The 72,089-nt window shown below is 42.2% G+C and overlaps 1 protein-coding gene across 7 annotated transcripts; it reads right to left on the reverse strand.

Moving 5' to 3' along the window:
- Window positions 1-7,481: 7,481 nt before the first annotated feature.
- TCP11L2 (t-complex 11 like 2) lies at window positions 7,482-53,858 on the reverse strand. Of its 7 annotated transcripts, none has more exons than XM_058425467.1 (11): window positions 53,831-53,858; window positions 52,266-52,404; window positions 45,194-45,385; window positions 41,975-42,110; window positions 38,051-38,171; window positions 35,331-35,551; window positions 33,375-33,511; window positions 21,284-21,471; window positions 20,897-21,078; window positions 15,805-15,977; window positions 7,482-10,496 (listed from the first exon to the last, which is right to left on the reverse strand). In XM_058425467.1, the coding sequence occupies exons 3-11, from the start codon at window positions 45,348-45,350 to the stop codon at window positions 10,252-10,254; spliced, it is 1,560 nt and encodes a 519-aa protein (XP_058281450.1). In that variant the 5' UTR covers window positions 45,351-45,385; window positions 52,266-52,404; window positions 53,831-53,858; the 3' UTR covers window positions 7,482-10,251. The 7 variants fall into 7 exon arrangements, with proteins under 7 accessions (XP_058281450.1, XP_032024706.1, XP_058281449.1 ...); XM_032168815.2 differs by lacking the exon at window positions 53,831-53,858 and adding an exon at window positions 53,535-53,633; XM_058425466.1 differs by lacking the exon at window positions 53,831-53,858 and adding an exon at window positions 53,222-53,301.
- Window positions 53,859-72,089: the final 18,231 nt, after the last annotated feature.

The following is a 72,089-nucleotide window of genomic DNA, read 5'->3' on the forward strand; positions in this document are numbered from 1 at the left end:
TTCCAATTTCTCCCTCATAAAGGTAGAACCCTTGCACCAGGTTAATTATTCTTATTTCCTAAAGAGCTACTTAAATTTCAGTACTTGTATTTTCTAAGTATTGCACTGATATCTGAAATAGGAGAAGAATGGAAAAAAGACCAAAAGTAGAATCAACCCTGCCTTCGAAGTTCTTACAATTTACTTATTACAGAGACAAGGTACAATTTGTGTCTCATCCTTGTGCATTACCAGATTGCAACCAATTTAGCATCTAGCCTAGAAGGGACTGTGAAAGTGATTTATAGATGGCAGAGGATCTCAAGGTTGGCTCAAGTGTGTTGGTTGTCTGTGCCAAAGTCTTCTTTGCTTTCCATTATCAAGGTGATTCTCCAACTTTAGGGTGTATCAGAGTCACCTGGAGAGCTTGTTAAAACAATCTCAGCTTTCTGATTGGTAAATTGGGGCTGAAGTTTTGCTTTTTGTGGGGGGGCGGGGATGGAGTCTTACTCTGTCGTCCAGGCTGGAGTGCAGTGGCGCAATCTTGGCTCACTGCACCCTCCCAGGTTCAAGCGATTCTCCTGCCTCAGCCTCCCGAGTAGCTGGGATTACAGGCACGTGCCACCATACCTGGGTAATTTTTGTATTTTTAGTAGAGATGGGGTTTCGCCATATTGGCCAGGTTGGTCTCAAACTCCTGACTTCAGGTGATCCGTCTGCCTCGGCCTCCCAAAGTGCTGGGATTTCAGGCGTGAGCCACTGCACCAGCTGCAAATTAGCTTTTTTTTTTTTTTTTTTTTTTTTTTGAGATGGAGTCTCACTCTGTCACTCAGGCTGGAGTGCAGTGGCTCGGTCTCGGCTCACCGCAACCTCAGCCTCCTGAGTTCAAGTGATTCTCCTGCCTCAGCTGCCTTAGTAGCTGGGACTACAGGCATGTGCCACCAAGCCCGTCTAAATTTTTATTTTTAGTAGAGACGGGGTTTCACCATGTTGGCCAGGCTGGTCGTGAACTCCTTACCTCAGGTGATCCGCCTGCCTCGGCCTCCCAAAGTGCTGGGATTACAGGCGTGAGCCACCACACCTGGCCTGCAAATTTGCATTTCTAGTAAGTTCCCTGCTGTTGCTTTCCAGTGATTATGCTTTGGAAATCACTAACCTAAGACTTATCACTCAATGCCATATCCTCTTTTTATGTGTCTCATTATCCAGACTGAGCTCTTGGTATGGGAACTATCTTGTTTGTCCTTGTATTTCCAACTTCTAACCCATCAGTTGTTCCTGAATATATTTGTGTTGAATGAGTGAGTTGAAAGAAAAAATGCAATGGGTGATGTTTGATATTATACTCACTTTTTAAGAATCCTGATTGTGTTTAGTTTCTCTTCAAAAGCAGGAGGCTCTGGTAGCCATGGTCCCAAAGTCTTATATGGCAACAATTGGCTAATGCTGAATGGTGTTGGCCCTTAGACCATAGCTGCCACAGTCCCTCATAGTCCTTCCCCCAGGTCAAATCTATAACTTCTTTCTGATACCCTAAGGGACTGGAGTTTTGAAACCAAGAAGCCAGGAACAGTCTAATGATTTCTTTGTTTTCTACTGCCATGTCCTTTTCCTGAGGTATTAGTACAAAAAGACCAGTGGTTTGAATAGAGGGATGGGAAATTAGGGAAAAGAGATCACAAGGCCAGGCGCGGTGGCTCACGCCTGTAATTCCAGCACTTTGGGAGCCCGAAGCAGTGGATCACGAGGTCAGGAGTTTGAGACCAGCCTGGCCAACATGGTGAAACCCTGTCTCTACTACAAATACAAAAATTAGCCTGAGGTGGTGGCACACATCTGTAATCCCAAATACTCGGGAGGCTGAGGCAGGAGAATTGTTTGAACCTGGGAGGCAGAGGTTGCAGTGAGCCGAGATCACGCCACTGCACTCCAGCCTAGGCGACAAGAGCAAGACTCCGTCTCAAAAAAAAAAAAAAAGAGATCACAGAAGGAAAAATGGTTAACATGTTGGAATACCATCTTATCACTTAATGTGTAATGGCTTATGGTAGCCAGATGAAAAATTGACCAATGCCATGGGGGAATAGAGGATCTTGTTTAAGGGAGAGCAAGGAAAAAGGAAAGGCAGAGGTGTCCAAGCTGGGCCCTGAAATATTAACATTTACTGAGTGTTTACTGTCAGGCATTGCAGTGACCACTTGATGTGCATTCTCTAATTGAGTGCTCAACCCCGGGGGATAAGTATGATTATCCTCACTTGACAGGTAAAGAGACTAAGGCTCACAGGGGCTAAGACACTTGCCCAAGCAGAGCTGGAATTTAAATCCACAACTATTTGACCCCAGAACCCATGCTTTTAACCACTCTATCATAACGCCATACCAAAAGCGTGGGGTAGCGGAAAACATTTCAAGTAGGGAAACACAGCATGAGCAATGGCATGAGGGCATTAGAGTACATTATACCACATTCTGACAATTGAGTGTGGTTCTCACATAGGGCTTTTCAAGGGTCGTGTCTGTAGATGACACTAGAAAGATCCACTGGAGCTGTACCATCACAGACTGTTATGGCCTGTAAAAGAAATTAGACCGTGCTCTGAGAGGCTTCAACATGAAGATGCTAGAAACCAACGAAAAAGATTATCTTCCTTTCTTGAAACCTTGATGCATTCAGACTGTGAAAAAGATACATATGGTTCTGATTTCTGTGTCTCAATTGATTCATAATAGAACTAGAGACCAGAAACAATGTCAGAGAAAGAATAACGACTCTTCAGTCTCAAAAGGCAAGAGCAGAGGGAGAGCCCTTGAAGTCAGAACATTCTGCATTTTAAGCAAGACTGGATAGTCCAAAAACTTTCAGCTGCCTGCCATGCCCCCAGACCTTTCTTGTGTGATGTGATCTTATTATCCTATCAAAACCAATAGGGCTGGGTACCTGCCCAAGACAGCCATGTGGGCTGGATTTAAGGGATGAAGTAGCTTATCATGAGAACCCTATCTAATGTGGGGTTTGTGGGTCATCTAAACTAACATGTGGCGAACAAACTCAATCGTATTCCCTCTCAGGACACTTTTAATGAAGACACCCCAAAGAGGAGGGCAGCAACAAGCTGAGAAGTAAATGCCAAGTCAGCATTTGGTAACAGCACCACAGAGATACCTTTTTTTTTTTTTTTTCAGATAGGGTCTTGCTCTGTCACCTAGCTCACTGTAGCCTTGAACTCCTGGGCTCAAGCAATCCGCCTGCCTTGGCTTCCCAAAGTGCTGGGATTACAGGAGTGAGCCACTGCGTCTGGCCTGAAAAATACTTTTCTTTTATTTTTTATTTATTTATTTTTTGAGACAGCATCTCACTCTGTCGCCCAGGCTGGAGTACAGTGGCGCGATCTCGGCTCACTGCAACCTCCACCTCCCAGGTTCAGGTGATTCTCGTGCCTCAGCCTCCCAAGTAACTGGGATTACAGACCTGTACCACCACACTTGGCTAATTTTTGTATTTTTAGTAGAGATGGGATTTCACCATGTTGGCCAGGCCGGTCTCAAATTCCTGACCTCAGGTGATCCACCTGCCTCAGCCTCCCAAAGTGCTGGGATTATAGGCGTGAGCCAGCGCACCCGTGGCCCTGAGAAACACTTTTGATGGATGACACACATTCCAGGGTTAGACTCCTTGGGTTCAAATACACTTACCAGTTCTGTGACGTTGAGCAAGTTCCTTAGCCTCTCTGATTCTTGTTTTCCACATATGGAAATGATGGAGTCTGCCTCCCAATGTGCTGTGCAGTTTTTATGCACAGCATATGATATTTACATAAAGTACTTCGGGTAGTCCCTGCCGTAGGTTAAGTGCTCAGTGGCTATTAATATTTTTTTATTATATTCTGAAAGAGAAAAAAACTATATTCAGGTTCACCACACCTACAAATACAGCTGCTGAGACAAATTCCTGGATTTCCTTTTTTCTTCATAAAAGTTTACAATAAATACCTCTGTTCCTTTCCCTTGAAATCTGAAAGAAGCTAACATAGTAAGCTTAGAAATGAAAAGGTAAGGCCTTACTCCAAAAACAGAACAAGAGGGCACAAGATGATAATACAAATATACCTTTTGAAAGATTAAAGTAAGCCGGGCGCGGTGGCTCACGCTTGTAATCCCAGCACTTTGGGAGGCCGAGGCGGGCGGATCACGAGGTCAGGAGATCGAGACCATGGTGAAACCCCGTCTCTACTAAAAATACAAATAAATTAGCCGGGCGTGGTGGCGGGCGCCTGTAGTCCCAGCTACTCGGAGAGGCTGAGGCAGGAGAATGGCGTGAACCCGGGAGGCGGAGCTTGCAGTGAGCCGAGATTGCGCCACTGCACTCCAGCCTGGGCGACAGAGCGAGACTCCGTCTCAAAAAAAAAAAAAAAAAAAAAAAGAAAGATTAAAGTAAATCATAGAGGATAATGTCATAATTGATTACTAAATGGAATTAGAACATGTTGGGTTTTGTTGCTAGCCTTTGACGTTGACGTCAAGGACAATAACCGCAGCCTTCTGCATACCCTTGGGTTTCTCTGCCAATGACAATATTGGGCTTAATGAACCATGGTTCTGATGAGATATTAAAATTTTTGTTCTTATGTGCTTAAGTACTTGATCATCACATCTCCAAATACTAAAACCCCTTGAAGCTTGAAAGAGATTTAGGACTCATAAATTACAGTTATCATAATGTATTCTGGCTACATTATGCTTTAGAGTTTGCAGACAATTTAAAATATGTCTCATTTTATTTTCACAATAACTGTGAGGTAGGCAGATAGTAGGGTAGGGAAGTAGGGTGGAAAATTGAGGTTCAGCAAGATTAAAAGATTGGCTCGCGTTCATATAGCTATGAAGTAGTAGGAGTGAATTCAAACTAAGTTCTTACAACTCTTAGTCCCATGCTTTTACAGAACAATTAGTGGAAAATTTTTGGAATTGAACATCCCCAGAGGTAGAACAGGCTGAACTTTAGTCTTGAGAAAGATGCGACCGAGAAGTAAAAATATGTTGCACAAAGGAGGTACTCCCCATCACTGTAGCACACTTTGCCAATCAACTACAGAACTCATTAGCGATTCTCCTGGGTCTGGCTTTCAAATCCTCCCCTCTCTGGGGAGTTACCACTGAACGATCAGGCACGTAATTTTAAACCTATTTTCATGAAGAGAAGGTTCACTGGAAGGGACCTGAAGTGGAGACGGCTAATGCTTACCCATATCCATGACAGCCTTTCTCCTGGGCACTTTTTCCAGCCTCCCTTGCAGTAAGATGAGGCCACATTATTGAATTCTGGCCAATGGAACATGAGTGGAAATCGGCAGTCTTTTTCTTTCCCTGTCAGCTGAGTGAATGAAGATTTAGAGGACAGCGGAGTCATGACATGGATGGAAGTTGGGTCTCTGGATGGCTAAATGGAAGACCCGCCCCCCAATGCCACCCTACCCCCTGCTTTGAACTATGCTTTGAGAAATGAGCTTATGAGACCACTGAGACTTGGGGGCTGTTTGTTCAGCAGTTCACCTACACTTATTAAGAAAGGTTGTCTTGTAACTACGCCTTTCCTTAAATCATCTTTTGTATAATTCTTAGAAGCACTGCTGGTTTGGGTGGTCTCCTCACACGTTTCTCACATCCAAATTTTAAAGATTTCATGAATGTTCATCACAGTGGATTTTTCTCTTTCTGCTTCTCAGCATGCCCTTTCAATTTGGGAGAAATCTCTAATTGGATGACTTTGGTGGGACCACAGGAGTGTAAGGATCATAATTCCCTCACTCATCCCCTGCAAATTAGAGCCTGGGCACTTAAGACTCACTCAACTGAATCTTGATATGTAGGACTTTAGATCTTAAGCAAATGAGGCAAAGAAGGAAAGACAGTTGAGACATCAATCTCTGAAGTTGAAGCATTGATTCCAGCGTGGCTGGACTCCTGCAGCTTGCATCGCCTTGGTTCCTGTCCATTTTCCAAACCTGGTTCCTCTCTGATTAACTAACTTCTGTGAGGTACTTCATGCCCATCCAATAACCTCCTTTTCTGCTTCAGTTAACCAGAGTCCACTTCAATTGCTGGTATCATGTCTTCATGTGTGAGTGCATGTGAACATACATACACTAGATGTAGGAATATTCTAGCATCAACAAGTGTTGTCAGGGCAATCTTTCCAAAACATAGATTTGTTTATGATCTTCTCATGTTTCAGGAGATTCAATGATTCTTTTTCCTTTTCAGAACAACCCCAGCCCCCCACCCAAATTTTAGCATGGCATCCGAGAACCTTTTCATCTTTCTTGTTTCACCTCTCATCACTTGTTTCACCTTTCATCTTGTTTCACCTCTCATCACTTTTTTTTTTTTTTTTTTTAAAGACAAAGTCTGTCTCTGTCGCCCAGGCTGCAGCGCAGTGGCACGATCTCGGCTCACTGCAACCTCCGCTCCCTGGGTTCAAGTGATTCTCCTGCCTCAGCCTCCCAAGTAGCTAGGATTACAGGTGTCTGCCTCCACGTCCCGCTAACTTTTGTATTTTTAGTAGAGAGATGGGGTTTTACCATGTTGGCCAGGCTGGTCTCGAACTCCTGACCTCAAGCGATCCACCTGCCTCAACCTCCTGAAGTGCTGGGATTTCAGGTGTGAGTCACCACGCCTGGCCACCTCTCATTCATCGCTTTCATTCTTCCAACTTACTCTGATCTGTGGCTCACCATTTCTCCCTGCTGTTGTACTTACTGTGCACTTGGCCTGTTTTGTGGCCTCTTGGCAAGTTCCTATGTATCTCTCATGTTTTAGCTAAAGAATTATCTTCTTTATGAAATAGAGTTTGACCATCTTCTCCCTAGCACCATGCTTTATTATTATTTTTTTGGAGACAGGGTCTTGCTCTGTTACCCAGGCTGGAGTGCAGTGGCACGATCTCGGCTCACTGCAACTTCTGCCTCCCAGGTTCAAGTGATTCTCCTGCTTATGCTTCCCAAGTAGCTGGGATTACAGGCATGTGCCACCACACCCAGCTGATTTTTCTATTTTTAATAGAGACGGTGTTTCGCCATGTTGGCCAGGCTCTTCTCCAATTCCTGGCCTCAAGTGATGCACCTGCCTTGGCCTCCCAAAGTGCTGGGATTCAGGCATGAGCCATTGCGCCCAGCCCTGGCCTTATTTTTTAACCCTCATTACACTTTATTGTAACTGTTCACAAGTTTGTCCTTCTCACTAGATTATAAACTTCTTGAAGATAGCGTGTTTTATCATCTATGTATCACAACCACTGGGATACTTCTTGGCAGGCACACAGCAGATGCTCAATAGGTATTTGTTGACTCAATGAATGAATGTGTGAATAAACATGATGTCTGTAAGGCTCTGATGGTCAGCAGAAGAATCATTCTAAAAAGACTGTCCAATAAAAACTATCCAATATTCCAGCCCCAAGCTACCCAGAAGTGGTTTAGAAAACAGAGACACTGGCTATCTCGAAATAATTTTTAATGCTTTAAAATTTAGTAAGTGCACACAATACATGTTTTAGCAGAAGAATGAAAATGTGTGTATGGCATTTAATACAAATTTACATTACAAAATGAGACCATGTTAGGAAAACATTAGAAGTAAACATTTAAGTAAAAACCAAATAAACAACATGCTAAGGGATACAATTTAAAAAATCCTAGTAAATGTAGTTGCCTAAATCCAGACTTGAAACATTGAGATTTACTTTGCCACTAAAAAAAAAAAAAAGCAGAATGCCCTTCATTTTAAATGCATTAAAAAAAAACTTTGTACATTGTTTTCCTGCTGGCCACTGTAGTATAATCAAGTATATAAAAGAGGATCAGCTGGATTCAAATCCGGTAATAAAAAAGTACACCACCTGTTAAGTATACAGTTCACCCCAGAAAGCAACAAAAAAAATCACACTACATATTACCTTTCTACTGTCACATTCACCCTGATGCCCATGCCCCAAAGACGGAACAGCTGAGAACTCCTTCAGCTTAAGAGAAAACCAAATGTCTTCAGCACCTTATAGTTTCTGTGCATAGGAAAACATGGGCAGAAGAGGACTGCACGAAGAGAAAAAAATACCTAAGACCAATGGTGTACTCTTCAGTAATACTCCACTGGCACGCAGCAGCTTACGTGGAGAGAATGGCTGGTGTATTGGGCATTGTGAGAAAAAAAAAAAAAAAAACTGACGTTCATACTTTCCTCAAATTTTGGCAGATTTCCCCAAATACAAACAATGAAGACAATTTGTTCACACAATCATTTCCTAGAACTTCATAAAATAATGAAGTAACACTGTAATGGTGAAGGTTGTGGTGAGGAAAAGAAGGTTGGGGAAGAAAGGAATACTTCTTTTTATTTTCTACCCACTCTACCTCACCAAACTACTAGGGCTCAATTGAGTCCTTAGCAAACAAAACAATCAAAAATGTATTTTATGCAAATGAAGCTCTTTTTAGACCAAGTACCTCCCAACTGTAGTGCTTCCCACAGCACTCCAAGAAGAGTAATTCCAGGATAAGCAGATTTCTCTAAAGTCTCAGTGACAAACTAGTGCCCAACTTTGCAAGGTTTGATTTAATGCTCAAGAATGGCAAATGAAGCCGGGCGCAGTGGCTCACGCCTGTAATCCCAGCACTTTGGGAGGCTGAGGCGGGCAGATCACGAGGTCAGGAGTTCAAGACCAGCCTCACCAACATGGCGAAACCCTGTCTCTAGTAAAAATACAAAAATTAGCTGGGCATGGTGGTACGTGCCTGTAATCCCAGCCACTCAGAAGGCTGAGGCAGAAGAATCACTTGAACCTGGGAGGCGGAGGTTGCAGTGAGCCAAGATTGTGCCACAGCACTCCAGCCGGGGCAACAGAGTGAGCCTCCATCTCAAAAAGAATGGCAAATGAGGCCGGGCGTGGTGGCTCACGCCTGTAATCCCAGCACTTGAGGAGTCCCTGGCGGGTGGATCACGAGGTCAGGAGTTCAAGACAAGCCTGGCCAACATGATGAAACCCTGTCTCTACTAAAAATACAAAAATTAGCTGGGCATGGTGGCGGGCACCTGTAGTCCCAGCTACTTGGGAGGCTGAGGCAGGAGAATTGCTTGAACCCAGGCGGCAGATGTTGCAGTGAGCTGAGATCGCGCCACTGCACTCCAGCCTGGGTGACAAGAGTGAGACTGCGTCTCAAAAAAAAAAAAAATGGCAAATGATAATGATCCTTAGAAGGGCATCTTGGTCATAACACAGTAAAGCTTTCATCAGCACAAAAGACATCTGCCAGTTAAGTTACATGGGTAAGAAATCCAAAGTTTAACTGTTTCTTTTTCAGATATGAACTTCATGGAGAACGGGATCTCATTTTATCATTGACTCCCTTTCTTCTTCTTACAAGTAAACCAAATGAACCCTGCCTCACATAAAAATATTGAACTCTTATATAAACTTTATCAATGGCCTGAGAAATGCAAGGACATTCACTAAGAGATTTGTGCAAAAATTGTTTTTCTTGGAGAGCAGGCTAAATTGTAAGAAGAAACAAACTTCTAGAATAATTTGAGAAGGGAGTTGCTTCTATTTTCACTAAACAAACAAGGGAGGTTTTATCTAAAGTTTGCATATAGCATGAAAATGTACTTAATACATTAAAATTCTAAATAAATACTGAGCAATGGTATTATAAAGTGTGATTTGGTATATTTGTGGAATTTGAGGACTTACTTTGTAAGTTTCTATTAACACATTAATAAAATGTAATTGTACATTCCAAATACAATTATGTTTACTTCACATCATTTATTCAGAACATCAGTTCCCTCAGTTATTCTCACAACCTTCAGCCCTTTAAGGAGTTTTACCAAAATTGAAAATCATTAGGTTTGATAATGACAAGTGAGAAAAACAACTCCTTATGGGTTGAATGTCATAAGCCAAATATAAATGGTTAAGAAAACATTTACAAGTATTATGTAGGTAATATAATTAATTACAAATTGTTTTCTGTTCATTACAAATGTCTGTTTTAAACTTGAAAATGATGCACAAATAGGGTCTATGTGATGTTTATGTCTTCTGAGGGTCTATGTTATGTGTGTGTCTTCTGTAATGCTAATATTACCCATTATACAGATTTGGGCTAATACTGCACCACAGTACTGAGAATGTGCTGGATCTCTAATGCCATCAGTGGAAGTGGACTGGATACCAAAGTGCTGGATTTCCAATCTCTCATCCAATGTCAGTTCTTCTTTAGTTAGTAGGAGGTGAAGCATCTACCTTCCCCATGGCTTCCTCATTGAAGAGCAGCTTTCGAAGTATATTTGCATAAAATGGTCCATACACTTGTTTGTTGAGATTCACAATGTTTGCATATTGAGAGCCTAGGGCTTCTAGCTCCTGCTGAATAACAGCTAGGCCTCCTGGCATAGGAAGCATGCATTTTTGAGGGCTTGGAAGACAAAGTAGGCTTCTCATGTAAAGCTTAATTCGTTTATCTGAAGTGAAAAAAAGATACCTTTATCTGTCCATTATTAAAGTACATAATTTTTAAAGACAAGAACAAGTAATTGTAGTAGGTTGACTGCAACAATGTTCCCAATTCTTTACCCCTCCCTGCACCCATCCCCTTTCCAAGGTAGCTTTGCAGCTCCTCCTATCAAATGCTGGAGTGTGTTTTTCCCACCCTTTTTTTCTGGGCTGGCCCTGTGACTTACTTTGGCCAATACAGAATGCGGTGGAAATGCCAGAGTACCAGTTTCATGCCTTGGCCTTAAGAGGCCACTCTTGTTCATGTCCACTGTCTACCTACTACCGCCATGAGAATAAGCCTGGGCTTGCAGGAGGATGAGAGACCAAGGAGAGGGAAACCCAGCTGTTCCATCTGAGGCTATCCTAGACCAGCCCATAGCCAACCAGCATTCAAACACCTGAGAAAGTCCAGCCAGGATCAGCAAAGCTTCCATCCTGAGCCACAGCTGAACCACAAATACATTAGTGAGTTCAGCAAGACCAAAAGAGCCACCTGGTCGCCTCACAGACTGGTGAGTAATAATAAATGCTTATTTTTTTTAAGCCCAGGAGTTTTGTGGTATTTTGTTATGCAGCAATAGCTGACTGATAAAAAATGCAGAGCCCTATTTGGGGGGAATCTTCTACAAAAGTTAATCCTAAATGTTCGTGATTGTAATTACATACACTAAAGCTGAGTTTGTAAACTGGCATTGCCAGTCTGGCCCATGCAGTGTCTTTTTTAAAAACAGAAGCCATTTAAAATCAGGAGATTTCACATAGAAATCCATATTTCTGCTTTCTCTTGAAAAATCTAGAGATCTGGCAAACTTGGGGACCCAAATTACCACACGGCAAAGGGGACCACACATCTAGGTTTCCCCAGGACAATCAAAATTTACACCTGTTGTCCTGGCATAATTTTAAAAAGAGACTCTCAAAAGTGCCCTGGTTGAACAATAAATTACATGGTGCCAGGCGTAGTGGCTCACACCTGTAATCCCAGCACTTTGGGAGGCCGAGGTGGGAGATTGATTGAGCCTAGGAGTTCGAGACCAGCCTGGGCAATATAGTGAAACTTCGTCTCTACAAAAAAATTTAAAAATTAGCCAGGCATGATGATGTGTGCATGTAGTCCCAGCTACTTAGGAGGCTGAGTTGAGGGGACTGCCTGAGCTCATGAGGCTGCAGTGAGCTGTGATCATGCCACCGCACTCCAGCCTGGGCAACAGAGGGAGACTCCATCTCAAACATAATTAATTAATACTAAATAAGTTACAGGGCACTTCACACATGGCCAAGAATCAGGAGACACTGAGGAAGGGACACCCCAACTAGCACACCATTGTGCCACCTTCCCCGCCCTTCCTGCATCACCGCCTCAATGTATCTGACTTTGAGACGACTACACAAAAGCATAGAAATGCATATGGAAATCAGGCTGCAATAGCATGGGACAACTATTAATAATACTGGACAGAAAAGACCTGCTATAGCTCAGGCTGCTCCAAGGGCTTTCTCTGGCTTTGGGAACAGAAACCTCACCAATAAGAAGGTTCACTAAGGAAAATATACCACACTGAATATGGACAACTATGATACTACTGAAATTCTTATCACCAAAGAATGCTCACAAAAATCATACATTCCAGCGAGGTCTGACCTAGAACTTAGTTTCCAATGTCTATGTCTTAGAATTCTTTCCTTTTACTAGAATGTCCTTCAATCTCATCTCATCTTCATCTCTGCCCAGAATCAGAGGCATCCTTCAATGTCATGCCAAAAGTTACCTCCTTTCTGTGACTTTCCTTAGCATCTGTTACCAGACTATCATGACATATGATTGCCACTTGAGAAGGTGTCTCTCTCCCTTCTTGGACAGCGGACTCTCTGAGCGTGAGGGTTATATCTTTTTTATCTTTATATTCTTGGTCTGTCATGTGACAGACACATTGTAAATGCTGACTGAACTTAAGTGAGAATGGAATGAAAAGAGTCTATAAAGATAAATAACAAACTGAAAACCGCGGCAGCCAGGGGAAAATGGGGACTGAAGAAGGCAAACAAAGGTGACTTAAGCCTTATCTGTATTTTTTTTCTTTTTTTTTTATATAGACAGGGTCTCCATCTGTTGCCCAGGAGAGTCTCAAACTCCTGGCCTCAAGCCATCCTCCTGCTTCGGCCTCCCAAAGTGCTGGGATGACAGGCATGAGCCACTGTGCCTGGCCTTTGTAATTTTTGTACAAGGAGAAATTATTCTGTATCACCTGTGCAATTGAAATTACTTGTTAAAAATGTAGATGGCAGGCCAAGCGCAGTGGCTCATGCCTGTAATCCCAGCACTTTGGGAGGCCGAGGTGGGCGGATCACAAGGTCAGGAGTTTGAGACCAGCCTGGCCAATATGGTGAAACCCCGTCTCTACTAAAAATACAAAAAAATAGCTGGGCGTGGTGGTCCGCACCTGTAGTCCCAGCTACTAGGGAGGCTGGGGCAGAAGAATAGCTTGACCCTGGGAGGCAGAGGTTGCAGTGAGCCAAGATCACACCACTGCACTCCAGACTGGGCAACAGAGCAAGACTCCATCTCAAAAAAAAAAAAAAAAGTAGACGTAGGCATGCAAATAATTTACACAGCAGGAAATCCATAATTTTTACTTAGTATATACTTGAAAGAAAAATCCCTTTCTAATATCTTTTCAAAAGGTTAAGAATTGTAATGGGAATTGGGGATTATAATCCCTTCAGTAAATAAATAGCGCATCAACTGAGAACAAAAGAAAGCATACTGTGGGTACCCTTAGCAGAGGCAAACCATGGCCAACACTGATCAAACCCTTCTCAGGTTCCAGGAATCTCTCTGTTTAATTTATTCTAACTCCTCTGCAGGCATACATTTAGAGTTAACTGTGTACTACTTTCCCTTTAGACTAGCTGCCTGACCTTCAGAGGCCCAGGTCTATATCATCACAGATATGATCCAAACGCTTTCCCATAAGAAGGTTTAAAGAATGAAACCCTTTCAAAATCGTTATTATGTCAGCAAGTGGTTCTGTCTCTTTTGCCTCTTTTGCAGATGAGTCTGTTTTTAGGCAAAGGCTAAAGTGACAGGAGTGTTTGTCCAGTTAGGAGCAGCCACATGAAGTCCCTGCCAAAGGCGTGTCCTTGGCTTCTAGAGTCGAAGGAGAGACACTCAAGTGAGTCACTTAAGTTGCTAGGGCAACAGTACTTTGAATGAGATTAAAAATGCTTTCAATTTGCAAAAGGACAGGGAAGTTGGACTGGGGAAAGCTGGGTGGACAGAAGTTGCTTTACCAGATTTTAAGAGGCATCTCCTGGCCCTCAGCTTCCCTCCTCCTTCTGATACTGCAAGCATTTCCCTTATCCAAAGAAAAGTCACAGAATACACTCTGACACTCTGGCCACTCTGCCAGCAAGCAGCAGTGCTCCAGCTCTGACTGACGTGCCAGTCAGAGCAGTTAGGAACATGAGCTCTGGAGTCAGACAGGCTGGGGAAGACAGACTCTGCCCCCAGCTTGTTATGGGACTTTGAGTGAAAGTTATTTAACCTCTCCAAGTCTCCTATGCATTCATCCATTTCACAAATATTTATTAAATATATGTGCGCGTGCAGCATTGCACAAGAATATAACAGTGAACCAACCTGCACACTGTCCTCATGAGGCCTGCACACTACTGGGGATCTGGCGGTATGCTGCAGAGACTGCTGGGCAGTGTCTCAGTCCCCACTCTATCCCTCTTCCTCCTAGAACACCATCTCTCAGGTTTTACCTGTTCAGCTGGGGACGACATGCTCTGAGGACAGATGCATGTCAGCATGTGAAGGTATATAGATAAGGGCTTGGTCACAGGTGACAGTGGTCATGCTCTGTTATTGTTATCAACTGTCCCCTCTCAGGAGCAGCCTCTCCAGCAGCCCACAATGTTGTATACACCAACACTGTTCCTTTCTGGGGGCAAAGTTGAAGCCTTGAACCACTGAAGTAGCCTGTGTGGCCTGGATCCCCCGCATTCCATGTCCCCAGGGATAAGGATGAACAACACCATTTGAAAGCTTCAAATCAATAATAAAATGTTATTTGTATTCTTAGGGCCGTGAATGTTGTACTTTGAAAATTTGCAGATTAGTCCTAGCAGGTTAGTACATTCTAATTCTACACTCTTCTACTTTTGGTTTTCATCCTTCAACCTCGGTAGTAGACAACTGCTTTGTACCACACGGCAGCTTCTCCCCTTCCTTATGGCCACAATACTCTGAGTTTATTTGGGGGTAACCATCTCCTCCCTACTCTCATCAGGTGTTACAGAGAAAACTGACTCCTCCTTGGCTCCAGGAGGTGAATATATGTCTCAGGCTTAACTTTCTTCCCCTCAGGCCACCATGACCAATTCAAGAATGGGACATGAACCATAGTCAGGCTAACTGGAGCCACTGAGACTCAATGATGGGGTCACTGTTTGAGCTAACAGGGAGGCAGATCCCTTGTTTTTCACTTGACTTAAATATGGAAGGTTGTAGGCTGGAGCTAAAGCCATCCTGCTGTCATGAGAAAAGTCTGCCTGTGAAGGCAGCTGGCCCAGGAGAAGGTAGTGTTGAGAGTTGGAGGCAGGAAAACTAGTGCCAGTGACAGCTGGAACTCTCATTAGGCTGTACCAGAAGCCAGCCCTACCCCCTGGTCTTTTCAGTTAGATGAGAAAATAAATGCTCATTTTGTTTACGCTAGTTTAGAAGTTTAGATTCTTGTAACAGGTAACAGAAAAAGTCCTAACTGATACATTATCCATTTTCCCAACTCACCAACACAGCTTGACTTTGAGGCAGTCAATTTCCTGGCTGACCATTACAAAAAGAAGCCTACATACTATGTCTCCCGGATCCACACATTTTTAGTCTTTGTCTCTTTAAGCCTGACCAAGTTCCTTCAGAGCTGCTCACAGCAGAACTGATACCTACTATCTGTGAACATACTGCCAGCTGGTTTGAATTACTGCATTGATCTAGGATTTTAACATTACTCCAGCACTCTGTTATTCTCGTCATAAAATCTATCGGCTGAATAGATAATAGGCCCTGAAACATCCCCCAACTCCACGACACACAGAAGCAGCAATGAGTCCCAGGCCTTTGAAAACATTAATATTTCTTGATATTTTCAATATTTATCCTCCAAAAGTGGGTAATGTGTTTAAGATCAAAATTTGACTGACTTAATATTAGTCAAAATCAGCAAGTTAAAGCAAATTGGAATTGAAGCAGAAATCAATAAAAGGACTCACCAATCAAGGACCAGATAGGATTGTCCTCCTCTTCAATGCTTGAAAATTGACCTATAAGATTAGCTTGAATCTCAGCATTTAAAGTGGGTAAACCTCTTTCCATCAGGGTCTTGTTAACCTCAACACAAGTCTGAACACCAATAGAATTCAGGACTTCCTTCAAGTTAAAGGTCCTATGAAACATAAAATGAAATTCCACCAGGGCAAGTTTTTGTTCATCAAGTTATTATTTTTAATATACAGACTTGTTTTAGATGTCTACCAAATTTCTCTCATACAGACAATAATAACCTCTATTAGAATGAACTTATAAAATAGTAACTCCTCCCAACCACCAACCTTCTGATGTAGCAGATTTCTAAATGCTTAAAATCATTAAATTGTGTACCAGTGTTTAAATAGAAAAGCATAAGCAGAAAAATGTGGTCCCCAAAAATGCACCTGCAACCCTATTTATATTGCAGGGCTATCAGAAAGGGACAGAAAACACCAATTCTTAAAATAAACTTGTTGGTCTGAGTGGATTCATTCACACATTTTAAAAAATGCACTTGAGGCCGGGCGCGGTGGCTCACGCTTGTAATCCCAGCACTTTGGGAGGCCGAGGCGGGCGGATCACGAGGTCAGGAGATCGAGACCATCCTGGCTAACACGGTGAAACCCCGTCTCTACTAAAAATACAAAAAATTAGCCGGGCGTGGTGGCGGGTGCCTGTAGTCCCAGCTACTCAGAGAGGCTGAGGCAGGAGAATGGCGTGAACCCGGGAGGCGGCGCTTGCAGTGAGCCGAGATCGCGCCACTGCACTCCAGCCTGGGTGACAGAGCAAGACTCCGTCTCAAAAAAAAAAAAAAAAAAAAAAAAAGCACTTGATAAATGAAGCAGACTCAATTCATCTATGCCTGAGCAGTGAATCTATAACACCAATCATAAACAACAAATGAAGATATTCAGAGGTCAAATACCTAAAACTTCTGGCTGATCATGACCAAAGATAATAAGCTCCTTCCCATTATTCAAGTAACTGATAAATAATCTCCAATATATAGAGTCCAGAAAGTTGTAAAGGTAATTAAAGAGTGAGTTGTTTAGTAGGTAAGGAAAAATAGGTAATTAGAAAGGGCATTTGTTGGGTCCACACTATTAGGGAAAGATGATTGAAAATTTTATCTCACTATCCAGAAAGGGTCCTTAAGATAACTCTGCAAAATGGGAATTAAAGGATGAGAGAAGGGCTCAATGATAGGAAGCAGTATAATGGAGTGAGTTGGAACATAAGCTATGGTGTCATGTGGAACTGGGTTCAAATCCTGGCTCTACCACTGAACTTCTATGTGTCTAATATTTATCTCTTAGCAGATTATCAGGCACATGGAAGAAGGAAAAGGGAAAAATAGGTTATCATGTTTATCATCATTAACAGCAATAAGAAGTAAGTTCTTGGTGTTCTGCCTTGACTGGAATTTGTTATAAGCCCGCACACTGGACCTGACGTTGGAATTCTGTAACCCAAGGATAGACTGATTGTAATAAAATTTTTACCTTCCGACTTTTTATCCACTACAATGTACTGCCCTAGCTTTTTCTTGCTTTTAATCAGTGAGTTCTTAGGCTAAAGGGAAACTGCCTAGCCATATGCAGAAAATTGATACTGGACTCCTTCCTTTCACCAGATACAAAAATCAACTCAAGATGGATTAAAGACTTAACTATAAGACCTTTAAAAACCCTAAAGGAAGACCCAGGAAATACCATTATGGACATAGGCCTTGGCAAACATTTTGTGATGAATTATCCAAAAGCAAATACAACAAAAACAAAAATAGACAAATGGGACCTAATTAAACTAAAGAGCTTATGCACAGAAAAAGAAATTATCCACAGAGTAAACAGTCTATAGAATGGGAGCAAATGGAATGCAAACTATGCATTCAACAAAGGTCTAATATCTAGAATCTACAAGGAACTTAAACACTCAACAAGCAAAAAACAACCTCATTAAAAAATGGGCAAAGGACATGAACAGAAACTTCTCAAAAGAAGACATACATGTAGCCAACAAGCATCTGAAGAAATGCTCAACGTCACTAGATCATTTGCCTAATCATTAGAGAAATGCAAATCAAAACCACAGTGAGATACCATCTCATACCAGTCTGAATGGCTATTTTTTTCTTTTCTTTTCTTTTGAGACGGAGTCTCACTCCATCACCCAGGCTGGAGTGCAGTGGCACAATCTCGGCTCACTGCAACCTCTGCCTCCCAGGTTCAAGTGATTCTCCTGCCTTAGCTTCCTGAGTAGCTGGGACTACAGGCACACGCCACCATGCTCGGCTAATTATTTTTTGTATTTTTTGTAGAGACAGGGTTTCGCCATCTTGGGCAGACTAGTCTTGAACTCCCGACCTCAAGTGATCTGGCTGCCTCAGCCTCCTAGAATGCTGGGATTGCAGGTGTGAGCCACCATGCCCAGCCTGAATGGCTATTATTAAAAAGTCAGAAAATAACAGATTCTGGCAAGGTTGTAGAGAAAAGAGAGCACTTATACACTGCTGGTGGGAATGTAAATTAGTTCAGCCACTGTGGAAAGCAGTTTGGAGATTTCTAAAATAACTTAAAACAGTCAACTGAGCAATCCCATTACTGGGTTTATTCCCAAAGGAATAGAAATCACTCTATCAAAAAGACACATGTACTCATGTGTTCACTGCAGCACTATTCACAACAGCAAAGACATGGAATCAACCTAGATGCCCATCAATGGTGGACTGGATAAAGAAAATATGGTATATGTACACCATGGAATACTATACAGCTGTAAAAAGAATAAGATCATGTTCTTTGCAGCAACATGGGTAAAACTGGAGACCATTATCCTAAGTGAATTAATTCAGAAACAGAAAACCAAATACCACATGTTCTCGCTTATAAGTGGGAACTAAACACTGAGTAAACATGGACACAAAGGGGAACAACAGATACTGGCTCCTACACTTCAAGGTGGAGGTCTGGAGGAGGGTGAGGGTTGAAAAACTAACTATGCTCACTACCTGGGTGATGAAATCACTGGTACAGCAAACCCCAGTGACCCTCAATTTACCCATGTAAAAAACCTGTACATGTGCCCCTACACGTAAAATAAAAGTTGAAAAAGGGAAAAAAAGTAAAAATCAATTAATCAATAAATCCTCTTTCAGCTCTTCAAAAAAAGTTGTCTTAGCATAAGCCATGCCTTCTACTCACAATGAAGAGGGAAAAACTCCTTCTAGTTTTCAAGATGCATCATCAAACCAAATATAAATGACATCTTGGTCTACTATTTAGTACTATCCCTTTTTTTAATACTATGAATGCTATTGCCCCGTCCGTAATGAGGATAATTGAGAATTGATTGTATTCATTTCCTAACACAGGGAAAAAATTTAAACAATAAAGCAACCAGATACAATTATAAAGGGGATGATTTAATGGCTAGTTATTAATAGCTAGCATTCACTGAGTACATATTGCGTGCCACACACCTGTACCTGAATCATTATAAGTTCTCACAACTCCAAGGTAGATATTAATACAATTATTATTCCCTTCTTACAAGTGAGGAAGTCAGGCTCATGGTAATTTGAGAACATATTCAAGTGTTCATAATAAGTCAATAGCAGAGCTGGGATTTAAACCCTGGTCTGTCTGACCCGAAAGCAAGCCTGTCTTCTTAGTAACCACTTTCTGTATACTTTATATTAACATTTCAGCAGCACTGGGTGTTCTCTAAAGGCTTAATAAATAAAAGTTTCTGGAAAGTAATGACTACCCATGCAGGGAAATGGTAAGATAAGACCAACTGCAAAATCAGAGGTTTCATTATAGGTCTTGGTCCTGGAATATTAATGAGCATCAGAATCAGCAGAAAGGTCAGATCAGGGCTCAGTCCTTGGTCTGCCCTTTTCTATTTGCAGCCCAAGGCAAATTCTATTGTATCTCTAAGCTTCAGTTCAAAATGAGAAGTTGGATTCTATAACTACGTGGGCTCCTTTTGGCTCTTAATAGTCTAGGATTTCATCAAGTAATTTATATGCTCTCAGAATAATAGGTGGGAGGATGAGAAGACAGGTGCATCTCCCTTCAATTACAGGAATAAGGAGGACATGCCTCTGAAGACACCTGAAAGGGGAACCAGCAGGAGAAGCTGACCCATAAGAGACCCACAGAACCATCTTGCCATTCACCAAGACTAAGAATTTTCTGACTTGGATAGGAATTCCTATTGGATGATGTAAATGCAAAATCTAAATGGGATTCCAGCATTCATGAAGGTGTAATACTGGAGATAAATTTAGCAAAAACCAAAATCTTCACTGGACTGTGTCACATCTCTGAAGGGCAGAATTGTCAGCACTTCTGAAGACTTCGTAGCAAGGTGGATTTGCAAAGTCAGTAAACATTTCATTGCAGAAAAATGATGAAGTCAGAACAACTGGAGGAAAGCCCTCTTCAATAGCACAATTCTAGGGAGGCCGAGACAGGTGAATCATGAGGTCAAGAGATCGAGACCATCCTGGCCAACATGGTGAAACCTGGTCTCTACTAAAAATACAAAAATTAGCTGGGCGTGGTGGCGCATGCCTGTAGTCCCAGCTACTTGGGAGGCTGAGGCAGGAGAATCGCTTGAACCTGGGAGGCGGAGGTTGCAGTGAGCTGAGATTGCGCCACTGCACTCCAGCCTGGTGACAGAGCGAGACTCTGTCTCAAAAAAAAAAAAAAAATTGTGCAATTCTAAACATCAAGCTTGGCAGATTTCTGTTTTTCATTTGTTTTTTTTCCAAAGCACTGTCAAAGAAAAGCTGTTGTACACATTCATTGTAAGTGGAAATACTACACTCACCCTGGCACTTGTCATGGAAAACACCTCTCCCTTTCTATGAGAGGACATCTAAGCCTTCAGAGATATTAAAGGAAATTCTAGAAAAAGGTGTAAGATAAGCTTCTCTAAAGCACAGTCCTGAATCTCACATCCAGATGTCCAAGGTCATTCTTCTTCTCTGAGACACATGCAAAGCCTTAATACAAGACGGAGCAGATGCAAAAATTTGGAACTTACTCTTTGTTCATGCCTTCAAGTAGAACAGCTGAAATCCTTTTTAACCTGCTTGCAAGCTCAGGCAGGCCTTCTGTAATAGCACCCACCATGTTGTTGGTAATTAGGGACAGGCAGGCAATCATTTTCAATTGATTCAGCTTTTCTGTCAGTTCCTGAAGACGTGCTCCATCTGTCATGAGTGTCTAACATATTTATTTAAAATATAAAAATAGAAAGGGTAACTCAATAGCATGAAAATACAAAACAGGCAATGTCATTTCCAAATTCCCATTTTTATCTGATTTTTGTAAAGTCATTAAACCACATGAAACACAGACCAGATGATTCAAAGTTAGAACTTAAGAATAAAAAGACTGGGAAATTTGGGTGAAGAACAAAATCACTCACCTCTGGTAATTCTTTTTTCTGATAATCCCACTGTAACAGTTTCAAGTAACTATTATTTAGCACCAAAGTAGGGCTCAGGCTTGGCTTGGAGGTATTTTCAGCCCCAGGAGTTAAAGCACTCTCAGAAAGAGAAAATAATTCTTCATTTACAGATTCTTTTATCCATTCTGTAGTCTGATCAAGAGCACCTAAGAGTGAAAAGGCCACACATTTGTTCTACAGCTGATTGATCCCTTCACTGGTGTATTCCACTTGACAGATGCTGTGTTGGGTGCTGGGCATGAATGAAAAGACACAGCCATGCCCTGCAAGGAGTTTACAGTCCAGATGGAAAGGCAGACCTGTAAACTAACAATTATAACAGAGTACAATGAATGCTAGTAATTGTGGGAGAAGAGGCTGTCCAGGAAAGAATCTAAGAGGAAGAGCTCTGTAAGTGCTCTGGAAAAGAGAGCATATGGCACATTCTAGATGCCACATTCCGGATGCCACAAACAAATCTGTATTGCTGGTCCATAAAGAACTAGGGGTAAGAGGGTTGTAGCAAATGGCATTGGATGGGTGGTTAGAAGCCAGCCTTGAGTTTGTGCAGAGAAGGTATTTACAGTAAAGGCATTAATTTTCACACATTTTTGGTAAAAGGTGAAAGATTTATACAATCTGAAGAGAAAACAGAGTATAATTATTACACATATTTGGGTCTTGGACCGCTTTTAATATCTAATTAGAGATACGCCTTTCCCAAGGTGAATGTGCACACTCACGTGCACATGTCCACAAACAATTTTCATTCTCTCTTACCAGATTCATAGTCCCCAGGTTACAAACACCAGCGATGGGAATGGGCAGTTTTGAGAATAATATTTTCTTTCTTTTCTTTTTTTTAAGACTGGGTCTCGCTCTGTCACCCAGGCTGGAGTGCAGTGGGGCAATCTCAGCTCACTGCAACCTCTGCCTCCCAGGTTCAAGCGATTCTCCTGCCTCAGCCTCCTGAGTAGCTGGGACTACAGGCGTGCATCACCACACCCAGATAATTTTTGTATTTTTAGTAGAGATGGGGTTTCACCATGTTGGCCAGGATGGTCTCGATCTCCTGACCTCATGATCCACCCACCTCGGCCCCCCAAAGTGTTGGGATTACAGGTGTGAGCCACTGTGCCCCGCTGAATAATACTATTTTCAACATGGAACCTGTATGATCAGATATGTATGTCAGAAAAATTGCTTGGAAAGAAAGACTGAATTCGTGGAGGAGAGTAAATTGTTGCAGTGGTTCAAACAAGAGAGTGAACGGATAAGGGCAGTGGAAGTGAGGGGTAAAGAGGGAAAAAGTGAGAAATATTTAGGAGGAACACCCACAGGTCTTGGTGACCACTTACATGTAGAGAGTAGGAAAGGAGTATTCTAGGATGACTCCCAGATTTGTACCTTGGACATCTGAATGAATGCCTGTGCCATCTACCAAGATACAGAATATAGACTAGACAGGTTCTGAAATAAATCCTTCCCATAACCTTTCTAAGGCCACCACCTGGTTGTCAAATCTAGCAAATATGTCCTTCCTACCTTTTTTAAACATCTCTGTAATACAGACATCTCTTAGTACAGCCCTCCAGAAACTCTTTTCCTGGCTTTTCTGACACCACCCTTTCCTGGTTTCCCCTAGGTGTGCTTCTGTATCTCATACTTGGGTTGAGAAGACAGGATGAGAAGACAGGTGCATCTCCCTTCAATTACAGGAAGATGTTCCTCTGCCTGTTCCTTACATGTTGATACTTCCAAGCACTCTACCCAATCTCCACTGATTTGGTACTCTTCAATCTCACTAGACCATCTTACTCATTTCTGTGGTTTCTATTTCCGCCCATACCCCATAAGGCTCCTAAATCTGTATCTCTAGCCCTCACTTCTCTCCTGAGCTTTTGATTTCCTCATTTGTAGAACGAGCAAGTAGGAGGAGAGTCACTAAATATGAAGTTGAGCAGAGATGCACAGTATAGAACACTGCTACATATTGTTTCCATCATCCAGATATAACAGGTACTTTATACCTATTATATGTACAGTCTTGAGATTCTTTAATGTCAAGACTATAGACAATAGTAAGATAATTTGGAAGTGAAGAGTTTTTAGTATTTGTTTACCTTTACTTTTTAATTATTTTGTTTTTTTCACATATATAAATGTTTATATTTACAGACATAATAAATTCATACAATAAAATGTTCAGCTCTTAAGTGTTCAGTTTGGTGAGTTTTGACTATTCTATATACCTGTGCAACTACCACCTAAAACAAGATATAGACCATATCCATTACCCTAGAAAGTTCTCTCATCTCCCTTTCCTGTCAATGTGCACCTCACTCAACTACTTTTAACTCCTAACTGCATGAATCAGTTTGCCTTCTAAAAATTCATATAAATGGAATCATAAAGTACCTAGCATAGTGTTTCTGACATTTATCCACACTGACTTATGTATCACAGTTCATTCTTTTTTAGGGCTTTAAAAATAACTTTTAAATTTTGAAATAGCTTAAACTATTTCAAAATAAAAGACTTAAGAAGTTGTGAAAATAGTACAGATAGTTCCTGTATACCCTTCACCCAGCTGCCCCCAAGGACAGCATCTTAAATAACTACAGTATATTGTCAAAATCAGGAAACTGACATGGGTACAATACCATTAACTTATACTGATTTTACCAGTTTTTGCATGCATCCTTTGTGTGTGTATAGTTCTAAGAAATTTTATTACATACGTGGATCCCTGTAACCATCAGGATACTCAACTATTCCATCACCATAAAATATCTCCTCATGTTACCTCCCAGGAGTCACACTATTACCTCAACCCTAACTTCTGGTAACCACTGATCACCATAACTATGTCACTTCAAGAATGTTATGTAAATAGAATCATACAATATGTAGCCATTATAGACTGTTTGTGTCCACCTGCCACCCAAATTTCTATCATGAAGCCCTAACTTCCACTGTGATGACACTTGGAGATGGAGACTTTGGGAGGTAATTAGGGTTAGATGAGGTCATGAGGGTTGATACCCTTAAAAGAGGAGACAAGAAAGAGCTTCCTCTCTCTCTTTCCATCTGCACACACTGAGAAATAGGCATGTCTGCAGTGCCAGGAAGAAAGCCCTCATCAGGAACCAAATCAGCTGGCACCTTCATTTTGGACTTTCAGCCTTGAGAACTGAGAAACATAAACTAATATTGTTTAAGCTACCCAGTCTGTGGTACTTTGTTTTGGTAGCCTGAGCAGACCAGCAAAATAACCCTTTGAGATTGGCTTTGTTTTCTAAGCATCCATCCAAGTTGTATGTATCAATAGTTCATTCCTTTTTATTACTGAGTGGTATTATATTGTATGGATATACCACAGTCTGTTTATTTACTTACCTGTTGAAAGCCATTTTGGTTGTTTCAGTTTGGGGTTATACAAATAAGGCTGCTATGAATATTTATGTACAGGTTTCTGTGTGAATGTAAGTTTACAATTCTTGGGGATAAAGACTCAGTATTGCGATTGCTAGGTTGTAAGTGCGTTTAGTAAGAAACTGCCTAATGATTTCCCAGAGTTTTACCTTTGTTTTTAATATAATGTATTTAATTGTAAATTTATATAATTTAATTTTTAGTAATGGCTGTGTTTACTAGCTCACAAAATTCCTTAAAGTATAGCAAATAGCTCCCAAGTCTGTACCCACCACATCCAGCTTACCACTGACAGTGTCCATTTCTAAAACTGATTATCTGTCAAACACAGCCCAGTATAATTAGGCAGGCAAGTCTTTTACATTTATTCCTTGAAACAGATTTGACAAGAACATAAACATAAGTTGCAGTGCAAAGAGACTGATCAGCAACAGACTGCCGCAACAGTTTAGAAAGCAAGACAGAGAATGAAGCAGCAGCTTGACTGGGGAATCAAATTTGCATTGCAGATGAATGAATCGCAACTTAGTGCAACCTAATATCAAAGCAATCAACATGTGACTAAGAACTTGTGCTAGGCTCCCCCATGCAGATTAAGTGGCTGGTGCAGTAGTTGGGAGCCGTGGCCTCTGAGCCAGGCAGTCTCAACTCGGTCTGGCTTTTACCACTCATTAGCTGTATGCCTTGGGCAGGTTACCTAATGTCTCCTCAGTTTCCTCTGTCTGTGAATTGGGGATAATATTCTTCCTGAAGCTGTGGTAAATATTCAACAAACTAGTACATGCAAAACACTTAGAACCGTTTCTGGCACAAAGGAAATGTCCCCTAAGTGTTAGCAACTGTAAACTCTAAACGACCTTTAAAGAGGGGGATTATTGTCTCTAGAGGGCCCAGTCAGGTTCTCTGCCTGATACACAACAGCTGCCCTATTAATGAAGTTGCCTCAGACGAAGTGATCACCCGTGGAATAAAATGAGTGAGTAGGCTAAGCAGTGGGGTGGTTAAAATGAGCTTTTTTGGGAACTTGGCTTCTTTTTTTTTTTTTTTTTTTTGTAGATACCAGTTAGTGTGCTAGCTTGAGGAAGCAGAATCTCAGCAGATTTCCTTAAAGAAAAGCCAATGCTTTAAAGGAGATGTTATCTAGAAAACATGCAGACACTGAAAATCTAGTTCACGCAGTATGATCCCTGGTATTTGGCAAGGGCTATTCCAGGAGTCAAGATGGGAGAGGGAGAAGGAAGCAGTGAGGAAGGAAGAAATCACTGAACTTGAGTCTCATACTTAATTTGACCTTAAAGACTATGACCTTAAAGACAATGTCCAGTTAGACTGTCCTTCCACTTCAGACAAGTTTATCAAGTTCAATTCTTCTGGATAAAAAATATGTATCACTGGAAATGAGGTTTTATACTTGAATTCATTTCATTTTTAAGCATATGGCACTTAAATATTACTATAATATAGGTTACTAGGTGCCTAATAGTTATTATTAGCAGAGTTCCCTTGCTAGCAGTTTCTGTGACAACTCACAGAGTTGCTTCAAAAGGTGCCTCTGCAAGCGCTTGCTTCTGCAAGCGGAAACAGCTCCCTCTAGACAATGGAAAGAAGGCAAGAAGAAGGCGGCACCCACCAGCAGCCATGACTAGCTGAAATCAGACTGATTCCAAACACAAAACAACTCCCAAGTGCTCAACGGCCACCAGACTTCCTTGCTTATTGAAGCCCAAATTTTCCTGGAGCATAAGATGGTTCCTTGGGTCATCACGAAATGGGTTCATTCCAATTCTTTATTTAGGGTGTCTCAACCTCGGCACTATTGACATTTTGGACTGGATAATTCTTCGTTGTTGGGTGCTGCCCTGTTCACTATAAAATGTTTAGCAGCATCCCTAACCTCTACCTACTAGATGCCCTTCCTCAGCCTCCCGCCCTGCCCTGCCAGGATGGGACAGCCAAGTGTCTCCAGACATGGCTAAATGTTGTGGGGCGAGGGCAGTGGCAAAAATCACCCCTAAGAGAACCACATTGAGAACCACGGACTTAGATGACAAATAGTATTTATTTACTTTTGCTCATAAGTAGTTCTTCTAACTTTGAATAAAATGTCTCTTACATCATGAACTAAATGAAATTTGACATGCCAAGGCTATTCCAGGAGGCTGAAAGTTTGGAAGCAGTAATTCTCTACTGGGGCTGTCTGCCTTAGGGCAAAATTCACTTTATTTTGCTTTAGACCCAGTTCTAAGGTTTCCCACTAGAAACAAATTGCTTTTTATACCACAGTTCTTATAAAATTATACATTTGGTAGAATTTATAAGGTGACAATTGCCAAGAAATACAGCCTGAACACAGGTGCAGATTAGAGAGAGAGAGAGAGAGACTGAAATTCTTCCTTGGACCCAGCACTTGAGCAGGGATAATTTATGAGTAGTTCTGTTTGCCACACTAAAGCAACACCACCCCCAGAATTTCACAACTCTTGTTTCTCCTCAGTTGGCAAATGTTGTTTTTGGTTTGCTAGTTCTGTTTTATAAAGATGTAAAAGACTTGCGGTCTTTCATTTAAAAGACATCCAACTGAGAGAGTGCGAGTGGAAATCATCGTGAGTATAATTACAATGTGGCAGTAATAAGCGTTTATACTGCAAGTTTAATCATTTACAGCTGACATATTTAAGAGCCCATTTACTTATCTTGAACAAAAGCAACAGTGTGGCATAGTGGTTCTCAGTCCTGGCTGACTTTAGAATCACCTGGGGAGCTTTAAAAAGAAAAAAACATGTTAACGGGCACAGCTCCTGGAGACTTTGATTTATTCTGTCTGAGGCAGGGCTCAGGCCTCTCTGTGTTTAAACGCCCCAGATGATTCTAATTTGTAGTCAGACTTGAGAATGACTGGTAAAGCAGAAAGAGCATGTGTTTAGAGTGAAACATTGGCTCTTCTCTTAGGGATCAGCAGGGACTTCACTCTCACAGGCTGGCACGGTGACTGCTCTCTGTGGTTCCAAAAGCAAGGTCAGCCTCATGAGGCACCTGCAACCTCGGCTTTTCCTGGGGACAGGATTAAGAATTTTTCCATTCATTCGTTTATTCGACGAAAACTACTGGGCACCTACTCAGTCCCAGGTATTGTACCAAGTACTGGGGATTTAAAGGTAAATAAGCACAGTCCCTGCACTCGAGAAGTTCCTAGTCTAGCAAGGGAGAGACAGACACCAGAACAAGCAATGGCATTACACGTGCTTCTACCCCAATTTTCAGTTGGAAAAACGTAGTTTCCTTATCCATGACATCTTTTTTTTTGCCTGGCAACATCTCACTTTCCCTTCTTTTAGTGCTGGCTTTCTCTGAGAAACCATTTCCCCTGGTTCCTCCATGTTTTCTTTTGTGAGTCTCAATTCAGAGGCCCCATCTTCCTGACCAGGGGCTGGCCGAGCAGAGTCATGTGCCCAGCAGAGCTGACTCCTTCCCAGGATCTGAGTGGTGACAGTGTTCAGGGATGGCCCATGTTTACAGCCCACATCAACCATCGTGACAATGGAGCCTTGCTATCCCTTAGTTTTTCCTATCCAGATTTGTGACATTCTTCTGATTTCTGACATTTTGGCTTTTCCTTTGATTCTGTGAACTTCCTCCATCCTTCCATTCACCTCCCTTTGGCTAAGTCAGCTAGAGTTGGTTTCTGTTGCTTGCAATACAACTCACGTAATATAACACAAAACTGAAAAATTCAAAGAAGGCTGAAAAAGTAGCAGCTTGGTTTAATCTGGACTTGGATTTGGGAGACCTGGTTTCCAGTCCTAGCTCCACTGTTTTTTGTTTTGTTTTGTTTTGTTTGAGACAGAGACTCGCTCTGTTGCCCAGGCTGGAGTGCAGAGGTGCAATCTCGGCTCACTGCAGCCTCCGCCTCCCAGGTTCAAGCCATTCTCCTGCCTCAGTCTCCTAAGTAGCTGGAACCACAGGCATGCACCACCACACCCGGCTAATTTTTGTATTTTTAGTAGACACAGGGTTTCACCATGTTGGCCAGGATGGTCTCGATCTCCTGAACTCATGATCTGCCCGCCTTGGCCTCCCAAAGTGCTGGGATTACAGGCGTAAGCCACTGTGCCCACTGTTTACTTAGCTGAATGACTCTGAGTCTAAGGAGGTCATCACTGAGCATCAGTTTGCTCCTCTTTAAAATATTCCATAAATATTTCTTGAATGCCTCATGTGCCAGGTGAAGGCAATCACAATAGAGTTTCATATATTCTGAAGGAGATACTTATGTCCCGCAGAATTTTCTTAAAGAATAACATGAAATAAAGTTCATGAAAACATTTGATCAGATATGACGTATTGTCTAAATAAAGCCTTTCTTTCTGGGTATCTTAAAAATTACTTATGGCCCCCACCCAGGGATAATCTCTTGCTCTTTCCACAGATAATTTACATGTTGGATCTAATGTGGTTATCTTGTTGCTACTTACTTGGTACAAATAATCATTCCTAAGGTTTTCCTGGCTATATTTAAAATAGGCAATTATATAAAATCTCCTCTTAGGCAAAATAAAATATTTTCCTGGAGCCAATTCAGAAATCTAGAGTACTTCTCTGTATTAATTTTCTAATAATTCTTATATAATCATGTGTACACAGAAATCCAACACTTTTGTCCTTCTGTATGATACTATGAGGCTCTTATTTTGATATCAGGGCACAGGGGCTGACTTTTGGCAGAGTGACTTGGGGACATAATTAACAGCTGACATACACTCTGCTTCTGGGACTCTTGATTTCTCTTGCTAAGCAATAATGACCTATATGCAAAGCTGGGTTTGCTCTATTCTTAAATCTCTGAAAATATCCAAGTCAATAGAAAAGTTGCAAATGGATTACAGGTCACTAAGCCTGGGTTTTAAAAAGAGAAGCAAGCCAGGTGCAGTGGCTCATGCCTGTAATCCCAGCAACTTGAGAGGCAGGAAGAAGCCAGTAGTCAGAGACCAGCCTGAGCAACACAGTGAGACCCCTGTCTCTACAAAAAATGTTTTAAAAATTAGCCAGGTGTGGTGGCACATGCCTATAGTCCTAGGTACTCGGGAAGCTGAGACAGGAGAATCCCTTGAGTCCAAGAATTAGAGGCTAGAGTAAGTTATGACCATGCCACTGCACCCCAGCCTGGGCAATAGAGTGCGACTCTGTCTCTTAAAGACAAACAGAAAAAAAAAAAAAAAAAAGGAAAAAAAAACAGAAAAAAATAGGCAAATAATTTGAGTGGAACAAAATCATAATTCACCCTATTAGGGAATTTGCTCAAGATTCCAAGCTGTCTTGATTAAAAATACGGGTGCATTTGCACATGTGCTTACATACACAGGTACACAAATGAAACCAACCACTAAGTCTCAAGAGAAATGCTGCTGTGGACAGTTGCCACAGTTGAGGTTTCGGATCCAGGTTCGATGTAGGGTTCTACTTCACTTTACTCCCTTCCCTCCCCTTTGAAGCTAAAACAACATAGCCCTTGGAGTCATAGAGCTTTTGTTGTAGAACAAAACTTAAAAGTTATCTGACTAGATAACTGGCTATCCAGATGACTAAATAATCTGCCAGATGATGTGAGAGATCCCTCTGCAATATCCCCCACAGTTCATATCTTGTTTGAAGAGAGGCAGGGTTGCACAGTATCTAAATGCACACGCTTTCAGTCAGAGACACATTTGGGTTACCCAGGCTCTACCCCTTACTAGTAGTCATCTAGACTAAGTAGCTTAACCTCACTTTCCTCAGTTGTAATTAGGGGGTGATAACAGTACCAACCTCATAGGGCTAGTGTGATGCTTGAATAGACTACTAAAGTGGTACAGTAAGGACTTAGCATGTAGTAAGTGCTCATACAAAATGTTAGCTAGCACTGACTACTGCTATAATAGGCCCATTCCAAAGTTAAAACAGCTCCAACTATCAGGAAGGTCAAAACCAGCTGTCTGCTTCCTCCCTCTCATGAATCCTAGTCTGCCCTACAGAATTTCACCAGTCTCTGAGTTGCTGTCAACAGGGAGGGTGGATGGGGCCATGGCCCACCTGAGTCTCCTTGTTACCAAGCAGAACATGCCCAGCTTCCTCGAAGGTTCCTCAGGTGGCCTCCATGATCAATGTGCTCTCCCCTGGATGTGCTCCTGCCTGCCAGGTCCCCTTTAAATGTGGCGCCTGTTTTGTCTTTTTTATATAAGGCCATTGTGTTGACTATTTGGGCAGAAACCACCTAACTCAGCCTTAAATAGTGGTTAATTAAACCCCACAGGCTGGTGTCAAGAGTTTGTCAATGAGCAGTTAGCCAGCCTCTTGCAGCTGTGCAACCTCTGGCATCTCAGTTTCCTTGCCTGTAAGATACAGGGAATAATAGTACCTACTTCACTGGGTAACTGGTAATTGTGAAGATTTGATGAGCTAAGATTTCTTCTAATCCCATTCTACCTTGATCCCCCTCCAGTCTGGTTTGTGTGGTGTTTTTTGTTTTTTTTTTTGAGACAGAGTCTTGTTCAGCCACCCAGGCTGGAGTGCAGTGATGCAATCTTGGCTCACTGCAACCACCATCTCCCAGGTTCAAGCGATTCTCCCGTCTCAACCTCCTGAGTAGCTGGGATTACAGGCACCCGCCATCATCCTGGCTAATTTTTATATTTTAGTAGAGAAGGGGTTTCAGCATGTTGGCCAGGCTGGTCTTGAACTCATGACCTCAGGTGATCTGCCTGCCTCGGCCTCCCAAAGTGCTAGGATTACAGGTGTGAGGCACCGTGCCCTGCCCAGTCTGGTTTTAATGCACACAAATCCGCTGAAACCACTCTCATCAAGGTTACTGACCATCATCAAACAGTCAAATCCAATGGTCAAGTTGGCCTGCGTCTTTCTTGACCACTTAGCAACGCTTGCCAAAACCAGGCACGCTTTCCTTCTCCAAATACCTTCTTCACATATCTTACAGGACACCTGCCTCTCCTGACTGTCACACTACCTCTCTGGCTACTCCCTCATAGTCTCCATTCTTAGATCATCCTCCTCATCTCAACTTCAGCTTCCAGCTGCTAGAATGCCCCACGTCAGTTTCTTTCAGAGTCCACAGTCACTCCCCCTAGGTAGTCTCACCCAGTGTAATATAATGGATAGGAACATGGACTGCAGAGCCAAGCTGCCTTCCTAGGTGAGCTCCTATACTTTTAAGTTGTGTTATATAGGCCAGTGACTTAACCCCACGGTGCCTCAGTTTCCGCACCCATAAAATGGGGGGTAACTTCACATAGTTGTTGCAAGGATTAAATTAGTTTGTACAGGTAAAGTACTTAGAATGTGATAAGGATTTTCTAAGTGTTAACTAGTACCCAGTTCCATGGCTTTATATGTCACACATATACTGATGATTCCCAAATGCATATACACAATTTCCATTATTCCTCTAAACTCGTCATTCATATCTAAATGCCTGCCTGACATCTCCACATTGATGTCAAATGAAATCTCAAAAGTTCACATCACCAAACTGAACTCGATTCCATGTCATCTCCCAACCTTCTTTCCCCTGGTCTCCCCAGTTTCACTCAAACTGTATCACCATTCACCCAGTTGTATGGGGCCAAAAACCTTAGAGTCACCCTCAACTCTCCTCTCCCTTATCCAATCTTCAGCAAATCTGATTACTCCACTTTCAAAATGTATCCAGAATCTGGTCTCTTCTTACTCCTTCCACCATTACCATCTGGAACAAGCCACTATCATTTCTTGCCTGAGCAACTGCAATGCCACCTAATTGGCACCTCTGTTTCCCTCTTTGTTCCCACATGACCTATTCTGTAGCCAGGAACAAGAATATTCTTCAAAAATGAAAATCAGATGTTGCTCCCCTGATTAAAACTCTCTGATGAGTTTCCAACGCACGTGGAATGAAATCCAAACTCTTCTCATTTACTAACAATGCTCTATGTGACCTGCCTTTATCTCCTTTTCATCCTCATCTCTTACCACTCTCCCCTTACCAACTCTACTCCCGTCACAATGTCTGCCCTGTGCTTGTCAAACTCATAAGCAAGTTTCTGCTTTAGTGCCTTTGTACTTGCAGTCCCTCAGGCTAGAACGTTCTTTTCCCCATCTTTACATGCCCCTTCCTCTTTTCTTTGCAAACTTTACTCAAATATTACTTATAGAGACCTTCCCAGTCCATCACATCTAAAAAACAACCCTGTCCTCACTTCTGACCCATTACTGTCCCTTTATCCTATTTTTCTTCATAGCACTTAATAATAATACACCTGACAATATATGTTTATTTATTTGTCATGCCTACTAGAATGTCAGCACCTTGGGGACGGCAACCGTATTCCATTCTGTTCACTGCAGTATCCACTGCACCTAAGCAGTGTCTGAAACACAGGAGGCACTCAATAAATATATCTTGAATGAATGAAGAAATGAATAGTGCTTAGCATGGTTCCTGGACAGAATAAACAACTGTAAGTTTGTGATGTCAATTTTGGAAGGTAAAAAAATGTTTAATAGAAAGGCCAAAATTCTTTAGTGATACTACTATATATGATGTCAAAAATGAAAACATCACATTTTAACCTAATTTCAATATAAATACACATTATATTATACTCACTTGGAGTTTCTTCCAAAATTTCCTGGAACTTGGTTCTCTCATATTCCACCAACTGGCGTTGAAGGTGTGGTCTGAGACTCATAATTGTAAAATTGGCCATGTCCATTTCCATGAGGTCCAGGACATGGAATATTTGTCTAAAAATTTCAGAATTAAAATAGAGAGATGATTAAGAAGTGAAGCTGAAATTCACTAACAATGATCTATGTTCCAGGCTGCAAACAATAAACATCCCTAAAATGGTTTTAAAGTTCCAATTGCCATTTGGTAGGGTCATGTTTCATAGAAGGTCATACACGTGTACTGCAAATGTGTCCTTCCACGGATCTCAAGAGTAATTATTTGAAGCATAAACAATCTTAATGATATAAGAAAAATTCAAGAAGGAATTTTCATTTGAAAACCCCTGAAATTTTAAAGAGCCAGAACACAGGGCATACGGCCTCTATTCCTTAGGGAGTAAGAAAAATTAAAAAAAGAAAGGACAAGGCAGTGAGGCAGTGAGGCACTGAGGAAAAAACACTTCCTTTTAGAGTTAGGCAGCCCCGTGCTCAAACCCCACTTTGCAACTGGCCAGATTTGTGGGCATATACACAAGTAAATCAGTCTCTCTGAGCTTCAGTTTCCTCATCTGTGAAACAGGACAACCTCAACCTTGGAGGGATGTTGTGAACAGTCAACGAGATAACAATCGTAAAGTGCAGGGGGCAGTGGCACCCAGTGAGCACTCAACAAATGACCATGATGAACATCATAGATTTGAGATCTTACTAGGGTAATATGACAACTAGAAGCAAGGATCCCATAACTGAGGAATCACAATCTGCCAGAGCCCAGCACAACTCTAACGATACCTAACACCCATTTGACAGAGAGTGTCACTTTGAGAGTCTATCAGCCTGCCCAAGATCGCAAAGTAAATTACCCACTACATGCAGAACAGTCTTTCTCCTACCTTTCCAGAACATTTACATAAAACTCAATTCTCAATGTGACCACCACACACAAAAAAGAAGAAAAGTCTGCTTCAATGGCAAAATGTGTTGCAGACTCTTCTTTCCTCTTGGATCACAAGAAAGTTATCGTCTATGTGGCCAGATGAGATCCTCGTGACATAATATGCACCCCACTTCCTCAGAGAAGCTCCAGCAGACGTGGCTGGCTGACCACTAAAGGCCCACACTCCCTCCCTGCAGTGCAGATTTGTGGCTGTGAAAAGTGTTTCCAGGCTGTAACTACCTTTCTCAACTCCCCTTTCAAGATAGGTGGGATCGTGTGACTAGTCATGGTCAAAGGGAAAGTGTCACTTCTGGGCTGAGGTGGCTATATATTGCATATGTCTTCCCCATGGTCTCTTTCCCATTTGCCAGCTGAATGGAGAGGACTCTATGGACCTGAGCAAGGGCAGAGCCAAGCACAGAAGGAGGTTGGGTCCCTGGATGACATGTGGAGGGTTGTCTGATCAAGGGCCCCTGAATTGGACTGTAACATGAGTGAGAAACAAACTTTTCTTGGATAAACCACTGAGAATGTAGGGTTTACGTGTTATAGCAGCCAGTGACCCTAACTAATAAAGAAGCCTCGACTAGATTAGGTCCTTTGTCGGAGGCTCTGTTAAGACCTTCTACTTCCCCTTCCACTTATCACATATGTAATTAATTGTTCAAGGTCTCTCTCACCATTAGACTCCCTGGAGTCATGGATTACATCTGTCTTTTTCATCACTGCATCTCCAGGGCCCACTATGTGCCAACTAACAACCTTGTCAGATCATTCTATGTGAAAACTCTCTGCATACAGTAAATAATTGACATGGTCTCTGCTTATATGGTTTTCTTCTAGGGTCAGTAATTTATTTGGGGTGCTAGTTGTTATTCTGTGTTCCCCGATGCCCAACTTCCCCTTCTGAATGAATTCAGAGATACTCTAGGAAATGCAAACAGCAAAAGTGCTAACCTCAGCACCTCCACAATGTTGCCAGTGGCCTTTAACTCTCTGATATCGTTATCTCGCACGGGAGCACACAGCTTTCCCATCATACTGATGACATAGTTGGCTAAGCCTTGGATGTCAACAGCACTGTGCTCAGCCTGCTGCCTAATGAGGTCTGTGTCCAAAACTTCACAGATCTGGTTGCGAAGCCGGTTGCCACCAGGAGTCAGAAAAGAGAGAAGAATCTACAGGGAAAGAAATAAAAATTAACAGCATCATGACATGAATAAAAGCTGTTACTTTTCACTTCAGTGTCTAGATGACCAAGCTCTTTGCTCATATTTTAGTGTCTCAGATGCCACAGAAGTTGACACTGACTGCATGGTGGATCAGAGGAGCATTCCAGTGTCTCAACCCTAAAAGGAAAGGTCTATCTTCTGAATTAAAGTGCCTCCACCATAGGAAATTCCTGCCCTGTCAGAAAAAAACAACTAGCAAGGAAGCAAGATTACTGAAAGCACAGTAAGTCCTCACTTAACATTGCTGACAGGTTCCTGGAAATTGCAACTTTAAATGAAATGATATATAATAAAACCAATTTTACCATAGACTAATTGAGAAACAACGGTTAAGTTTCTATGGCATATTTCTGGTCACAAAAAACATCACCCAACTTCTAAATAAAGACCCCAAACACTTCTAATATTAAACAGAGATAAATGTGAGCTATACATACAAGAAAAATTAATAAAAACAAGATAATGATTGGCCCAATTTTTGGTGAATCAGTGAGTGACAGCTGCCACAGTGGTAGGTTAAATTGGGGAAGAAATGTTTGCAAACAAAAATTGTTAAGGAGCACCGCCTACCACCACATAGTTCAAAAATAAATAATAATAATTATGGCAGGCTCACTGAGCACTTTCATAGCACATTGTTTATTGTCGCGCATCTGTGTGATTATCAAATACTTTATGAATTTTTATGTTACAACAATTAGTATTCATCCATTTTCCAACCTCCTTACTCCAGTTCGGGGTTGCAAGTGGCCATAGCCTACTGTGGCGGTTCAGGGCACAAGGCAGGAACTGGGCCTGGACAGGATGCCATCCCACTGCAGGATGCACTCACTCACACACCCACACTCACTCAGACTGGGACCATTTAGACTTGTCAATGAACTTAACATGAGCATCTTTGGGATGTGGGAGGAAACCAGAGTACCCAAAAGAAAAACTATGCAGACATGGGGAGATCATGCAAACTCCGCACAGACAGCAGCCCCAGCTAGGAATCTATCTTTTTTCTTATCAACATTATAAAGAAAAAATGTTGAACAAATCAATATGATGCGAGGATCTGCTGCATTTACCTGCTTTCAGGTAAAAGTTCAGGGAAGAAAGAACAAGTTGCAGATCATGGCGGCTCCAAAAGAACTCTTTAAAAAAGGATAGCTGAAAATATCCCATGGGGCCCATTAGGTATATTTTACATATAGAATATTATATATGAGCAGCCTATTTATTGATTATTCAGTTAACAGAGGACACTGTGCTTATCCACACAGCACATGCTTAGGAGCTTGCACTCTGAGCCAGTGTGGCTCAGTTCAAGTTCCTCTCTACCCCTCGAAGCTGTGTGACCCTGCATGAGTCAGAAAACTTGGTTTATTAATAAATAAGAATAACAGGAGCAACTACTGTACAGTGTTCCGATAAGAAGAAATGAACAATCTAGTGCTTGGAATAGAGCAAGTGCCTTGTAAATGTTAGCTAACATTACAACTGTCACCTCATTTAGTTCTTATGACTACTCTGTAAGTACTCAGGAAAGAGAGACTTAAAGAGAGAACCCATCACTAAACCAGGACAACAATCTAACTCTAGAGTCTCTGTGCTTTAGCATCACCCTAAGCTGTGTTCACGGCACTATATTTCCAGCCTTCACTCTACTCCAGGAGGGGCAGGGGGAAACCCTACCAGTGAAATTGATCCTTTTTTGAAAAAGAGTGGCCAATACAACCATCTTTGGGGAAAAAAAACTTTCAATATTTGTGTTTTCCTCTGTCCCCAAATTCATATGTTGAAACCCAATCCCCAGTGGAATGGTATTAGGAGGTAGGGCCTTTCGGAGGTGATTAAGTCATAGGGGTGAGGTCCACACGAATAGAACTGTACCCTTATAAAAGAGACCCTAGGCTGGGCGCGGTGGCTCACACCTGTAATCCCAGCACTTTGGGAGGCCAAGGCGGGCAGATCACAAGGTCAGGAGATCAAGACTATCCTGGCTAACACAGTGAAACCCCATCTCTACTAAAAATACAAAAAATTAGCCAGACATGGTGGCGGGTACCTGTAGTCCCAGCTACTCAGGAGGCTGAGGCAGGAGAATCGCTTGAACCCAGGAGGCAGAGGTTGCAGTGAGCCAAGATTGTGCCACTGCACTCCAGCCTGGGCGACAAAGTAAGACACCGTCTCAAAACAAAACAACAACAAAAAGATCCTAAAGAGCTTCTCTGCTCTTTCTGCCATGTGAGGACACAGCAAGAAGGCGCCGTCTATGAATCAGGGAGTCAGCTCTCACCAGATACCAAATCTGCTGGTACTTTGATCTTGGACTTCCCAGCCTCCAGTACTGTGAGAAGTAAATTTCTATTGTTTATAAACCACCCAGGCTATGCCAGTCTGTTATAGCAGCCCACCTGGAGTAAGACGCTAACTGACACAGACAACACAGCAACTTGCCTCTCTGATTTCTTCAAACAGTTTGATGGCATGTTCAAACTCAGGAGGGTCAGCATTCAGTTCTGAATCCAAGACGTCCCAGAAGGCCTGGTGAACAATGTGCTTCACTCGACCAGCCAAACTATGGCAATAAAATGAATTGTTTTTTAAAATAAGCATAACTTTTTCCTGATTATAAAAGAAATATCCTCATTGTAGAAATCTAATAAAATGTAAAAAAAAAACCAGAATAATTGTCCTTAATCCCATTATTAATCTTTTAATATTTTTCTTGTTGAATGCATTATTTTAACATAGCTAAGAGCATATGTACAAAATACATACTTTTCATTTAACATTCTGTCTTGTTTCCCCTAGACCTTGAAAATGCTTTCAATAACTTCATGAAATTCTGTCCTAACGAGATTTCATAATTTATGTAGCTACCCTTCTATATAGATCTTTAGACTTGTTCTACATTTTTGGGATGAGATGGCAAAGTTACTCTTCCTTACCAGCTGAAATTTCATGGCATGGAATAGAACAGATTAGCCCCAAGGGCACATGCATTTGAAAGCCTGCCAACTTCAGACTTAGGTGTCCCATTTAAAGTTAGCCAGACCAAACTGCTGAAATAGAAGCCTTCCTAGGAAGAGCTCACAATAGAATAAGTGGCCACCTTGCTTCACCCCTTATGTCAATCCCTTAAAATAGATGCACATTAAAATACACATTCCTACCTAACTCCTCTAACCATTTAGCAATAGCTTTTAGAAAACCACATGTCCCTCCACTGTAATTACTGATGAGGCTCTTTTCCCACAGAGCTATATACCTTTCCCAAGTAGAGGCCGTAAGTCCTCCAGGTACGTACTTACCATTGTGCCTAGCACAGTGCCTGATATACAGTGAGTGCTTAACAAATGCATGCATGCTGAATGAATTCATAATTTGATAAGTATATCTCTTTTTTTTTTGAGACAGAGTCTCACTCTGTCGCCCAGGCTGGAGTGCAGTGGCGCAATCTCAGCTTACTGCGGCCTCTGCCTCCCAGGTTCAAGTGATTCTCATGCCTCAGCCTCCCAAGTAGCCGGGATTGCAGGCGTGCACCACCACACCCAGCTAATTTTTGTATTTTTAGTAGAGACAGGGTTTCACTGTGTTGGGCAGGCTGGTCTTAAACTCCTGACCTCAGGTGATCTGCTCGTCTCAGCCTCCCAAAGTGCTGGGATTACAGGTGTGAGCCACCGTGCCCGACTAAGACTTTATTTTTAAACAAAGGCAATGTGTCCTAACTCTGTACTTTGTTTCCCTTGCTCACATTTTCTAGCCATGGGAGAAACTGAAGGGAAGAGAGATTAATATTTTCCATAGTATCAAAGTATTTATGTGCAAGGCACTTTTATGCTAGTGAGCATGCATTTGAAGTGAGTAGTGTAGCCCCCATCTTATTCTTGGAAGTGTGAGGTTCAGGTATGGTCTCAGCAAAGCCAGGATTCAAACCCCAGGGTCTGTCTGAGCCTAAAATGCCTTCACTATGGCCTGTACTCGCCACTTTTGAATTTAAAGTAAAGATATGCCCTGTCTTTTGCTTTACCTCATAAAAAATACAAATTTTAACTTTAAAATGAGACTCCATCTCAAAAAATTCATTTGTATTAGTCAATAAATGTTTATTGAACATCCAATAGGTGTAGGGCCCTGTTTTAGGAACTGGGGATACTACAGTGAAAAGAAAGTCTCCAACCTCAAAAAGCTTATATGTTAGCAGGGAGAAAAAGGGAAAAAATACATTAAAAATGAATAAGACAATTTCAGACCTATGAGAAAGAATAAGACAATGTGGTACAGTTACGGAGAGGGTACTGATTTCACTGGATGGTGGGAAAAAGCCTCTTTAAGTCAGTGACCTTTGTGTTCAGACTTAGAAGGGGAGAGGAAAGAGCCATGTGAAGGTCTGGGAAAAGAACATTCAGAAAGAAGAAGTCAGAAGAACAAAGTTTCTGAGACAAGACCCAGGTTGGTGAACCCTGAGGTCAGGAAGGAAGCCAGTGTGGCTGAAGCACAGCAAGCAGGAGGGACAGCACTGAGACGGGGTCAGGGGAGTGGGGCCATCCAGGCCATAGGGAAATGCTTAGATTTTTGGTCTCTGAGTGATTGAAAACCATTGAAGAGTTTTTGGCAAAGAAATCATCTAATATAGCTTATTCTTTAAAAAGATCATTAAGGCTACTGTGTGGATATGGAAGATGAACTGTGGGGGGCTAAGAATGGAGACACGGCAACCAGTTAGGACTGAAAGGGTCCAGGCCAAAGATGACGGTGGCCTAGCCTAGGGTTGTAGCAGTAGAGCTGGTATCAACGGTCATGGCGAAATGCAGTTACCAAAGGAAACCAAACAGATACACCCACGATAGATGGCAAGCTTAAAAAATGTTAATATTATATGAACAACATCCCCAAGAGGACTATGATCCACATTTTAAAGAAGAAAAATTATTACGTTGACTTCCTTTACTTTTCCTGCTTTAAAACAAATGAAAAAGTTCTGAATGGGATCAAATATTCTAAGTTGTCTTAACTGATAGAATGCCTCAGGATTTATAATTGGTACTGTGAGGTTGAAAATTCAATCCACGAACCAACTTTGCTTGTAAAGATGACTGATCTGTAATAATAGTCTCAAGCCTCTTCTCCTCTTTGTCTCAGCAAACCTGTGACTCCAGAAAGGCTGAAGTAGGATCCAAAGGGGTGGCTCCAACTAGAGGTTCGAGGGCGAGGTTAACCAGGAAGTGCCTCTTGCAGCTGTGATACCTACCTCCAGACATTTCTGAATTGCCTACTTTTAGCACTTTGACAGTTCGGGTGCATTTATTTATTCTTCAGAACCTGAATATCAGTTTTCAATAAATCAATGTGCAAATATTTCTTGAGCCTGTACTGTATGTCAGGCACTATGCTAGACAATAGGGATACAGCAACAAACAATACAGACATAGCTCCTCCATAAATAGTGCATTTCAATCAAGTGGGGAAGATGGACATCAAACATAAAATTATAAGACCTCTTAACAAAAAGGAGGCAGCAAGGGCTACAAGGTGTCTCTAGCAAAGGGATTAATTGTAGTCTAGGGGGTTCAGGAATGTCAGAAAAAGCTTCCCTCAGGAAGTGACATATAAACTGAGTTCTAAAGATTATGGGTAATATGTATCCTAGGAGAATTTTTTTTTTTTTTTGAGATGGAGTCTCACTCTGTCGCCCAGACTGTAGTGCAGTGGTGCGATCTCAGCTTGCTGAAACCTCCACCTCCTGGGTTCATGAAATTCTCCTGCCTCAGCCTCCCAAGTAGCTGGGATTACAGGCGCCCTGCCACCATGCCCGGCTAATTTTTGTATTTTTAGTAGAAATGAGGTTTCACCATGTTGGCCGGGCTGGTCACAAACAGGAATTTTTTTTTTTTTTTTTTTTTTGAGACAGGGTCTTGCTCTGTCACCCAGGCTGGAGTGTAGTGGCATGATGAGAGCTCACTGCAGTCCCTAAACTCCTGGGCTCAAATGATCTTCTCGACTCAGCCTCATGCCACCATGCCGGATAATATTTTTATTTTTATTTTTTGTAGAGATGGGGTCCTGCTTTGGTGCCCAGGCCAGCCTCAAACTCCTGGCTTCAAGGAATCCTCCCGCCTCCACCTCCAAAAGTGATGGGGTTACAGGTGTGAGCTACCACACCTAGCCAGAATTTTTTTAAAACAAGTATAAGACCTTGTTAGAGAACTAAATGTTTACCCCTGAGGATATTATACAAGAACTTCCAGGAATCAGTGTGAATATGTGTGTATCTCTCTCTCTGTCTCTCTCTCTCTCTCACACACACACACACACACACACACACACACACACACACAATCTTCAGCAGTTTATATACAACAAATGCCCCCAGGTTACCTGTTTTCTGGGAGGGCCTCTTGTTTCAATTGAAAGTTCTCATTTACGGCAATCTCGTGAGCAAGAGTCAAGTTTGATAAGTTCCTTGCTGCAGCCATCACTTCATCAAATGTTACAACCCTTGGAGGGCTTGTTGCTGAAAGAAAAAAAGCCAGTTAATGTTGTGGAAGAAAAGTTGTCATCCAAGGAAGCCTCCTGGTGCAGATAAGGTTTAATTTATCAGAATGTATATACTTCAGAGATTTATAAGTAAGGAGACTATATATTAAAATAGGTGAATTCCCTCACTTAATAAAGGCTTCAAAAATTTAAGAACTCCTTCAGTAGCTTCAGTTACCATATTTGATAACATTGCCTCAAATATTTATGAGACCATCTTATTAATATAGGCCCATTATAAGTTACTTTTAAAAATAAATTACCAGGCTGGGCGCGGTGGCTCACGCCTGTAATCCCAGCACTTTGGGAGGCCGAGGCAGGCGGATCATGAGGTCAGGAGATCGAGACCATCCTGGCTAACACGGTGAAACCCCGTCTCTACTAAAAATACAAAAAAATTAGCCGGGTGTGGTGGTGGGCGCCTGTAGTTCCAGCTACTCAGGAGGCTGAGGCAGGAGAATGGCATACCAGGAGGAGGAGCTTGCAGTAAGCCCAGATCGTGCTACTGCACTCCAGCCTGGACGACAGAGCGAGACTTGTCTAAAAAAAAAAAAAAAAAAAATTAAATTACCTCATTTTTAGTGCCCATTGAAACCTGCACTTATTATATGTATTATATAGGAAATTGATAAAATTATTTTTATTCTGTAATTCAGAAATCTCATTAAGTAGACTCAATATGAAATAACTGACTTTTAAAACTGTAATATTTATTTATTTATTTATTTTGAGATGGAGTCTCACTCTGTTGCCAGGCTGGAGTGCAGTGGTGCAATCTCGGCTCACCGCAACCTCCACCTCCTGGGGTCAAGCGATTCTCCTGCCTCAGCCTCTCGACTAGCTGGATTACAGGCACATGTCACCACGCCTGGCTAATTTTTGTATTTTTATTAGAGACGGTGTTTCGCCATGTTGGTCAGGCTGGTCTCAAACTCCTGACCTCAGATGATCTGCCTGCCTTGGCCAAAGTGCTGGGATTACAGGTGTAAGCCACTACACCCAGCTAAAAACTGTAATTTTTAAATGTATAGGCAGTATAGTATAAAAGCTTAGGTTCACTCTGTTTTGCCAGTTGGTATTTATCATTGGATTTCACTGAGGCATAGCCTTCCTCCTCACAGGGTTGGCCTGAGGTGACTGAATGAGATAATTTAAGTAAAGAAGAAGATAGTAAGAACTCAATAAATTTACGTAATTAAAAGTAAAATAGAATAAATCTGAGAAGCCGGATATTTTACTTCTCAGTAGAAAGTAGTAAATGAAGAATCTGAGTTATTTCTAAAGATTATACTAAGAAACTATTCAATAAATCATGTCTTTTTAAAATTACTGTTGGAAATCTTAGCTTCTTTTAATTAAAATCATATGTCAAACAACAGCACTGACAGGTAATACTTTACTACCTAATTTATTTTTTTTTCCCAAGATGGAGTCTTGCTCTGTCACCCAGGCTGGAGTGCAGTGGTGCAATCTTGACTCACTGCAACCTCCACCTCCCACGTTCAAGTGATTCTCCTGCCTCAGCCTCCTGAGTAGCTGGGACTACAGGTGCATGCCACCACGCTCAGCTAATTTTTGTATTTTTGGTAGAGATGGGGTTTCACCATGTTGGCCAGGTGGTCTTGAACTCCTGACCTCAGGTGATTCAGCTGCCTCAGCCTCTCAAAGTGCTGGGATTACAGACGTGAGCCAGTGAGCCTGGCTACCTAATTTTTAGGAGAAGATGATGAGGAGGATCAGGGAAAGAGGAGGAAGAAGAGAAAGGTGATACACAGAATTGGTAAAACCCTTCTTCAGGACGTCTAGGTACCCTGGTGTCAGATGCACCAACACCACATACGGTATAAAGAGTGAGAAAAGGCACAGAAACCTGGGGTGGCTGCTGTTAATTTCTTTTGCCAGGTCTGACTCAAGATTCTCCTTAAAAATGTCTATATACTTTGGTCCAATAATCCAGTGATATCCAAAAGTCTTTCCAGAAAGGCTTCATGCAGTAAGATGTTCATAAAGCACTATTTATAACAGCAAAAAAAAAAAAAAAAAGGAAACTAAATGTTCAATGATGAATCAATGGTTAAGTTTACCGTATATTCACTTGGTAAAGTAATAGGTATTCATAAAACCAATGTTTCAAAAACATGTAATCATGAGTAAATGTTTTAGTTATAATACTAAGCAAGAAGAGTCCACACATATATACACACATGTCTATGTGAAGGATAAAGATACGGCAAAGCACTGCCAGCTGTCGTCTTTGAGTGATATCACAGGCAATGTTTTCTTTTCTCTATTCTTACGTATTTTCTAAGTTTTAAATAATGAGAATGTAAAAATTTAAAATACAAATGAAGCAATTTGTAAGAAGTGGACAGTTCAGCATATTAAACATTAGTTGCTTTTTCCTGCATTTGCTTTGCCAGTTAAAGGTGTTATATTTACTAAATAAAGTGCCAATTAAAAAAAAAAGGCAAACACATCTGCTTTACCCATCTCTAGTTTCTACACACAAAAGCGGGAAAAAGGTATCTCCTTTTGCTGTGGCCTTTTAACTTTCTCACACCCCAATGTAGTAATTCTCCTTGTGGGTACCTTCCTGGGGTGATTTGCACAATATTTTTTGAAATCAACATGAAACCCTTTAGATTATTTCACTTCCTTCCTGACCTTTCAATGAAGGCCAGTTTCCTTCAATGTAAATCAAGAATAATCAGAAAAGGCCAATTTGAATTTATCCTTGAGCGGGGATCTAAGAAGCAATCTCAAGGAATGGCTTTCTGCCATTTGGGAGAAAAGACAGATGGGGTTGAAGTCCTGACTTATTGTCAGACCAAAACAGATCAGAAGCAGTGATCAAAATAAAAATCAGCAGGTTGTAAACTTTAGTGGCTATTTACTTCTGAGAATGTGTCCAGGAAAGCTGCAGTGCCTCTGCAGTGCTATTCTGGTACATCTAGAAAGGAGGGGAAGTCTGTTGCTCTCAGGCGTTTCTGAGTTTTCAAATCCAACACATATCTAGAAGTATCCCCACCACCCACAACCCCTGCTCCCCCATCGGCTCACAAGCAGGAGAGCTGGATTTGCTGGAGGAGTCACTTGTAAAGCTCTGCCTGGAGCATTCATAGTCACTGAGCGAAGCCATGCTTTCGGAAAACCGGGAAGAATCAGAATCGCTTGGCTGGTCCTCTCCCACACACTGCTTCTCGCCATTGAAGGGCATTTTGTGTCACTTAAGTGTAGGTAAAAAGGTAGCACCTGCAGAGACAAACAGACCCCGCGTCAATGTTCTGTGGTACTTCCACAGGCACCACCGATGCTTCTTCCAGTGTAGACAACTGTCCCCACAAGTGTCACTGTGTTGGAAAGGCCCCCAAATGACCTCATCCTTCCCCCAGCACCTTGGCCGGACTAGGCCAGATCACTAGGTCATCAAGACTGCCTTTCTGAAAAGGGATTCCACAGCCATAGGTGTGAGCTTACTCAGGACACACCCACTATAAATGTGAAGCTCTAAGCAATGACAGGTCCTTTTAAAAAAGATGCAGGACACATGCTCTCTCCTCCTGGGTTGCTGAAACACGAGAAGGCAGGAGTGTGGGACTTGGTTCAGATCACTCATTCTGTTCTGCCTTTTGCCATGAGACCTTGGGGAGGTCACTTAATTACCTACCTCATAGTGAAACTGGACTGAAAGACTAACCTCTCATAGGGTTGCCAGAAGATTGAATAGAATTCATCTTAAAGAGCTTGGCACAGTACTCAAATGTTAGCTGCTATTATTGCTCCTATTGCTTTGTTTCAGATAAAATAGCTGTGAAATCAGCCTCTTTATGCTTTCTGTGAACCTCCTGGGGAAAGGGCAAGACCATATGAAACCTCTGGCTGTCAAGTCTTTAGCATCTTCCCCCTCCTGGGGAAAGGGGAAGACCATATGAAACCTCTGGCTGTCAAGTCTTTAGCTTCTTCCCCCTCCATTTTCACGTGAACTGCTGTGATATGAAGATTAAGACCTGATACATGGTTAGGATTTGACAATTTACAAGTACCCATCACAACCCCATGAGTGCACAAGCATGTAGGATCCTGACTCACAAGTGGGGGAACAGATTCAGAGGGATAAGGGGATTTACTACACGATAAAACCAGTCCCTTGGTGTTTATGTCCAGTGTTTCTGGGACATGAGAATCCTTCCCAGGGAAGGGCCGTCAGGTTTGGACACTACCCAGAAAGCAGATCACAGGCACACAGGATGACCAGGCCTTGGGCCCAGGAGCACCAGCCAGGCCCGTGAGGGAGCTGACCTTGATATGAGTATGGTGTCACCTGACACTGAAGGGGAAACCCGGGCTCAAGGAGAAAGGCACCTCAAATCCTGGATGGACAATAATGAGAGGAAGAGTTCACTGAATCCTTTTAAACCTAAACCAGCCCATGCAATGAGGGATGCAGTGCTTTTAAAGCGGCCAGAATGTGAAACCACAACTATGTATAGTATGTCTGAAAATGCCTGCAGTTTCTTCAATGATTCCATTAATATTCAACAAGTGCCTACTGAGCACTGAGCACTGGGGAAAGTAACCGAACAAAGACAATGCCCTATTCTTGTGGTTCTCAAGTCCAGTTACCTAAAACTGTACTGAATGCTACTAGATGAGAAAAGGGGGAATAAGGCATTGTTGAGAAAACACAAGAAAGGAGAGGCAGGCTCAGAATTAGCAGAGTGGGAGAAGGGGCAGTAGCCTTTGTTGAGAGAAAAAGAGTAATTTTTTTAATTCCTTGGATGGTGATGGGGACAAGGATGAGTCTGAGAGGGATCTAATAAGGGTGAAAGGCCTAAGGTCATTTGCACCTTGCCTCACCTAAACAACTGTCTTCAATCCTGCCACAGAAATGTACCCTTGCTGAGTCCACCACTTTTGCAAGCAGAAAACCACTAGAGTCCACTTGTGCAGGCTGAAGGGCAAGGAGTAGAGTGGAGACACTCACCTTATCCCAGAATCCCAAAGCCATGAACACTGGCTGTAAGAGTCTTGAGCCCTTGCATCCTCAGTGGTGAAACAGCCTCCTCTAACTCATGAAGACTAAATTCTACCTAAGCTTAAACTCCAATCTGCTCAGGGGAAGGGGAGAGAAGACAGAAGAAAAGGGGCTACTTCAAACCTTTCACTGCCACCAAACCCCAAATCCTAAACGGAATGTTCACCCTCCCCTCTAGTTTGCTTCCTCTCTTTGCCAACATTTGATGTCCCACTGATGGCATTTCTTGCAAATGCTACCTTTTCCAGGAAGCCTTGCTTCTAGTCAAAGTGAACAGCACTCCTCTTGGTATGTCTGCAGTGCGTCTCCCGTATCTCCATGAGAGCGCTTAGTTTCTTGTATATTAGTCCCTTGTTACTTTCTTCTCTTGGCTACTTCTGAATATCCTTAATAAAGCAGAGATTGTGTCTTGTCCACTACCAGCGCCAAGTATATGACAAGTATTCATTCAGTGTCAGCTAAATCAGAATCCCTGAATCTCATTTGGTACAGCTTCAACCAGAACATTTGCAAGCTGATACCATGACACCTTAACCAGCCTGGTACTGCCAAAGCCCAAGCCCTAGAGCAGAGAATCTACTGCTTAAGCCTATCTTATTAGATTTAAACCTCAAAATTCCCAGGTCCTTGTCATGCTCTTATTTGAATATCTTAAAGTTTGTTTCCACTTTAAGTCATTTTTTCCCCCAGTTATTCCCCTGTAATGTAACAACTGTGCTATGCATGCTCTGCTCTTAATTCTTCTCTATTACAGTTGCCCTCAAATGAGCTCTGGCTATTTTTCCAAGTGAAAGTGAATAAGAGCTTCCAGCCATGAGAATTTATGAATTAGCTTAATAGTTTTAACTGTCCATTTCATTTTTCTACTTTAGCTGGATAGCACACTTGGTAGGTTTCTTAATTGTGTTTAACAAGGCAGAAAAGTACAAAGATTAAAATAATTGGGAGTCAGGAGTCCAGGGTTTGTGGCCTGGGTTCATCATTAATGTGCCATGTGACTTTATGCACATTTTTCTGAGAGGTTGGGCCAGTTATAAGGTTTCTCTCAGCTAGGAATATATGATGCTCCAAACCCAGAGTTCCATGAGCCATCACTAGAAGTTCTGAGAAATTAAATGTGTTTATGGCAGTCATGCTTAACAATGTGAAACTACACTTTCTTCCAGCAATTCACTGGAGGTAGAGTTCCTGGCACAGGGGCTGCAGTGGAAAATTTAAAAGCTTCAAAATGTTTAGAAACTCTTGTTTAGCGGGTAGAATCCTCCACATTACAACTGGGCCTTAGTGTATCCAAACAGAAACCTGTATTTGAAGCCAAAATGCCCATTATTACTCTATTAAAAAATTGTCTGTTTCCTCATATAGGCTTACTAAGAATACCTAATTCATAGGGTTGGTGTGAGATTTCAGGTACTCAATACATGCAGCGTGTTTGGAACAGTCACTGACACAGTAAACAGTATACAAATGTTTTCTATTATTTGCTTTTTTTTGTTAATATCATTGCCTCAGGAATTAAACACTCTGGAGGGAAGAACAGTTTTATGTCAGGATAACACCATGTTCTTCAACAGACAAACAAGGCTGGTAGTTAACATAGAACAGAACTCTTGGCGCTTGTTTGACAGACAAAAACCAAAAGCGAATGGCCCATCACTGTGTAAATGGTCTTCCGCAAGTTCCTTCATACCTGCTCTTACCTTTCTCCGTCTTGAGTTTCCAAGTAAGTCACCTGGGGACAAAGCTACTTGATTCAAAAGGCACTGAGGATATTTAGACTGCTTTAAAAACTATTTTGGATTATCCCTTAGACTGATGATAATGAAACCAGGCTGTTTCTTTAAGAAAGGTAATACTCCTTATGCAAACTTAGATCTACCTAACCTTCGCCACTGCAACTTACAAGTAAATCAAACAACTTTTCAGAAACATCACATCTCATCATACCTGGAGGATTTAATCATTGGTCAAAGGTAAAGTCAATAGAAAAGACTGAAGATGACTCCAAGCAAAGCCTCCAACACGATAGCAGGTCACTATTCAAAGAAAAGTACTGTCATATTCACATTTTTTATTGTATTATTCCATCACTTTGTGATAATAAATGTAATATTATGTCATTTCTTCTGAGACCAATCACTGGAATGCAGCAAGCATTCAAATATTTATTCAAATATTTATTGTTGAATAAATGAATGGTAGTAAGAGTACTGACATTTAAGAGGTGTGAATGGGTACAAGGACTTGAAGGGGCTAGTGCTGTATTTCACTACAGATAGAGAGGAGACTGGTTTTTAATTTGCTTGTGATTCCTCAGCTTGTGTGCAGCTTTACTTCCTGATTTCCTTTCTGCAGCAACTCTATCTGCAAACAGTTCTGCACTGGTTCAGGATTGCAAAGATACACTGATGATAATACATGTCACTGAAGCCGTAAGAACACTGTCTCTGGAGCTAGGTGGACTGGGTTCTTGATCCCGGCTCCTCTTGATTATTTACTGACTAGAAACAGAGAACTTACCATTTGTAAAATGGGACAATAATAGTATCCACTTTGTAGAAGTGTTGTGAAGATTAACTGAAATAGTATCTGTCAAGTACTTAAGCTCCTAGTAAGTGCCTGACGGATGTCAACTATTATTTTATTCTTATTAAAAGAAGTTACAAGTTCTGAAAATGTAATGTCATAAAAAACAAAGAAAGGTTGAGAATATGTTCCAGATGAAAAAAAAATCACTTGATAACTGAGTGCAACAGGTGATCCTAGAGTGGATCCTATACTGAAGCAAAAATGCTGTAAAGGACAGTATCAGTCAATCAATTGCACTGTTAACAATATTTGAATCTACTGTCTGTTGTCCAATGTTAAATATACCGAAGTTGAAATGTACTGTGGTTTTGTATTTAGGAATAGAGGGCCATGACATATACAACTTTTTCTCAAATGATTCAAATGAAAGAGAGAAAAAATAATAAAGCACATACAGCAAAATGTTAATAGGTGAATCTGAGTAAAAGGTAGACAACATGGTATTCCTTGTACTATTCTCGCGACTTTATCTGTAAGTTTGAAAGTATTCCCAAATAGAAGGTTAAAAGAGAAGATGATGGGCTGAACTGAAACTTCAAGATTCAAATTCAGAACAGTCCAACCTCTTGCAGTTTTGAAATTTTGATTGCGCCCACTGCTGTGATAGCTTAAATACCACTCTATTACAAGAACTCTTCTAGACAGTCAAACTTGTCCTGATGTGCTTCTTGAACAGTGCCTAAAGAATAAACAGGAAATAGGCCAGAGCCCTCCAGAAAAGGCAAAATAGATAATCCTTTTTAAGAGTTCATCCCTAGGTGGGTTCCCTTTTCCTAAGTCCCTGGGCCATGGTTTACAACCCTCTGTGATCATCTTAACTCTGACCGCCTTATTCTGCAGTGCTCTTCCACTAACCCTTCATGATCTTCTTCGGGTTCCTCAGACATGCCAAACTTCCTATTTCGGGGCACTCACACCTGCTATTCTCTCCCCCTGAAATGTTCCTCTCCCTGATCTCCTTGTGGTTGGCTCCCTGTTGTCATTCAGATTTGAAATTTAATGTCACCAACTATGAGGTAACCTTCCCTGATAGCTACACTCACTGCATCTAAATGAGCCAGCTAGAGCTTAGAACACTGCTAGGGCTAGAGCAGGCGCTAAGTGAATACAGCTGTATGAACTAATTACACCACACTCCTATTCATAAGACACCTTGAGTTTTCCTTCTTTTCTGCCTCACTCACATTACTCATATCCCATTATGCAGTCACTTACAGTACTACACTTGTGTGCATATCTGTCTCCCACTAGATTTTAAGCTGCTGGTGGAAGCGATGACTCTCCTCTCCAATTCCCAGTGCCTACTTCAATGCATTTGCAAGGCACCAAAAATTCAAACTAGCAAAGACCCACAGTTCCAGGAGCTTAAAGAAACTCACGTGTAGCAAATAACAACAATTACAGCTAACAGTCACTGAGTGCTTATTACTACCTCAATAATAAGCACTCAATAACTGTTCTATGATAAGTTCTTTATATATTTTATCTCCTTGAATCCTCATTATAACCTTGTTAGCTAATGTATCAGTATTATCCCCATTTTATAGTAAGATCCTGAAGCCCAGAGAGGTTGTGTTACTTGCCCAAGGGTTCACAGCAGTGTAGAGGCGCAACTCAAATCCAGGAAGCGGATCCCTAAAACCCATGCTCTCTACCACTCCAGTTTGGCTGGAGAAAATTTGGTGTGCTGCTCATTCTTTCCACTCCCACTCTGTCAAATCCATCTACCCATCACCATGTGGACACTTGCACATGTGGTAGCAAGCTGATCTTATCCTGGTATAGGCTGCTCAAGTGCTATTCTGTGAAGGGCATCACTGAAGGAGTACGTCACCCAAAACAATTCTCCACCACCCCGCTACAGTGACAGAAAATCCTCTAGGAGGGAGCCATTCTTTATGCACCGCAAAATCCGTAGTTAAACCCCACATATTAGCAGAAAGGTTAACTGCTTACAATCATAAACATTTTGGAGTGAAATATTCAGATTACCCAGCAGGGCCTTGAGGAATGGAACCCATCCAGTTAAGGTTAGCTCACGCAAAAAAGAAATTTCAAGAAACTTCTAGTGTGTACCATCCTTTAACACCAGATCAAGGTCAGCTGCAAAGACAAGCCTTCACATATGTGTAGTAAAGGGAAGGGAGTCAGAGGACTAAGTCTGGGCTCTAAAGAAAAAAATTGCAGATGATGTGAAAAATTTCCATCTTCTGCAAAATGCTGCTTTAGAATCAGTCTCAAATAGCAGCGCTAAAGTTATTCATCCACAGCAAAGCAAAAACCATAAAGCAGAGGGATAGGGGCCTACACCATTCATCTAGACAATACTGGTCTTCATCAAGTTAGAACCAACAAAGAGCTAGATAAAAGTCAACAAGCCAGTCACTGTCTACAAAGCAGATGTTCCCGTTACACGTGGCATTACAGCATCAGGGAGAAGGATTCCTAGGCACTTTTCACATTTGAAAGCACTCCTCCCACACTTGCTGGTCTGTTTTGTTTTAATACCTGTGCTTCCCCCTCTGGGGCCCTCAACCTCTCACAAAATGGCATTGAAGCTGCTTCCACACATGACTGGGTATCTTCGGCCCTGGGCCTCTTCAAATCAGGCAACTTCCACTGGCTGTCAGGGTGACGCATGAAATCCCTAGAGAAGAGAGAAAAAGGACTACGGCAGGGAGCCTCCTCAAGTGGGAACCACTGAGATAAACTCCGTTGGCAGGTAAGAAGAGCAAGGTCCCTGATTGGGCTGGTGACCACGGGTGCTGAGACGCCCACTGGGGACAAGGACAACTTGTCCAGTTTCTTTACAGTTAAGGTAGCAGGACAACCATAACTTAAGTCGTTTGAGTGCCACTCTTCATGACTATTTCTACGTCTCCCTCCTTACCCATACTATAATTTAGTAACCGCGTCTCTATCTCGACTAGATTTTTGCATTTAAATATATTTATTTTAAAAGGAAACTCTATCATTGTGAAACTGCTTACTTAATGGAACAGATTTTCTTAATAGTAACGAAAACAAGTAACTATGTTCATCCATGTGCCACCTCAAATCATTGTTATTACCCTCAGTGGTGCCACCTACAGTAGCAGCTTTGGGAAGCACAAGCAACACCTGAGGGTTCAGCGTTCGAGCCTAGGCCCAATCGGCATTTCTCCACCTCTTCCCCTTAACCAAAGGTCCCGGCAAGGGGACGCAGCAGCAGTCTGCACGACCTCGCCCACGTCCTCTGGCCGCCCCTCCCCTCCAGCAGCACCAGGTTTCCTGTCAAAACAAACCCTTGGGGGAGGGGACGGCGGAGGCAGAGCCCAGTGCCGGGGAAACCACGGCAACAAACCCCAAACACACGCTGCCGGGCCCGCCCGGCCTACCCTGGCTCAGTTCCCCACTCCAGCCCGGCGGAGGAGTGTGGGGGAAGGGGCTGCCCTGGGCCCCTGATGGCGGGATGCCGCTGGTACCTGTCCAGCAGGATTTAAACAGCGGCGAAGCGGCCTCCGGGGCCCTAAGTCCGTGTCCACCCCGACACGCGGGGCGGCCACTCGGTGCCCCGCTCCCCGCTCCCACGCGGGACGGCAGTTCGAGGTCAAACAAGGGGACGTGGAGTGGGAAGGCATGAACTAGGAGCCCAGCTTGATGGCCCCTGACTCCGCCGTCCCAGGATGGAGTTCCGAGATAGGGCAGGGGAGCCTTCGGGCTGCAGCGGTGCCCCCTCCGTTGGACCTGGCCGGTCACCTCCGAGCCGGAAACGCCTCCCCCGTGATGGATACGCACCAGGTCCAGCACGTAGACAAGAGGAGAACGGCGACCGAGTGACCCCGGGTCAGGGCTCTCTGGGCGTCCCCTCACCGAGCACAGCACAATCACCTCGAAAACTCATCAGCCCAACAACCCCCGCCAGCCCCAGCATCCCCCCCAACAACGCGGTATTTAAAGGGCCCTGAGGGACTCTAGGGAGGCAGCCACGGCGCGGCCATCACAAAACCGGATAGCGGGGGGACGACGGCGCGACGGGGCAAGGGGATCCAGGGCCCTTCAGGCTCCGAAAGCCGAGCGCTCACAGACTGAACTTATTAGAGAAACAGTCTTCGTCATGTTTGAACCCGAGAGACCGAGGACAGCTCGGATGGGAGGGTGTTTCGGATGCGAGAGGGCACGGTTCCCCCGCGCCGCGAGTGGTGCGGTCCGGGCTGCCGGGGGCGGGGTGAAAAGTGTTTACGGAACTGAGGCCGCCTAGCCCACGGGAGAGCCGGGCGTTGGGGGCGGGGCCTGCCGGGGCACTTGGGGCGGGGCCGAGCGGGGGAGCGGGGGTGGGGGGCCGAGCGGGGCTCTGGGGAGGGGGGCGAAGCAGCCGGCCGAGCCTCCAGTGGAGTGCCGGACGGATCCCCTGGGCTTCCGGGCTCACCGGTGTGGACCACACTGCGAGCTCCCGGCTGCGCCTGGAACATTGAGTGCCCGCACACCCCTGTCTAGACGGGGCAATCTGAACTGGGTGCCCACCACCACACTGTCCACACTTACAGAGACAACCCAACCAACAACGCTGCTGGTGGGCTTTCCCACGCACGTCAGCCACTAACCGCGTCATCTCCAGTTGCGTCTACACCTCCACATAAACACGGGTCCAGATTTGCACCTGCACGGGACGATTAGTTCCTTGGAGTCACACCCATCCAGGCCCTCTGAAGACTTGGTGTGCGTGCAAAAGATAAAGCGTCTTACTTCCTCTAGGGTTCTTGGCAGCACCTATCTCCGGGAGAAGTTTCCACCTTGGTTAATGTAAATAACCAGTCCCAGGAGGGCTCTGTGCCGTCTTGCCTGCTGCTCAGCTCCTGCTGTGGGCGTGCTTGAGGGTGTAGAGAAACAAGCTTCCCCCAACTGTTCACATCAAAACTATGCCTTCTGCCAGGTGTAAATCGGTGCTGTATTACTTGGGAAATAGTTTCATGCAGGAACTACTTACATGAAGTTTGTATAGACTAAAGTATTTCTGTTTAGTGCCGAAATTATGTCGGGATTGTGGAGGCAAATTGGCCACCACTGTTCAAAAACAAAAACAACAAACAACAGGCAACATTTTAAAGCAGGGTAGAAAGTCAGTTGTTCAGTGGTTACAACACAGACTCCTCTATGGTTCCAATCCTGGCTCTGACATTCACTATCCATGAGATCCTGGTCTCTGGGGATAACAATGATAGCTATTTCCTTGGGTTATTTTGAGGATAAAGTGAAATAAAGCATTTGAAGTGCTTAGCAGGGTACACAGTAAGCACTCAGTAAATATTAGTTATTGAAACTCTTTGGCAAACCACTGTGGCCAAACTTAGCTGGTGATCTGTATAAATTTGTATCTGTGCCTCCTTTTGCCACTTTCCTCCCTTCTCCTAAAATATACAACCTAATAATACAGGTTAAGAGATTAAATAGAAGGTGCTGTCCCTACCTGAGTTCTTCCCTACAAACATGCTCTTGTTTGTGTCATTCGTAGGATAAGTAATCAGGATGACAGAAGCCTCCAATTTCAATTCTTGCCAAATGACAACCACCACACAACTGCCATCACCACCCTAAAAACTCCACAATAGAAAGATGAACACCCAAATCCCCCAAACTTCTGGTAACTCTGTGACAATGACACATGGCAACATTACTTCCTTTGTTAGCTTCGTAAGGATTTAAGTATTGTTTTGTGCTATGACATAAGTTGGAGCAGGTGACCATGAGTCAGGGTAGTTGTCCTTTATACCTGAGTGAGCAGCTGCCTGACCCTAGGCATGACACTTCTTTTAAAGTTCAGATATGTAGCTCTCAAAGCCACCAGGAAGCAGCTTTTGTCAAAGCAAGTTTCAGCATGTGCTGGGGTACAAACCTTAATGTGGAAGTGGCAGGGGTAACATCAGAGACCCAAGCTGAGATAAGAAAAGATGCTGGAAATACTATCTTCTGTTACTTTAATGTTAAATAACTTGCTATCTGAAAACCCTTCGGTGAATTACCTGACCAACTGCCCTCGGCCTGACTTGTGTATAAAAGCACTTTGGGCCAGGCATGGTGGCTCACGCCTGTAATCCAAGCACTTTGGGAGGCCGAGGCAGGTGGATCACAAGGTCAGGAGATCGAGACCATCCTGGCTAACACGGTGAAACCCCGTCTCTACTAAAAATACAAAAAAATTAGCTGGGCGTGGTGGCACGCACCTGTAATTCCAGCTACTCTGGAAGCTGAGGCAGGAGAATCGCTTGAACCCGGGAGGTGGAGGTTGCAGTGAGCCAAGATCACGCCACTTTACTCCAGCTTGGTCGAAAGAGCGAGGCTCCATCTCAAAACGAAACAAAACAAAAACAATACTTCGAAAAAATTGAGTGCTGTAAAATATAAGGCAGTTCCCTCAAAAATGAGCCTTGTATCACATTGTTGCTCGGAGGGCTCAGACAGTCATAACATAAAATCTTCCCTGCTCAGGTTATGTTTATGGCTTTCTGAGGAAAAAAAAAAACAACAACAAAATCTGAAAAGGCAACCTCTTTAGCAAGTAAAATAATTAGCATTTTATTTGAAGAAGACATATTATTACACCTAGTTTTTCTAACTTACCTTTTTTGAACCACTTAGAGAACTCACAGTAATACAGTTTTTTCTCCCTGTAAATTACACGGTAGACTAAATGTGGTCTGTCATTCTTGGCAAAAGACTAAGGGCAGATCAAAATTTTTGTTCAATGAAGAAATAGAAATACTCATTTTCTTTTTAAACATCTGAAATCTGAGTTTTAAATTATAATAAATCATTGACAAAAATCTAAAAATGTAATTACAGTTGGATTTGCAATCTCTCAGCCTTATAACTTTTCTAGTGGAGTTGCATATTGTACTGATTTAATGTAATGCAGATTTAGCTATACGGGACTCATCTAGGACAGAATATGAGGAACACAAGAGAATAATTTAAATACTTCCAGTGATCTTGTCCCCTATTTCTCTCCATGGGAGCTGTGAGGCTTCTCTTCCTGTGTTGATCTGAGTTTCTGAGCTTCTCATTATGTTCCAAGCTTCTTTCCCACGGCTGGCTTCATGTTCGTGCAGTCTGGGCAGTCGCACAAGGCCCCACCCTTGGAAGAGCCCTGTGCTTGGTTTAATACATTGCTGCTGTTGTGTTGAGATTCTTAATACTGTGCTTTTTGAAAGAGGGGACTTGCATTTTCATTTTGCACTGGACCTGGCAAATTATGTAACTGGTCCTGATCTCCCCACACAGAATATGAGTGTAGTGGTTAAAGGTGCTTATTTTCCTGCCCCTAAGTGCCAATCAATTATTTCAACCAGTGATCACTTGAAGAAACTTATGTCTGTTTCAATGCTGGAAGAAAAGAAATAGCCCCAAACAAACAAAAACAACAAAAAGTTGGTGTATCCCAGGTCTTATGGCTCATTAAAAAATTTTCAAGAGTAATTTTCACTGCACTTTGACCTCATGGTCTTCCTTAAGAGCCTAACCCCTCCTGTAATATGTGACTTCATTGTAATTGAAAAAAAAACCAAAAACAAAACAAAACAAAACAAAAAAAAATGGGCTGGGCATGGTGGCTCACGCCTGTAATCTTAGCTCTTTGCGAGGCTGAGGTGGGTGGATCACCTGAAGTCATGAATTTGAGACCAGCCTGACCAACATAGCGAAACCCCGTCTCTACTAAATCCAAAAATTAGCCAGGCATGGTGGCGCATACCTCTAATCCCAACTATTTGGGAGGCTGAGGCAGGAGAATCACATGAACCTGGGAGGCAGAGGTTGCAGTGAGCCAAGATTGCACCATTGCACTCCGGCCTGGGCAACAAGAGTGAAACTCGGTCTCAAAAAAAAAATGGCCAGGCATGGTGGTTCACACCTGTAATCCCAGCAGTTTGGGAGGCTGAGGCAGGTGGATAACTTGAGGTCAGGAGTTTGAGACCAGCCTGACCAACATGGCAAAACCTCATCTCTACTAAAAATACAAAAAATTAGTTGGGCATGGTGGCATGCACCTGTAATCCCAGCTGCTTGGGAGGCTGAGGCAGGAGAATTGCTTGAACCTGGGAGGCAGAGGTTGCAGTGAGCTGAGATTTCACCACTGCACTCCAGCCTGGGCAACAGAGCGAGACTTTGTCTCAAAAAAAATTTTAAACTAGAAATTAAATTTAAAAAATTCTTTTAGAGGAATCCCACTTCTTTTCTCTCCCCTGTCAATCTTCAGGTGCTACAGAAAGGGCCAAAAATCAGTGAGGGGGAAAATACAATAGAAAGCAAAAAGAAGAAAATGAATTTGGCTAATACACCAACTAGAGAATTAGGCCCTGAATGTTCAAAAATTAGCTGCATACCTCCTACTCAATTTTACTGTGAGCTCTAAAAATAAGGTCTATTAAAAAAAATTAACCACACCTTTTAGGCAATTTTTTTGTTCTATGTCCTTTGATTTGGAAGATAAGATAGATTTAGATAATTGACCAGTTTTGACTATTAACTGATGCTTGAACAATTTTTCAAAGCACCAAAACCAGTTTTCTTTTGACTCCACTGAACTGAATTAGTAAAAAAATTAGCAGTTATTTCTCATTTCAATTGCCTGTACCTTCACATTTAGGCACTGCCCAGTCCCTGACCCTGTCACATACTAAAAAGACAAACATTCTTAGTGCTCCCTACACCCCACCCTGGGCCCCTTCCTCTTACCTGGGCACCACTGTTGTCCCCTGGGAAGCAGAAAAAGAGTGAGAACCAGCAGTGAAGACAGCTTTGGGGCAGGATGTGGGAGGGGCCAAAGAGAGCTGAAGCTCAAAGGAGCACCTATGGGAGGCCAAACAGGTGATGGCTCAGACCTCTGACCAAGCCAGTCACTCTCTTTAGCCCATCTCCAGGCCAGCAGGCAATCAACCATTTTCTAAATGATTGCTTTTCTAAAGTGTTCATGGATGAACACTTAGGCTCTCAGTTTTAAAATCAAATGAAATTGTCAAATGGGCATGAGGAAGAGCTACTAAAATAAGATGCAATCTCCAGAAAGCATAAAGGAAGGATTAAGAAATGTAACTCTTTAGGTACACAATTCAACATGAAAACATGAGTTACAGAACACTGATTATGGGGTGACACGATTTATGCTAGAGAGAGCTTACACTAGAGACAGGGCATATGCATTGTGCATATATGAAATACATAGAAATGGACTAAAAAGAAACTCAACTGTTTAGAAGGCTACTTAGGCAAGTTAGTTCCTGGTTTATTCCGTATACATTCAAGCAGCTTATTTCTTATACAATGAGAATGTCATTCATATATTACTAATCTATTTCACACTGCCATACAATGCAACTACTCTTATCATTGTATGTCCTCCTAAATATACCTTAGTGAAGACAGGCTATCAATACTGCACAATAAGGAAATTTCCCATCTCCTTTTTATCCGTGTTTAAGAAAGCCATGACAACAAATGGAGCTTTTCATATATAATATATGAAAGAATAGATTTGCAAAAAGTCCCTCACTATGATATGTCAAAATTACTAATGCTGGGTGGGGGAATATTGATCCTTACTTTTTAAGTTCTTCTCCTCAAGCCCTGTTCTTCGTTAGCCAAAGTGCGTGGAGTTTGCTTTCATTTTAAACATGTTTTTGCCCCAAAGTCTGACCTCTAAAACCTTCCCTCTCTTTGATGATAAACTGGACAAATGTCCTTTCTCAAAGTTATATGGGACTTTAATAATTATACTACCTTTTTTTTTTGTTTTTTTTTGAGACAGGGTCTCACTCTGTCAGCCAGATTGGAGTTCAGCAGCATGATCTCGGCTCACTGCAACCTCTGCCTCCCAAGCTCAGGCGATTCTCTTGCCTTAGCCTCCTGAGTAGCTGGAATCACAGATGTGTGCCATCACACCTGGCTAATATTTTGTATTTTTAGTAGAGATGGGGTTTCACCATGTTGGCCAGGCTGGTCTCGAACTCCTGACCTCAAGTGATCCACCCCTTGGCCTCCCAAAGTGCTGGGATTACAGGCATGAGCCACCACACCCAGCCGTACATTTTGAAGACAAAAAAATTGAGAGCTCTGAACATTCAAATGCCTGAATAGTAGCTTTTACCTGAGTTCCTGGGCACTCTAGAGGAAGGTCATATAATAGGGCACTAAGGGTTTATGTTGACTAAAGGGATACTCAGCAGTGACTCAATCAGTTGGCAAGTCAAGAATAGAAACCAGAAGAACTCACTTCATGGCTTCTTTCCGCAAATACACACATACACACGTGCAGTGTCACAAGCAAAGTATTACCTATTGGCATAATTATCTAATTTCCATAACAACATATCAACAAGCATACCAGCTCTGTACCAACTAAGTGCCCAAAGTATTTATAATCACATTCCATTACTCCAGAAGGGTGCCTGGACCAGATACTGGGGTGGCTGTGCCTTCTAGAAAGCAAGAATGGAATGCTGCTTTATACAAAAATATGAAGCTGTTTACATAGATATATGTTCACGTGCACACACGCACACACAAAACATTTCTGGCCAATTCCCTCAGAGGGATCCCAGGCCATGCCGTTGTTTATGTTGCATGTACATCTGCATGTACATTATCAGTAAATTCCCACAAAGCTCAGTATAGGCCAGGCGCAGTGGCTCATTCCTGTAATCCCAGCATTTTGGGAGGCCGAGGCGGGTGGATCAACTGAGGTCAGGAGTTCAAGACCAGCCTAGTCAGCACGGTGAAACCCCATCTCTATTAAAAATACAAAAAATTAGCTGGGCGTGGTGGCACACTCCTGTAGTCCTAGCTATTTGGGAGGCTGAGGCAGGAGAATCACTTGAACCCAGGAGGCAGAGGCTGCAGTGAGCCAAGATCGTGCCACTACACTTTTGCCTGGGTGGCAGAGTGAAACTCAGTCTAAAAAAAAAAAAAAAAAAAAAAAATTGCTCGGTATAACGTAATTATACAAATAAATTTAATGTCAATGCTCAAGCTGAATTCTTTATTTAAATGAAGACCTCTGTGATTATATGTGGACATTTAAAAAATGGCTTTTTAAAAGTTACAAGCATTACATAGATCAAAATTTTCAAAGAATTAATCAACTGAGGTACAAAATAATTGTATATAATGAGGAAATGTGGTATGGTGGAAGGAGGGTGGGCTCTGGGTTCAGACAGACCAGAGGGTTGACAGCCAAGTTCCACCACTCATTATACATATGTCCTTATCCCCACAGATGTAAAATGGGGATAATAATGTTGTGGGGGCCATTTGTCATTTTGGTGATCCAGCTTTCCAAATGGTATTTGAATTGTTATCATTTATTATAGAAGCCAGAGAGGGGATGATATGCTAATCCCATTAATACTTTACTACTGGAGTTGGAAAGGCATTCTGTCTTCCCAGACCCTAGCGACTATAGCATGGGCATGGGACCTATGCATGTTCTATCAGATGCTGACCACCACAGGTAGCTAGGGGTGATTCACAGAGCTACAGTGGTGGTGCCCAATGCTGATGACACCAGCTATGGCATCCTTAGCATGGTCTTAGCTATGCCTGGCTTCCTTTAGTTCTTTCCCAAGCTTGGTTCTTCAGTCTAAAATATGTTAGAGTCACTCAATAGCTAATTCTATGAGCTACCAAGACCCTCTGGTCTCAGTTCCATGAGCTATGAAGACCCTTCTGGTCTAATCAGACTGGGGTGTATTATTTGCCACTAAGAACTTTGACTAGAACAAATACTCCATAACCTGTGGGAGAATTAAAAGAAATAATGTATATGAAGAGTTGAGCAGAGTGCCAGGGACATTGTATGGGTCAGTAAACTGTAACTACTATTATTATACTCTTGTTATTTTAATGATACAGTTTCAACAGGTCCTGGGCAACTTAAAGGTCTGTGACATGTGATAATTTAAAACTCTGCCAAGGAGCAAATTTGAATCTAATAAGTTGGTGGTACAGGAGCCATTTATTTAGCTAACAAGTGAGCCTAACACATCACCCAGTATTTATATATCAATGTGAGGATTACTATTCTCCACTCATTAGGCCAGTAAGTCAGATCCATTCAGGAAAATACTATAACTTTATATTGTGTTAAGAACAATGATCCAAAAACTTGGATAATTATCCAAACGCTATCCAAAGACTTGGAAATAGGCAAAAGGGATTACTGGATGTCCTTTTAGTAGGGTGCTGTGTAGTGCAGTGTAGTAGCAGGCTCGTGCAAGGATTCATGCATTATCTAGGACTGTGTACCTTTGTTGGACTTACTACTCATTATTGGTTCAGATATTTCAGAACTTTGTAAAGGCAGATGTTACTTTATCAAAAACTGATAACAAGGGCCCAGTGTAGTGGCTCACGCCTGTCATCCCAACACTTCAGGAGGCCAAGATGGACAGGTTGCTTGAGGCTAGGAGTTGGCGACCAGCCTGGGCAACATAGAGAGATCCCGTATCTACAAAAAAAAAATACAAAAATTAGCTGGGCATGGTGGCATGTGGCTGTAGTCCCAGCTAATCAGGAAGCTAAAGTGGGAGAGTCCCTTGAGCCCAGGAGTTTGAGGCTACAGTGAGCTATCATCATGGCACTTCACTTTAGCCTGGGTGACAGAGACCCTGTGTCAAAAAAACAAAAACCAAAACCCAAAACAAAACACCAAAAAATTGATAACAATGCAAATTATTCTTGTCCATTTCTAATACAAGTAAAATCATTTCTGTTCTATAGAAAAGATAAAAGCTTACTATTTATTACCTTATAAGACATTAACCAATTTTGTATCTAACCTAGTAATCTTATTGTAAGATTTTAAAAAATGCATTTTTTGATGGGATGTATAAACCCCTATTTCTCAAATGTTCCTTAAACCAACTTTACCATTTTACTGGCTAACTCTTTAATTGATGAACTAAATAATTTTTTAAGCCTGTGTTTGTTCTATTTCATATAAGTCACGTTTTTAACTTGTTCAAATTATATCTTGACAAATAGAAGTCAATCCGAGGGGCCGCGTAAAAGGAGCGTGTAATCCAGAACTGACGACCGCCAGGTAGGCTTCCTAGAGAAAGGAGTAGCCAAGCAGATGCATGTACAAGAAGTTCTCAAGTGATCTCAACAAAGCAGACTCAGGCCCCTAAATCAGTATTTAGGTCAAATTCATTGTTGAAAAATAAGGCTGATATGAGCTTAACTGATAAGGAAGAAAATTGGAATCGCTTAGCTAATAATCTGGATTGGTTTAAACTGCTTCGGTGTTGCTTTTATAATTTTCAAAAATGGCAGCAGATAGCTCACTTTGGAACCACAAGTACATGCGAACTGTGGGAAATTCACCATTCTTGCCAAATGAGGTGAGGAACTCAATTCACTTTCTAAATCTACATAGATGGTTCTGTGCCATTTCTTCAGGAGCCCAGAGCTGAACCATAAGCTTGCTGTAGAGGGCATTGCAATGAGTGGCTTTCAGCCCAAGGTGGACTTTGAATTTGAATGCCACAAGCCCACCCCTCTTATATGTAGCCTACTTCATTCATTTACATGATTCACCTAGCTCTTTAAGCATTTTTGCCATCTCCATGAAGAAAAGTAGGGCCCTAAGCATTGTTTTCACCCATGAAATCTGCTGTGCATGACTAGATGCAAAAAAGCAGACTTCAGGAAAGCTTTTAAATGTGCAGCATGTATTACACATGTCCTGTAATTACTGGAGGACATGAAAGTCACTCACTTCAGACTGTGACGAAAATCTAGATAGTTCCTTGGGCACAAGAAGTGTCTTCTACTCATGAATACAAGCAATTTAACTGTTAAAGGCTGAACTCAGAGGCTCAAATTGCCTGACTTTGGACTAACAAGGGTTTCAGGGTTTTTTTTTCCCTTTTAGCAGGACGGGTTGTGCAAAAATTAAACTTCTCCTAAGCACCTAAAGTCTCCAGATGCTGGGCAGGTAGTGTTTACCAACACTCCCCTCAAGAGCTGCCTCTTAGACTACCTGATGGCTGAGACCACGACATCTCTTTTGGGCAAGGTCATTCTCATACTTGCTCCATAAAAGAGGAAAATACAGGTATGGGAGTTCCTCTTCTGGAGTACAGCTCTGAGGCACATGTAGCTATGCCCTAACCCAAATGCACCTCTTGGTCATGGGTAACGAGAATAGGAGATACTTCTGCCTGTGCATTGGAGCCTGCAGTGAGCAATGCTTGCTTGTGTTTGCCCCAAAACCTTTTTCAGACAATAACTCTTTATAGCCATCTTTGTTTCTTTATCTTTTATTCTTTTTTTTTTTTTAATTTGAGACGTAGTCTCGCTCTGTTGTGCCCAGGCTAGAGTGCAGTGGCACGATCTAGGCTCACTGCAACCTCCACCTCCTGGGTTCAAGCGATTCTCCTGCCTCAGCCTCCAGAGTAGCTACGATTACAGGCGCCTACAACCACACCTGGCTAATTTTTTGTATTTTTAGTACAGATGGGGTTTCACCATATTGGCCAGGCTGGTCTCAAACTCCCGACCTCAGGTGATCCTCCCACCTTGGCCTCCCAAAGTGCTGGGATTACAGGTGTGAGCCATGGTGCCGGGCCTATATCCATCTTTAAATTAATCTATGTTCTTTTGCACGGTGCCTGTGACATAGTAGTTTCTTAGTGCTGTATATACTGATTGCTAAGAGGACATTACAGACACACTTCTAAATACTGGCTGGGAGTGCAGGAAGTTAGTTGGCAGGGACAATCACTGATTAGGAGGGAAATTAACTCTGACGAACTTTGACTATAACTCCCTTTTTCCTTTTTTCTTTCTTTCTGCTTTGCCTGAAAACCAGGAAATAGACAAGGTAGTCAGAGGGGTCAGAGAGCTAATCGTGAAAATTAAGAAGAAAATATATTCCCTTCTCTCTGCTTAAATTGCAAAGGGATCTCTCTGTCCCTTTAAAGACAATCAAAAGCTATATGACTGCAGAGATTCTTGAGGAAAATCTACATAGTTTTTCTGGAGACGTGATAAGCTGAAACAACTCCAGGCAAACCAAGAAAGATGAAGAATCATTTAGGACTACCCAGAATTTTGCGAAGTACGGTGATTAAGCAGTGTTTCAAACAATTACAGTCATGGTTGCTTAATGATCAGGATACACTCTGAGAAAGGCATCATTAGGTCCTTGTGCAAACATCACAGAGTGTATTTACTCAAACCCAGGTGGCATAGCCTACTACACACCTAGGCAATATGGTCTAATCTATTGCTTCTAGGCTACAAACCTGTACAGCACGTTACCGTACTGAATATTGCAGGAAATTGTAGTAACACTATGGCAAGTATTTGTGTGTCTAAACATATCTAAACATAGAAAAAGTAGAAAAAATATGGTGTAAAAGATAAATTATGGTACACGTATTTAGGGCAGCTGCATTGTAATCTTACGGGACCACCATCATATATACAGTCCACTGTTGACTGAAACAGTTATGAGATGCATGACTGTATAACTATTTACAAAGACACATAACAATATAAACATTTCTTTTGGGCAATAGTAGCAGGGTTGGGAAAAATAGCATACAGGCAGTGGAAAGAGGGTAGATTTATTAAAAAAAAATCAACCTTCTGTTTGAATTGCAGCACTACTATCTAAATACTGAAGGATTTTAGGCAAGCTGCTTAACTTTTCAAAGTCTGAATTATCTTGTCTATAAAATGAGAATGATCAGGCCTAATTGGGAATCCTGTGAAAGTAAAATGAAATGAACATATGTAGACTATGTGCCAGAGAGTGACTTATCTACTTCCTTTACCTGCTGGTCACACAGCCTCCCTTATGGTTAGATATTGACATACTACCAGATTTACTGGATTCTGGCCAGTGAAATAGGAGGGAAGTGATGGATGGATCTTCACTCACTTTCTTGGGACTCCAGATTCATTTTTTGTGTGAGACAGGGTCTTGCTCTGTCACCCAGGCTGGAGTGCAGTGGCACGATCATAGCTCACTGCAATCTTGAACTCTTGGGTTCAGGATATCCTCCTTCCTTGGCCTCTTGAGTAGCTGGGACTACAGGTACATGCCACTGTGTCCAGCTAATTTATTTTATTTTATTTTATTTTATTTTATTTTATTTTATTTTATTTTTTATTTTATTTTATTTTATTTTATTTTATTTTATTTTATTTTATTTTTGTAGAGACAGGGTCTTGCTTTGTTGCCCAGGCTGGTCTCGAACTGCTGAGCTCAAGTGATTCTCCTGCCCCAAGCCTTTAAAAGTGCTGGGATTACAGAGGTGAGCCACTGCACCTGGGTGCCCTGGATAAAATTGTACCAATAAAATTGATACCATCACTGTTTCACTTATATATCTGGTTGCATCTCTTCCTCCCACTGGACTCTGTGCAGATAAGGAATCTTCTTCATGGCTGTCTTTCTAGTGCCTGGTGTGGTGTCTGGTACAAATTTGGTTCTTCATAAATATTTTGTAAATAAATAAACGAATGAGCTACCCCAAAGCTGAGTCTTGAGGGGTGAGTTAGCTAGAAGAAGAAAGGGAGTCAGAGTGTTCTAGGTAAGGGGACAGAATGACAAAACTCGAAGAGGTGAGAAACGGCAGTGTGTATCTAGCGGGGAAAAGCCAGACTTAAAGAGCAAGAGAGATGATACATTTCACATTATTTAGTTGATTTCTCTTTGTATAAGTCTCGCTAATCTAGTTTTTTCTTAATCCCATTGAAAACGAGGGGAAAAAAAGGCCAGGTGTGGTGGCTCACGCCTGTAATCCCAACACTTTGGGAGGCCGAGGCAGGCAGATCACTTGAGGTCAGGAGTTTGAGACCAGCCTGGCCAACATAGTGAAACCCTGTCTCCATTAAAACTACAAAAAAATTAGCTGGGCATGGTGGCTGGTGCCTGTAACCCCAGATACTTGGGAAGCTGAGGCAGGAGAATCACTTGAACCCGGGAGGTGGAGGCTGCAGTGAGCCAAGATCGTGCCACTGCACTTCGGCCTGCGTGACAGAGCAAGACTCCATCTAAAAAAAAAAAAAAAAAAGAGAGAGAGAGGAAGAAAAGAGAAAACTAGCTTTTGGTGTAATATTCAGGTCCTGAAGCAGTGGTTTTATACATTGGTAGATCTTAGATATTCCTGCCCACCATGCTTCTATTTTCATATTTCCCAGGATTTCTCAAGGAGATGAGAGGAAGCCACAGAGACTGATATTTCTGCTTCCACACCACTTCCCTGGATCATGGACTTCATATCTTGCTCTTTTCCTCCTCCCATCATGTGTCATGTCACATACCTACTCAAAAACCATCAGTGGCTCCCCATTACTCCCAAGTAAAACTCAAACTTCAAGGCCTTCATTGATTGGGAAGCAACCAATTCTTTCTGCCTTATCTTCTAGCAAGCTTTCTCTAGTTATTATGATTGTGTAACACATTAGTCCCAAAACTTAGTGGCACAAAACAACCTTTCATTATGCTCACAGATTCTTGTGTATCAGGAATTTGAACAGGATTCAGCAGGGAAGGCTTATCTCTGCTCCACAATGTCTGGGACCTGAGCTAGAAGACTTGAAAGTGGAGGGTAAAAGTCACTGGAAAATCTCCACACTTGTGGTGGTGGTTGATGCTGGGAAGACTCCAGTAGCTGGGCCTCTGAGGCATCTCTCCATCTTGCTATGTGGCCTTTCCACGTGGTCTCTGCAGCCCAGTAGCTTCAGGGTAGCTGGAATTCTCATACGTGGGTTCCCAAAGCACGTGTTATGACAGCATGCCAGGTAGAAGTTGTATCACCTTTTCTAGCCTGGCTTTAGAAGTCGTGAAGTGTCATTTCCACTATATTCTCTTAATTAGAAGCCTGTCATTAGAGCCGGCTCATATTCGAAGGGAGGGGCATTAGACTCTACCTTTTGTAGGAAGTGTCAAAGAATTTGCAGACATGCTTTAAAACTACAGCAGTTTCCCCTTATCTGTAGTTTCGCTTTACAAGGTTTCAGTTACTTGCTGTTGACTGCAGTCTGAAACTATTAAATGGAAAATTCCAGAAATAAACAATTCATAAGTTTTAAACTGTCTGCCGTTCTGAGGAGTATGATGAAATCTTGCCCCATCTTGCTCCAACCCGACCAGAACATGAATCATCCCTTTGTCTAGCATGTCCGTGCTGTATACACTACATGTGAGTCACTACATCTAACCCATTAGATTGACTGTGGCAGTATTGCAGTACTTATGTTCAAGTAACCTTTATTTTACTTAATAATGGCCCCAAAGCACAAGAGTAGTGATCCTCACATATTGTTATAATTATTCTATTTGATTGCTAGTTATTATTGTCAATCTTTTACTGTGCCTAATTTATAAATTAAACTTTATCATAGGTATGTATGTACAGGAAAAAACATAGTCTGTATAGGGTTTGGGGCTATCTATGGTTTCAGGCATCCATTAGGGGTCTTGGAATGTATCCGCCATAGATTAGGAAAGACTACATACCACAAAACCCCACCATTATTTGTCACACTTTAGGAATGCTAAAACACTTATTGATTCCTACATTTGGGGTCCTGGTTTTACTTACACACTACCCTTTTCTTGCAGTATCTTTCACCCCATAAATCTATCTATCTCCCAAATTTCTACTTGCCATTTAAGATTCAGCTCAGATGCTGCCATGCAACCTGTGTCATAACCTTCCACAGCTCCACCTTTGGAAGTAATTATGCCCTTCTCTGTACTCCCCACAGACCTCTGTTTCAATTTCCCCGGGTGACCTGAATACATATCTGTTGAATGGATAAATAGAATAGGATAATAAAATCTCAGGTGTGAAAGTGACCTTAAGTGCTACTGAGAACATCCTTTTTGAGTTTATTTATTTCTATTCATGTCTGTTCATCCTTTAGATTTTTAGTGTCTGGAAGGCAGGGACCAAATTTCACTCACCTCTGTAACCACCCCCCAGTCCAACCTTTAGTTCTTCCAGCAGTGATTTGGCCTAGTAGGTCTTCAAAGAAAGTCAGTTAAACGAAGAAACCTACGTCCCAACACACACACACACCCCGCAATGCATATTTGACTAATTTGCTATCTCTTTATTAATCAGGTAATATTCAGTTTGAGGCAGATTGGAACAGTTCGAAGAAATGATCTCCAAATGCTCTAAGAGCATAAAATGCTCTTAAACCACAAGAAGCCACAGGTCAGAATTAATAGTCTTTGTTGTGGCTGCCTTCCCACCAACAGCCACTTTTCTGGAGAAGATTGATGCTATGGTTTTAAACAGACCTGTGAAGGGTTACAGGTTGTAGCCTCATTCTCAGCCACCCTTCCTAGCCCCTTACCTGTCTTATTTTCTCTTCTGCAAAAGCAGAAATTTCTGGGCCACAGCAAGCAGATGAATCAAGATCATTTTGTGTATAGTCAATATCAGCACTTAAAAAAGCAACCCACTATTGAGTAATTTATGATTTTTTTTTTTTGAGATGGCTTCTCCCTTTGTTACCCAGGCTAGAGTGTAGTGGGACGATCTTGGCTCACTACAATCTCTGCCTCCCAGGTTCAAGCAATTCTCCTGCTTCAGTCTCCTGAGTAGCCGGAATTACAGATGCCCACCACCGTTCCCGGCTAATTTTTGTATTTTTAGTAGAGACAGGGTTTCACCATGTTGGCTGGGCTGGTCTCGAACTCCTAGGCTCAAGTGATCCACCCACCTCAGCCTCCCAGTGTTGAGATCACAGGCGTGAGCCATTGTGCCCGGCCCAATGTATGATTTATAAACAAACGACGTCCCAGTAATTATCAGGGATTCTTGGCAAGAATACCTGGTTGCACATAGGAAACTTAGTTCCTTAGGTGGCTCATAAAACACGATTCAAACAATAATGTCTTTGAAATACCAAATAGTTAAGCCAGGCGTAGTGGCTCATGCCTGTAATCCCAGCACTTTGGGAGGCTGAGGCGGGTGGATCATGAGGTCAAGAGTTTGAGACCAGCCTGCCCAACATAGTGAAACCCCGTCTCTACTAAAAATACAAAAATTATCCAGGCATGGTGGTGCGTGCCTGTAATCCTGGCTACTCAGAAGGCTGAGGCAAGAGAATCGCTTGAACCTGGGAGGTGGAGGTTGCAGTGAGCTGAGATCGTGCCACTGCCCTCCAGCCTGGGCGACAGAGTGAGACTCTGTCTCAAAAAAAAAAAAAAAAAAAAAAAAAAAGAAAAAGAAAAAGAAATACCCAGTAGTTGCAATGAAAAAAAAAATGATACAATGCCAGTAATTAAACAAACCTGAAAAACAGTGAATATAGTTTTTCTAAAGAACTTCTTCAGCATGTTGATGTTTGGGGGGAAAACCACACTGAAGAAAAGAAAAATAAGAACATAGTTGGAGAAGTTGGAAGTACATTTACTAAAGACTGACCCCATCCATGATTTTGATAATTAATTTACCTGGTTCATTGTTACATCTAACTCAGATTTTCAATTCATGTTTTACTCCTGGTCTCAGTCCACACAACCTTGAGAGTAGAAAATGAGGTCATACTTCCTTTTTGTATTCAAATTATGATGGCATGAGTGCGTACCAGCTGTATTGCTGGAAATCAGTCTTCTTTAAAGCATCCCGCAGTTAGTTCTGAGCACTCATGAACGCCTCTGAGTTTACAAACACTGCATGCCATTAACCTTGTTTGTCCTCTCTTATTCGGATTCTCATATGTGCAGGTTTGCTGTGCATCGAGATGCTTAGACACCTCTGCCACTATGAGCCATAGGACAGCCAAGAGTCATGGCAGACAATTTCTGGATACTTCCATAGCTTCCAAAACTTGTGCTGGGCTCAGTGCAGAAGTGGGAGGCAAGTCCTCTCCCTGACCCTATACACACTCCTGTTCGCTTATGTTTGGAGCATTGTGATGTCTTCCTTAATCAGTTCTAACATAGTTTAGCCTCCTGGAGACAGCTCTGTTAGTGCCTAGCCCAAGAACTTTGGCAGTTATCAGATTATTAATCAGACATGGCTTTGTGAAAAATTATATATATGTGTGTATATATATATAGTGTGTATATATATTATATATAAATATATAATATAAAAAGATATATATAATAAAATATAAAATATATAAAATATATTATATATTATATATAAACATACACACACACACACACACACACACATATTTAAATCAGGGGACTGAAAAGATTAGATGGAAGCAAGGCTTTCCCAAAGATATGAGAATTAGAGGAGCAGAGAAAAGGAAGAAGAGCCTTTAAAAGGGTGTGTGTCTGTGTGTGAATGTTCTTGCTAGGCCATGGAGTGAAGTAGAGTCAGTCAGACTATCATTAATTCATTCAGAAAATATTTATTGAGTACCTACTAGGTGCCAAGCAGTGCTTAAATCTGGAGAACCCAAGAGTGACCAACACAGGAAAAGTCTTTGTCCTCAGGGAGCTCACATTCTAGTAGGGGAGGCAGGGAGCACAGAAACCAAGAAATTGATCCACGTGATAGTTTCATATATGACAAATACTATGACAACAGAGAGGGGCTTGGGGGCCTATTTTTTTTAGGTAGCTTGGTCAGATAAGGGTGCAATGCTGAAGTTATATCTGAGCAGAAATCTAAACAAAGAGAGGGCGTTAGCCTGCAGATGTCTGGGGAAAGAATGTCCTAGGTAGCAGGAATGGCAGGTGCAAAGGCTGGAATAGAAGAAGCTGGCATCCTAAAGGAACCAGCAGGGGCAAGTGTCGCTGAAGCATGGCGAGTAAGGAAGAAGTTTAGCAGGAGAAGCTGGAGTTAACCCAGGGCCAGATCATGCAGTGTCTGTAAGTGACAGGAAATGATTGGAGGGAAATGACAGAACATGATAACTCTTTTAAAAGAATCACTCTGGCTGCTGTGAGGAGACCAGTTGGAAAGATGTGGCAGCGATTCAGGCTGGAGATGAGGGTGCTTGAGCTGGGGTTGTGCAGGTGGCCTTGTCCCTGTGGACAGAGCATGCCCTTGAATAGCAGTTGCATGTTGATCCTTCTGAATCCCATCCTGAGGGTACAGTTTGAGGTGCAGCTTTCTGACTCTCATGCTTGACAATGAGAATGAGATTAGCTGGAGTGGAAACAATTGACGGGTATGTGACAAAGAACACAGTGTCATCAGAGGATCTCAGGAAAACCCTCAAATGGAAACTAAGACTCTGGCATCTCCTTGTAATTATTTTTCCTTGCCAAGGGAACAGATGGGATGACTGGATGACAAAGACTGCTCTTAAGGAAGGCATGCCAAGGTGCCTCTCTCAGTTTAGTTGGGGTACTTTCAGCTTCAA

The sequence above is a fragment of the Hylobates moloch genome, unplaced genomic scaffold (assembly GCF_009828535.3).
Source record: "Hylobates moloch isolate HMO894 unplaced genomic scaffold, HMol_V3 SCAFFOLD_12, whole genome shotgun sequence".
Classification (NCBI taxonomy): Eukaryota; Metazoa; Chordata; class Mammalia; order Primates; family Hylobatidae; genus Hylobates; species Hylobates moloch.

Excerpts from the sequence above, each read along its gene's own strand:
- TCP11L2 (XM_058425467.1), bottom strand. The coding sequence starts at position 45,350 with ATGCCCTTCAATGGCGAGAAGCAGTGTGTGGGAGAGGACCAGCCAAGC. Across the intron at positions 21,472-33,374 it reads AATTTTGGAAGAAACTCCAA|GTGCTCTTGATCAGACTACA; the intron begins GTGAGTATAATA and ends TTTCACTCTTAG. Across the intron at positions 21,079-21,283 it reads AGAAAAAAGAATTACCAGAG|ACACTCATGACAGATGGAGC; the intron begins GTGAGTGATTTT and ends TAAATATGTTAG.